Source organism: Phaethon aethereus, assembly GCF_964289735.1.
Source record: "Phaethon aethereus genome assembly, chromosome: 5".
In the NCBI taxonomy this organism is placed as follows: Eukaryota; Metazoa; Chordata; class Aves; order Phaethontiformes; family Phaethontidae; genus Phaethon; species Phaethon aethereus.
In genome coordinates this window covers 16,798,538-16,859,485 of record NC_138579.1, presented here as the reverse complement: position 1 = coordinate 16,859,485, position 60,948 = coordinate 16,798,538, and the positions used below count along the sequence as shown (strand labels likewise).

The 60,948-nt window shown below is 36.7% G+C and overlaps 1 protein-coding gene across 1 annotated transcript; it reads left to right on the top strand.

Annotated features, from left to right (window-relative positions):
- Nucleotides 1–240: 240 nt before the first annotated feature.
- On the top strand, nt 241–45,339 carry PAPOLA (poly(A) polymerase alpha; the record flags this gene model as incomplete). The annotated part of the gene is made up of 23 exons (XM_081999819.1): nt 241–248; nt 10,857–11,027; nt 11,657–11,723; nt 13,132–13,213; nt 13,704–13,813; nt 15,817–15,870; nt 19,933–20,044; nt 21,306–21,395; nt 21,491–21,629; nt 23,135–23,207; nt 24,704–24,824; nt 25,750–25,834; nt 30,359–30,412; nt 31,179–31,298; nt 32,975–33,084; nt 35,782–35,903; nt 37,558–37,700; nt 39,007–39,107; nt 40,593–40,813; nt 41,215–41,280; nt 42,933–43,007; nt 43,204–43,272; nt 45,244–45,339. The coding sequence occupies 23 exons, from the start codon at nt 241–243 to the stop codon at nt 45,337–45,339; spliced, it is 2,289 nt and encodes a 762-aa protein (XP_081855945.1).
- Nucleotides 45,340–60,948: the final 15,609 nt, after the last annotated feature.

Below are 60,948 nucleotides of genomic sequence, written 5' to 3'. Positions count from 1 at the left end.
GAAGAGGAAAGTGAAGCGGCGGTGGTGGCCGGGCCTAGCGAACGGCTTTCTCTTCCCTCTAAGGCCTGACCCCGGCCCGTACCATGGTCACGATTCCCGCTTCCTGGCGGGACGAGTGACCGGTCCGGAGGCGGCAGTGGTGGGGGAGGACGAAGAAGAAGAGGAGGAGGGAGAAGGGGACGACGCGGTGGTGGTGGCGGCGGCGGCGGCGGAGGAGGAGGAGGAGGGGTTGGAGAGACGATGCCGTTGTAAGTTGGAAAGCTCGCGGAATGTCTTGAAGGCCTGTGTTTTGCCGGCCCTTACTCAACGCTCTCCTCCTAGCGCCCCATGCTCCTTGCCCACTCGGGCCCTTTTTGCTGGCTCTCGCCCTTCCCCCTCTCGCCTGTCCCCTCTCCGGTCCTGGGCTCTTCCGGTGCCGCAGTGTGAGGGGCTGTGGATCCGCTGCTCTGCTTTCCGCCCAGCCCGCGAGGAGCTGCTTGCTTGCTTTATTGTGTGTGTCCCCCCCATCGCTATGAGTCCTTAAGGAGATGCTGATGTGGCTTTTACGTTGTTGTCGTCGTCGTCTTCTCCTTCGCGATCTCATAGCGGCAAGTGTGAGGGGCCGGGCGGCCGCGGGGCGGATGTCTGCGGTGGCTCTCTTCTGTACGTAAAGTCAGGCTACGTATGAAGTGGCACAGTACCTCGTATTTATCCTTTTCTCGCCCCGGCCGCTAAAGATGAAGCTCTTTTTCTCTCAAGAGTCCCAGCAATGCCTCTCCCCGCGTGGCCGCCCGAACGGTGTTTCCTCGTTCCGGGAGCAGGAGCGACACAGGCGCCGGTTCTAACAGGCGACCGGAGCGGAGCCCGCTGTCCTTGCAGAGTTCTCCCGGTGCTCGGTGGCTCCGGAATGCCGAGCCGCGAGGCGAGCTCCCTGCCGGCCCGCGCGGGCAGCGCCCCCTGGCGGCCAGGAGCGGCCGGCGGTCGTGTCCTGTCCTGTCGTGTCCCCCCCCCCCCACCCCCCCCCGCTTCCATTCCGCCGCATGGGGACCGGGGGCCTTCTCGCTGAAAAAGTGAGCCTCGTGCTTTGGACCTGCCGTGCTGGAACCCTGCTGGTAGTCATGAATAACGAAGTGGGACATAACTTCATCCCACTTTCTTCGCAGATTTCCTTTACCCCACCCACTGCTTTTTTTTCTTTTCTCCCCCCCCCCCCCCCCCCCCCCCCCGCTGACGTTTTGACGGCTCCGGGTTGAGACGACAAAGCTTCCTTCTTCTCAGTTCCATAGTCCCTAATGTTAGTGTTTTGTTATCCCATACAAATCGAGGGAACCGGTGATGGATAGCTGATGAAGTGGCTTTTAAGAATAAGGCACGTTTATATGCTAGGTTTGGGTTTTTTTGGTGTTTAGTTTTTTGGGGGGTTTTTTGCCATTGAAGGAGAAATATAAAGAATTTGGGATTACTCACCCATGTTTCAGTACTATGATTTGGGATTGTTCACTATTGTTTTAAACGTGTGAACTTCATGTGAAGAATAACTGTGCTTGCCTGTTGTGCTTGCCTGTTGTGCTTGTTTTAGTCAGCTTAAAATAGTGCTAGGTTAGGGGTGAGGTAGATAACACAAGGCAAACTTAACTGAAGCAGTTTATGGCAGGAGAAACGCAGTGGGTGAATGCAGAAAGGAAAATAATTATGCCAAGTAGTTTCTGATGCTTGTATAATGAGGCTGCAATGTCTTTATAGAGGAGTTTTGCACATGTTCATTATGGCAATGAAAAATTACCAGAAACCATCTTTGAAGTTGGCTAGGCTTTTTGGCCTCAGGAAAATGGGAGGGTGCTTATTTTGCCTGCTTTTCATTTTTAATTTATTTTGTTGTGACTACATAAATTCCAAATGCTTAATAATAACATCTTAAAGTTTGGGCTATTTCTGTGAATTGTAATAATAGCGATCTTCAACTTTGACAAGTTTGGAATGACTTGATTTTTTTTTTTTTTAATGCAGGTGTTTATGATACTTTAACTAGAAACTCTTAAATAAGATTGCATAGTTACATTTGCACTAATATATTGCTATTTTAAGTATAAACATTACTTGGCAACTTCACTAATACAGGAGGTTTATTTTAGTTAGGAAAAGCAAAGCTTTCTCAGATTCTGCATTTGTTCTGTCATTTGTTTGTTTGGAATGATTGACTTTATGTTATTCAGTCAGACTTGAAAGTGACCATTGTAATGCTAGTCTGTTGCAATGCTAGTAATGTTAATTCATGAGTTTATGAAGTGATACCTCTGACTTAAGTTTAGAGGAAAAGAAAAAGGTGATCTTAGGAAGTTCCTTGTCTGTGTAATTCTTTCCAGTTGATGTTTTTATACTTTTGGAGAATAATCTTTCTGAGTGAGAGTAGAACAACCCTGTGTCACTGCCAGACTTTTGAGATGACAAACAAAATACTCTTTCCCCCCTATCTTTCAAGACATCCTTTAAATTTCATTTTTTAGGGTGGTGTTTACAATTGATAGGCCTAGTCAGAGCTGATTTCTCATACAATCAGATTGTCATCATTCTGCTTGAAAATCATTACTTCAGAGTTCTCAAGTGTACAGCTTTGTTGATATGCACATGTAAACACACAGTGCAGTATTTCTCAGCAAGATGATACAAAACTATAAAACCCAACAAGTTACGTTATGTACAAGGCACCTTGGTAGTAAGAGAGCAAACTTGCATTCTGGTTTTGCTGATAGCTGGCATTTGCAAAAGCCTTTTAGTGTTTAAAAAAAAAAAATTTATCCTAGGAACTTATGTGAGTTTTTTTTACCATTCTCATTAATCTCTTGTGTGAAGAGGTAGCAGCTGCATAAGGGAAAACTCTTTAACTTTCAATTGTTCAAAAAAGCTGGTTAGAAACAAAATTAGTATCTTCCCTATTAGAAGGACACATTTTAGTGAACTCTTAGGTACAGAATACTTGTTTCTGTGCATTACCTGAAATATAAGATGTTAGGGAGAAATTAAGATCACTAAGCTGTTCAGTTAGCCTTAAGTTTTACTCAGAAAGGCTACTGACTCGGTAAAGCAGCAGCTATGTTTATGTGAATTGATGATGTGTTCCCTTTTTGTAACCTGGGCCTTTCTGACCCTCCATGAATCTGTTTCTTGTGAAGCTACTGATACTATTGCACTTGCAGCTTTTTTGCTGAACTTCCATATCTGCTGAAATTATTGCAAGACTTTTTCTTTTCTTTTTTTTTTTTTTTTTTTACCCAGAAGTGGAACAGTGCATTGAGTCACATATCTGAACACTTAAAAGTGCCATAAGTTCTAGAAATTTTAGCTGTTGATGATATTCGTAACTTTCATATCAGAGTTTTGGAATGTCATTAATTAAATCTTTTTTTTTTCCAGTCTTTATTGTAGACAGTCAAGCTTATTTTCACTTCTGAAGTATGACTTTTTGTATGTTTTCTTTCACTGAACTTTGCTTTAGACATATGCAAAGTCATTGTTTTCTTGACTTTTGATTAGTGACTGTCAATTTGTATGCCAGATGAAGTACAACACTATTTAAAATGGCTTGTACTGATTGAGAGTGGATAAATAGTATGTTTCTGAACAGAGAGTTCAGGTTTTTATAGAATGTTATGGAAGTAATTAAATTATTCCTAACTTTACAAAGCACAGGACCTACTTTAGAAGAACAGTTGCCTTAATTTAAAGTGATAGCTTTACTAATCAAGAAGAAATTAATATAAAAATCTATACTGAGGATTAATTTGTTAGTAGTACAGAGGAACTGGATGGCAAATATATGTGGTTTTGCAATAGCTTCCAGTCTTCTGATGCCACTCAAAAAAAGACTGAGTTTATACCTCTTAACATGGACATACTGCACAGGAACTGGAAACCCAGTTATAGATTCAACTTTACCGAATGTCTTAAATTGCTACCTCTGGATTTGTTTCCAGAATGGCAATAAACGTAATTTTTGGTTCAAGTGCTGCCTGCAGAGTTCAGTAGAAATTTATTTTGTATAAAATTGAGAAACCTCTTCTGAAACTCTTGTTAGTAAGAATGGTGTGGATGGTTGTGTGCTTGGGCATGGCTGCCTTTGCAGTTCTTCTGTACAAATGGAAGAGCCTCAGAGAACTCAGGATTGAGTCAAAGGTTAGCAGAATGTGTATGAATGTTCCTTTTTTTTTTTTTTTTTTTTTTTGCCATAGGTGAGTCTCTTCTTCAGTAGGTCCATTGCCTCTCATTGCATCAGTACCCAAAACAGATTTGAACATGGGTATCTTGAACATCTCATACTGACAGTTGAAAACTTAATTCATGATCTAAATGGTCCAGCAGTTTCCTGTTAGATACTAAAACCTTTGTTCAGGAAGGACCGCTGGATTGTCTTAACCATTTAAAACATACGTTCCCTGGTAACTGATTTGTACAGACTTCATTAAGATTTCCTGCCTCGATTTCTGAAATTTTGTGTGGAGTGATGGCATTAACATTAAGCCAGAAACTTTAATCTGAAATTGCCAGAGTCAGTCCTTGTTGGAGGAGACTTTAAAACAAGCAAAACCCCTCAAAATGCTTCCTCTGAAATCTGACACAGTGGAGACTGAGCTTTGTGAATTTAGCTCCGAGTGACCAGATGGTGTGATGACCAGCATCGCCTCAGGAATTTGACTTGCGTGTCTTACATCATTAGGTAAGAAGGACTAAATTTTACTGAGGTAATCAGAAGCAAATAGAGAAGAGAGGATAGCAATCGAGATTCCTGAAGTTGTGTATTTAGTCTTTGTAACTGGAGACAAGACTGAATGAGCCAAAGGTCCTGACTGAAGTTAAAAGTTTAAACTTAACATTTTGTGGGTTGTTGGCACTATTTTAAGACACTTAACAGCCCACTGTTTCTCTTGCTTCACCAGTGCTGCCCTTACTGTACATGTCTGTCTGGACAAACTTAATCCTCAGCTGAGGTTTAGAGAGATATGAAAGGGGTTATATGAGTTCTAGCAAAATCAAGGCATCATGGCCAGAGACCGGAAGGGATTTTTGCATGCACTTTGCACACATTTAGATGAGTTAGAGCTTGGGTGGTTAAGATCTATTTCAGGGTGGATCAGACATGATTTTTGAACTTATGCAGGATTCAAACTGTTATAATTCGTTAAATATGGTATCAGTTTTTAAGATTTCAGTTGTTTGTGTTGTCTTTTATTTCTGTGAAGCATCCCAAATTTCAGGAATATGATGTTTAGATAATGTGGTACTGATTGCAACTGTATTTTGTTTGTGGTAAGAAGCATAAAATCTTAACTCGAATAACACCATGAAATATTGCCAGTAGAACTGAGGTAGAATAGTGGGAGTGAAAAGGAAAAAGTGCTTAAAATGACAGGGGTTTTCAAGTGAGGGTGGGAGGAGCATTAAATACAAAGCATGCTTGAAAAAGAAGTTTGTGACGGTATTCTTGTTTCTTCTGAGGATGGAGAAAGGTTCCAGTGTTGTGGAAGAAAACAATAGTACAGTACTTTGACTTTGTATCTAACAGTTATGTATGGGGCAGTGTTACATAGGTACACCTGTATTTGCTGTAAGTCTGTTTATTATGTGGACCTGTGTTCAGGGTGTAACCTGATCATTAGAAAGTTTTTCCCATATCTCCCAGTCCAGCCCCCTCTACGTTAGAACAACGAAGGAGTTTAAAGGTGTACAGCTCAGGAAACTGTAAAGCCTCTTATGAGCTTTATTTGTGATTTTTTTTCTGCACGCTCTTGTAAAATAGTTTTAGGAGTGGCCATATTACTAGGGTCTGTTCTTTTTAACTTGGTGCTTGTTGATAACAATATAAGGAGATAATGCCTACAAAAACTTTGGTTTCTGAAGAAAAAGTCGTTCAGCTATACAGCTGTCAGCTTAGTATGGGCTAGAACTTTGTGCTTGTGGGGTTTTATATGGGGAAAAAGTACATGTGCATTTCTGAGTGATGAGATGAATTTTCATGTTTGAGTATGAAATACTGGATCGTAACACTTTAGAACTAAACCACTGTGGCTGTTGCCCAATTTGCAGATGGCTTGAAGTGTCAGCATATGCTCTTCAAAAATTCAGGTCAAACCAGAGCAACAACAATAGCATGTTAAATTCAACTCTACATCATTTTCTGTAACTTTATTTTATATTTGTGCTGTTGACAGGTAGCTCATTCATAGCAGAGCAAGAGCAAGATTTTCATATCTATATGTGGTTGACTAGAAACAAATAAAAATCCCCAAACTGTATCTTAATTTTCTTTGTGATGTTAAAAAGAAAAGCTTTTTTTAAAAAAAAAAAAATAAAAAAGCGCAACCCCTAAACATGCTTTGAGCTGAGTGTCAAACTGTGACAAGGTCTGCCAAATGTGCCTCTGCTGTTGTCAAGATTGAGTAGCTGGGATGGGACTTCCTGTTCTGTTCCTCTTTGATTTTTTTTTTTTGTTTGTTTGTTTGTTTGGTTTTGTTAATGCTTAACTTGAGTGACTAGCAGATTTGACATACCACCAAGGTATTGACTCCCCCAAGGCCTTAACTTCCCTAATCCTTTTAGGTAGAAGAATAGCATTGATACTTACCTGTCCTTTCTCTTTGAATGAATTTGATAGTTTAAACTAAGGGATTCCAAAAGTGATATATCATGATATGTCGCAGGTAAAAAACAGAATGTCCATATGTCTTTTCAAGAGGGAAGCTATTGGACTAGAGTGTGATCTTCATGGTTTTAGGAAAAAGTAAAAGATAAGTCTAGGAGTGTTGATCATTAGTGTCTTCTGGCTAAAATGTAACATGTAAATACAACATTAAAGTTGAAAAAATGAGCACTTAATGTTACTTTCTCAGTGATAATTCACTTTTAATTTAAAAAGCAGCTAGCAAATGTTTTATTTGAAATTTCTCGGTTCTGAGGGAGGCCGGGGGTGGGGAGAGGATATACTTTTGCTTGTTTATTTTATAGTAACTTTAATGACTTGCTGTCATTTAAATGAATGAATGTGGGTTTCCTAGCACTAGTGAGTTTATTGCATCCTTAAATAAGTTTTACAAACCTTCTTGCCAAATGCCATTTTTTTTCTGTTATTTTACAAAGGGGCTTTCCTGATATCTTTTGGTGTGCTACAGAAACCTTAGAATAGACTTAACTTCAGCAGGTGTAAACAGTTGAGTCTCAATTCAAATGTTTTTAACTGGAAATAACCTATATACTCTTCAATACTAATATATGTTAAAATTTAAGCTTTGTTGTATCTTCTGGAGTTCTAAAATCTTCTAGAGGGCAGCTGTGCTGAGAATTGTTAAATACCACCCCATGGAAAGTGTTCTTATTAACTGCTCAACCTTCAAACACAGGTGAAACATTTGTGTAGGAAGGTCCTGTGCTGTTGACAATATCCTTGTTTCATTCTGATAAAATAAATGAAAATAATAGCAGTAACTGTAAAAACTGTAACTGTTTTTGTGTAATAATTCTCCAAGTTATATATTGGGTGATCAATTTAACAGGTTGTTTAAAGCTGTCATTTTAGTGAACAGTTTCAAAGCTTATTTTGTGCCTTTTGACCACGCTCTGATGGTCCTGTAGAGGTTGGAGATAATGCTGGTTTAAGTTATGTCAGGATGGTGTTTAGCAAAGACAGACCTGCCCATTGCATTGACAGCGTTATGCTGTAAACCAGATTAGGGAAGCAATCAGGTGTTGGGTTGATTTTAATGTATTGTAATTTGGGGGGCAAGGTGAAGGATTATTTTTAAGTGATTGGTTCTTCAATTGGTGAAGCATGGCCCTTACAAGCAGGTGGAAGATAGAGGGCTCCATCAGAATTACTGACTTTAGGAGTCTGCTTCACAGAATCTGGGTCTGAGTGACATTGACTCTTTTTTTGAAATCTAGTAACAGTGTCTGCCATGCTGTGTTTTGCCAGCTCTTTCAATGAAGTTTAATATCTGTTGAATTTGATACAGTTTATAATTATGGATGGGTGAAAATTATAATCGGACCATTAGGAAATTGTTACACAGAACTAAAGTGTTGATTGCTGAGTACTGCTTTAAAAACCTGTAAAAATAAACTGCAAAATCCTAAATTAAAAAGCAATTTTTTTTTTTTTCAAATTAAGTTGGCAAAATTGTAGTTCAGATGTAACTACTTGCTTTGAGGTGGGGGTAAAAATATTCATAACATCCAAAGTATGTTTAGGTATTGAGACCTTTTGTTTTCTGACTGCTTTTTTTTGGTAGCAACTAAGTGTCTGAAGCTACTATTTTTGTTGTTGCTGTTCCTAAACATTATTTAAAAAAAAAAAGAGAATTGTTTTTGTGGCTTCCTTAGTCCTTAATTTGAATTACTGTTTTATATAATTCATCTGAACATCTTTATTTGTTAATGAAAACATTTTTTAAAAAAAGTCCTAAGGTCTATATGATTTGTTTAGCTGCTACCAAATTCTTCATTAGGTGATTAAAACCTCTTGGCTGAAGGAAGCAATGTCAGATAATGTTCCCAGATGTGATTACTTGGGCTTGACTTTTTTAATGCACAGTTTTTTTAACATTTTTTTCCTGCTTTGCTTTTTTTCCTTTGGCTAACAAGCAAAGGGACGAGTGTGCTAGAACTTGCTTTACAACTGAATCCTTTATTTCAAACAAATTGTAGTACTTAGGTTTTAAATGGTTTTAACGTGTTGAAAATTATATTAGGTTTTGTTTATACCTGTCAATTTTAATTTAAGATGGTCTTGTTTAATGCTTAGTCTTCATGGAAATGAGGAATGAAATCCTGAGATGATGACAACAGATTACAGAAGTAAAAGTGAAGTTGTACTGTAGTTTTTCCACACATAATATGTAGTTAGCCTGAAAAACCTTTTCTGTGTTGTTGATAGAAACAGTATATAACATGTATAGACATGAAGCACTGATAATAGAGCAGTATACAGGGGAATGTTATGCTTGCCAAGAATGGGACTTTCACATAAGCTGTCAGCTTGCTTTTTTGACATGGGGGATTCTTCTTCATACTTTATCTCTATGAATACTGAAGGAGATCAAACTGATGATAAAGCTTTTGCCCTAGTAGAATGAATAATTGAATTCAGAAAAAAAAAAACCTAATGCATAATCTGAATTAAAAGTACTAGTTATATGTTTGGCATTAAACAAAATGTTACTTTATACCTTTGAACAGGAGTAATCTTGTGTAGTAAGGATATAACTTAAATAATGCAGCTGTAACACTTCTACATTACCTTAACTTTCAGGTAATACTTGCTTTAATTTTGTTGGTAAGGCCTTTTGAGTAGCTGTGGATTTAATAGTCACGTTTTCTGAAATGCGTATTTTGGTGAGAGGTAATGTTTTTGTTACTCTCTGAAAGGTTAAGTAAGAAGTTGGTTTCAGAAAAGAAACTTTTCAGTATGCTTAAAAACTGATTTGTCACTTTCAAAAATCAAAGGTAGGGGAATAACATTCATAATTTAGAGGAAAGTTATCTATATATCAGTATAAAACTAGTATTTAATGCTGCAAATAACCTTTAGAGCTTTCAAAATACAGATTTTAGTGTATTTTTTTTAAACATGCAAAGTATATAATGTACAAGACGTATATATACAAGAAGTATATATATGAACAATATAATGAACAAGTTTTCCAAAGAGACAAATTCTTAGTTTAAATGTTAAAGTATATTATTTTTTCTACAATACTGAATATGTTTAAGAAATTTTTAAATGGCTACCTGTTGTTGCTAGTATTAGTTCAAAAAAGTTTTAACTGTAATATGGTTATAGCATTCTGTAATCACTGAATCCAAACACTTGTACGTTATATAGGACCCAGTTTAGTTTTGATACACTTTGAATTACTAGCCTTAAAGCTCAGACTGTTCTGAAAATAAGGCTGGGTTTAAATGTGAATGTCAGAAACAAGTATCTGCCTATTATGAAAAACTGCATGTCTGATTTTCATTCAGGATGCTCATCTAGGAAAGTTGTTATTAGTTCTCACAATATGATTATAACTTTCCTTTTGTGTTTCTGCTGAAGTTGTTTTGCGTGGTCTCCTCTCCTTTCTTGCAATGTTGAAATATGGGTGATTGACTTCAGAGTATCATCCTTGTGCTTGTTTTGTCTCCGTATCTGTCTGAGTAGCTTGAAAAGTGCAAGGCAAGGATGCTATGAGGGCTTGTGCCTGGACTGTTTACTAGTGAACTTGGTCCTTGCAGATTTAACACATTGTGGTGGGTTGGGTTTACTCTAGGCTTACTTTCCTATTTAGATCAATACTTCTATGAAGTAAAATGTCATGTTAAGGAAGCATGAGGGATGTGGAGAGAGTGCTGCTTACATCCTTGGTACTTGTGCTAGGCAAAGTCTAGCACAAACCTGATATTTTCCCCTCACCCCCCTATTGAAGCAAGGCTGTACGTAATATTGCCGGCATAGATTGAGCTGACATTGTTCATCTAACCATCCTGTTATGCTAGCCAGCCGGCAAGTCAGCTTAAAGTTAACTGTACGATGCTAATGGGCTCAAAATATACTAAAGCCTTCTTAGGTGAATGTTTTGAGTGTATGAAGTCAGCTGATGTAAAAGATCATGCCTCATAGCAACTTGCAACCCTGCACTCAATATTTAGAGGAGAAAGGCAATTCTATTGTTGTCCTTAATAACACAGATTTAACACAGATTAATCTGGGATATAAATGCTAACAGTACGCTTAACTTTTGATTTCTTTAGTACGTATCTCTTATCTGCTACTCTGATGAGAAAAAATAGTTGTAACATTTTTTTGTTTTGTTTTGTTTCTGTCAGTAACTTTATCTAATTGCCTTTATTAGTCCCGTTACAACCCAGGGATCACAAACACAGCAACTACAGAAGCATTATGGCATTACCTCACCTATCAGTTTAGCTGCCCCCAAGGAGTTTGACTGCATGCTTACCCAGAAATTAATCGAAACCCTAAAACCTTATGGTGTATTTGAAGAGGAAGAAGAACTGCAACGCAGGTGAGTAATCACTCAGTCTAGCAGTGGTTTTCTCGTGTCTTAAGGTTCATGTAGTTGACTGCTGAACCCCAAGCATGTCTATATACTTTCAAATGCTTTCTTAAAAGCCTAGTGGAATATTAAGCTTGATTTTTCTCACCTCTTTGTATTCAAGAGGAATACTTCAGAACACAGGAAGAAATTAAAATGACCTTTAAATTTTGGAGGCTGGCTTGCATTTTTTTTTTCCCTTTATAACTGTTTTGTTGTAGCGGCTGCTATACTTTTTTCCCATATTAAGCTTTCTAGAGTTTTTTGCTCTCACTACTGCTTCTCACTGTTCTTTTCGGTGCATGTGTTTTATGAATTAAGGTTCTATTTTGAAAGTGAGTAGATTTTGTATACCTAAAATGTGCGTAGGCCTTGCATGCTTGCATTTTTTTCTGAGCTTAAATCGCTTGAACATCTTCAAAGGGGAAAAAATAGTGAGAATGTTGTAAGAATGACTTTGTTTTAATGTATATATATAACAAAGTCTGTAATTCTGCAGTGTTACTGTAGCTGACGTACTGTATAATGATCAGGGTCTTAAAACAAACTAGTTGTATTTTTTAAGTTACTAACCTGTGATTCTGCTGTTTTATCAATAGGATTCTAATTTTGGGAAAACTAAATAATCTGGTAAAGGAATGGATACGGGAAATCAGTGAAAGCAAGGTATGGATGTATTTTATATGGAACTGCTCCTATTAAGACTGCTGTAGGAAGAAAATTCCAAAATATATTCTCAGTCTAAATGGGCTGAACCTTAGATTTGGGGATCAAATTTGAAAAACAAATACCACCTTTTGTGTAGCTTCTTTTGTTTCCAGGCAGCATCACCCCTTCAAAGTAGAACCTTGTCAAAGAAACAAACTGATAAATACTGGAAAAAGTCATGGTAGCTGTAATGGTAATTTTCAATTGTTCCCTCTTCTCCCTAGGTAGAAATATAGCTTGACTTTTTGTCAAAATACATATGTATATTACTATGTTAATTGTATGCTTAGATTGTTTGTCTTTCGGAACCACTGCTTGATCTTAAAATGGGCTTCCTGCAGCTTTAGCATCTGTGGTCTTTAATGTCAGTCCTGTGTTGTTACTTTTGTTGACTCTGATGGTAGTGTTTTTGCCAGGTTATAGCCCCCCTGCTCCCCACCTACACACACCTGTCTTTAAATTATTATAGACTTGCAAAACGTAAAGATGGAAGTGGCCTTTTTAGGGGTAAAAGCCTTATTTTTTAACGCTATTTTGCTTTGAGTATATTTGGGATTGTATTTTGTATACTTCTTTTACGAAATGTGAATTTATGTGTGAACAAGATTATGAGCGGGGATGACCCTGCTATGTATGTGGTCATCCTTGAAAACAAAATAGTGAGAGTATCTTGACTGGTGTAAGATTGGAAACTACTTAAGTTAATCCAATATACATTGCAAAATATTAATTTTTTATTTGTTTATATTTTTTGCCATGTAACCATTAATGTAGGGCTTTAGATTGTAACATTGTATCCTGTTATGAAAGAGTAACTGTCTTTGCCCACAGTATTCTGGGTGCAAGAGTGTTTTGAAGATACAAATGTAGGAACTTTAGTAGATGTACCTGAGCAATTTTAATGTAAAGTAAATACCTCTCCCAAAACAAAACTTTTATTTAGAAAAAATGTGGTATGGGTGTCTCAAAAGTAATTTAATAAACACTGATATTGTAAATAGTATTTTTGTGTGGCTCAAAATTGGAATCCATCATCAATTTCTAAGTCAGCCTAAAATGCCAGCGTATTAAGCAAAATGCGTTTAATGTCCGTAATATTTTAATGCCGTTGCACCTGAAGTGTAGAACTGCTGGAACAGTTACCAAGTTTGAGACAGTAATGTGTAATGTAGCTGAAATGTTACAAATAGTTCCCAGGTGGCAAACATACCTCCATCTTTTTCATAAATACTAAGATTATTATTTCAGTAGTAACTACACCTTAACATAAATTTTGTAGAATATTTTTCCTTTTCTTTTAAAATAAACTGTGTATGTCATTATAACTTGTTAAGGTAAAATAACCAATTTTATTTATTCCCTTTAGAATCTTCCACAGTCTGTAATAGAAAATGTTGGAGGAAAAATTTTTACATTTGGATCCTATAGATTAGGGGTTCATACAAAAGGTAACATTTACTTTTTATTATAAAACTGATGCGTTTGAGCTAATGACATATCTGTAAATGCCACACTTAAGTAACGTAAAGTTGCTGGTTTTTGAGGTGGTGGTAGATCTTTTTTAAAGAGGTGGTGTGGTTTTTTTGTTTCTATCTCCAGTCTTCATTCTAAATAAAAGAAATACCTTCCTATGTTATGTTTTTGTCATGGGTTGGGAAACAGACAAAAAAGTTGGAAAGTATTTAAAAATGGAAGAAGTTGTATGTTTGGATTCTCATGGTTTGCTCTCTGAAAATTACTAGAAGTGTTCCACAATTGAAAGAATAATATAAACTTTTTTTTTTTTCTCATTTTGTTAGATTTAGTATTTCCAAAGAGAAGCCATTCTACAGGAAGAGAAACTAAATTTTCCTGTTTGTTTTTTAAAAAAAAAATTCTGGCTATTGCTGGCTTTTCATGTCTGAAATGTGAGTAACTTCTGCTAATGAACTATTTCAGGTGCTGATATTGATGCCCTGTGTGTTGCACCAAGACATGTTGAAAGAAGTGATTTTTTCACATCGTTTTATGAAAAACTGAAACAACAAGAAGAAGTAAAAGATCTGAGGGTATGTGAACTGCCTGATACAGCTAGCTGAACTGATGATGCTGAAAAGATAATAGTGAAAGATGATGCATTGAATAAGTGAATATAACTTTACTATTAAGGCTTGCAGTGGATTTTTAGTTAACCTGCAGCAAAGCCTATCACCGTAGTTGAAAGAAATAGATTTTCCCGAAATTTTCTCGGTTCCCACTTAATAGAGAAATTTATTTAAAAATACGGATGGCAGAATGATCTCCTAGCATGTGTGTTAGTATTGCAAAATTTCTGCTTGCCTTCTAACATCAGGCAGATGCAAATGTGTTAGGTTGCAAAGGATCAGGACCAAACTTGTGTGTTTTCCATGAAGGTTTTAAAGTGTACTGTTATGCTGCTCTTTTTATAATTTCATGCTTATATAAACAATTACAGTGGTTGATATTAACTAAACCTTCTATATTGGCTGTCAACTGCTTTTGAAAATGGAAGTTACATTTTTAGTGTGTCTCGCTATTAGATGCTTGTGCAAGATTTTTAGCATGTGAGGATGAAGATTCCTGTTGTAGAAATGGAAGACACACGGGTATATAGTATTTTGTTTCTATTATACCTAAATGACAGGCCTCCCTAGGTCAACTGGTGGAAGCTGTAATCTTCTCAGTATTGGCTCAGAGTAAATTTTCTCTGCTGCAATTCTTGTTTGGTTTTTTTTTTTTTTAGATAGTTGTTGGCAAGTCTTAAACTTTGTTTGGTTTAGTCCTTCTCCCATAAAATAAATGGAACTGTCTCTGCAGCATTCTTCCACTCTATGCATCCTGTAGTTGGTAACTACCAGGGTAGTGCAAACATGGTGGTAATACTATACACACTGAAATAACTGTTTTAAATGCCTTATCTGAACACTTCTAGTCATCATTAAATCCACATGCTATAATTAAGAGGATTCTGATTTTCAGGTTTTCAGTTAACTTTCCTACGAACTCTAACTCAAGCTAATGTTGTTGATGTAGCAGCAAGGTAGATCAATGTACACTGTTCAGTGTAGCTCTGCATTGATGCCAGTAAACTTTAGGTTAGGGTGTCATAACACTTTCAAATCATTCCAGCTAGGTCTATGAAAGTTTATACATCTCAATCTTTAGGGAACATAAGCTTTCTTAATGGTTGCTCTAGTGAGCGAGTCTTGAGACATTGTGAATGTCGTATTTTGTGTAGGATCCATCCTGACAACCAGTAATGTTAAGGTAACCTTAACTAAGGTTAAGTGCATAGAGTAGTGTGTCTCCTCCGCTTGTTAAGAACTGGAACACTCTTAGATCTGTGTTTAGCCTCTGGCCGTTCCTAACATCTCTTATTCAGAGGTGTGCAGTGTTTTTTGCTTTTATGAAAGCAGTGCTCTGCAGATCTGCATTTAGTTCAGATACTCTGTTCAGGAAAATGATATTCCTACCTGATTGCAGAGTAGACCTTAAGTTCCATAGTTTCATCATGGATTCTGTTTGTCAAAGTACCTTATTAATGACTACATTTAGAAAAGATACTTGAGTTCTGGAGGCTGGCAACTTGCATCTGGTTTAGGTGAAGTCAGACTGCTTAGTTACACAGTTGTCTCCTTGTCATTTCTCATAAAATACTGACTGCAGAAACAATAGAAGTAAGAAGCTTCTTAGAGTAAGAACACCCATAGGTTGGCTTTAGAATATTTAGAGATGCTGTAAGGAGTAAAAGATACTTGATCATGTCCTACATGTAATGAGAAAGAGAGTTGGACCTTGAGGTAACATCAGAGCTGGGTGGTATGAGTTTTGGTTATAATTAACATGTAGACAGCTATAGTGTGTAGTAGATCAGTGCTTAACAGCATAAATCCCCAACACTGGAAAAAGACGTTGCTGACAAAAATCAACCTGAAAACAGAAAAGCATCTGTATAAATAGCATTTCATCGTGATTGTGTAGACCTGCTAACTATTGCTTGTAAATGTTCTTCTCTATACTGAAAATAAAATGTAACTTTTTCCTTCCCCAGGCTGTTGAAGAAGCTTTTGTCCCAGTTATTAAACTTTGTTTTGATGGAATAGAGGTAAAGATCATCTTTTATTTTGTTTTGGTAGAACGTGGTTAAAACGAAGTTTTCAAGATCTTCATAATTCATAAAGTTTTCATTAATATGGATACTATTAAAGTGGGCCTCTCTCTGCCCAAGTTCTTGACAACAGTCCTCAGCTGTGTCATTTGAAGTGGGGCTTTTAAGACTGAAACAAGTCTTTCTTTATGTACTTAAAGCTATGTATAGAATATTTTCCTGTTCTCTTTTAGGCACTGCTACCCACTTGTACTGATTAGTTTACTGACCTGTAGAGTACCAGTATTGGCATTATTATGACTTAACATTTAATAGAAATTATATTCATAAATAAGGTAGCTTCAGTAACTTTTTGGCTGCTAATGATTAACTGTCCAAACATTAAATTCAGATTTGCTTCAATACCTTATACTATAGGAAGCTGTGGGATCTTTGATCGTTCTCAAAAATGTACTGCTGAAAGCAAACAGGGTATCCCCTTTGTCCTGATCTCTTTGGATGTCTGTAAACACATGACCAAAACAGTGGTTTTGGTGCCTGTAGCCTTATGGATCAGCTGTCTTACAATGATGAAGTTGTTTAACATGATTTTTACTATTTTGGGAGAAGTTGATGAGCTGATGCCATATGGTATGGTTTGGGTCAGCTGTCCTGGCCATCTCCTGTCCCAAGATCTTGCCCATCCCCAGCCTACTGGTGCAGTGGTGGGCAATGCTGGGGAGACGGCCTTGGTGCTGTGCAAGCACTGCACAGCAATAGCCAAAACACTGATGTGTTATCAACACCTTTCTAGCTACCAATACAAAGCACAGCACTATGGGGGCTGCTGTGGGGAAAATGAACCCCATCTCAGCCAGACCCAATACACTGCTTTCAAAAGATACTTTATTAATCATTCTCAGATTATTTTGTACTCAACCTCTAATCTTTTCTTGGTGACGAGGCAAAAATATACGAACTGTTCATCGGACTTGTGGCTTGTTATGTCAGCCAGTAACTGGTGGGTATAAGAAGGGTACTTCACAGTGGAGAAAGAATTCCCATGCTAATCTTCTGACACATGACATGATTTGAAAAGTTGTAGTAATGTACACAAGACTGGACAGTTCCTTCTCTCCCAGTCTGCATTAAATCACTGCCTTAATGGTCATTAGTTAGGGTACTGGCAATTTTTGAGTCTTGGGAAGATGAACCACCCCCTTTGCCCTCATCCATCCAGCTTTACTTATTTGTGTTTTCACTGACATTTGTGTCCATTGACACTTAGGCAGACAGATGTATTTTCTCCAGATGAGAGAGATGTGCAGAGAAATGTGATACCATGCAGTAAGCTAGCATGTGACTTTGCATCTGTGTCAGCCATTTTACTACTGTTCATATACAGTTGGGTATTAGGAACATTTTTCTGGAGAATCTGTTTTCTGTGTGCATAGCTTAGGTATTAATTCTGAATATTGAAAGTTGCCACAGGTGTCTTCTGGTTAGTCTGGTTTTTTTTTTATTTTTTTCAATCATTTACATTCAAGTGTTGTCTCTTCTTTTTAAAAAATGGAATTCAAAATACAAGCCTAAATAGGGAAGTAAAAGGATTGTCTGTGAAAAGAGTACTAGTATCTCCCTCCGGTATAGTAATTTATGATGGGGTTTGGTGGCTTAGTTTATGACTGAGACTTAACCCGTGATGCTGATAGTGTACGAGAGGTCTCTAGTCTTGAACTATCGTAAGCACTCTTTTTATATGTACAAGTGTTGTTAGGCCACAATTTTTGGTAGTTGTGTTTGTGCCCAGTATGTCAGTATTGGAAGATTTTATTTTAATTTTCCTAATCCAGGCAAAAGGTGTCAGAAGTTATTCTCTCTGTAAAGAAAACCTTAGAACTGAGGAAAAGGACTTTAGTTTTGTTGTGATCCTGTCAGTTAAACTTCAGAAGCTTCTGCTAATACCAGTTTTTACATATGTATTTTATGTTCTTGCTTAAAATAAACAAGAACTTTCTTGATTTTTTTTTTGTTTGTTTTTCCTGTAGAAAACTGATTCCCCCCCTCCAAATTATGTAGGACAAGCTGTTAATTCCTTGATTTGAAAAATCCTTTTAATGTCAATAGATTCTGAATCTTTAGAGGTGCAAGACTTTCCAGAAATCAGAATAGAACTTCAAGCTGAAGTTAATTTTGAACTTGTTTTACATTGAAAAGTAGTACTTTTGACTTAAGTAGAAACTACTTCTACTTGTAGTACAGAACGTTGTTAAGACCAACTATTAAAGACTTTAAAATCAAAAGTGCACTGAATCCTTTAGAGGTTACTGTTCTTTGGAAAAGTGCTGCATAGTTTAAAATGGGTGGATGCAAAGTTTCAAGCACCTACGAAAAAATCTTCATTTTAAGATACCTTCATCTTTGTTTTATCTGAAATTTTAATGTAACTAAAATGGTTTTGTTCTTGGTGCAGTAATACTAGGTATTTCATCATCTTGTAAGTGAAGTGGTATCAGTTTATGATGATTAAAAGCCTCATCTGGTGAAGGGGGCTTGTTGCCTAGCAGACCAGCTGCTGCTGGGCACTTCATATTCTTACCATACTGGCTGACTGATACCTAATCTAAGACTGGAAAGGCAAACTGACTTCTCTGTTCTGTGTAATGCCCTTGCTGTGTATGGGACGATGTAAAACTCTAGTTCAGTGGTGAACAGGGTCTTAGATGTGCTTTGGCCAAGAAAAGCTATGATGACAAATTATTGCAGAAGTAGTAGCAAAGAAATTTGACGTAACTTGAAAATCTATACAGATTTATACACTTGCTCAGTAGCTTGCTGGATTTTCAGAACTTCCCATTTGCTGTAATCGGGTATGTACTTTTCATAGATACTGGTCCTACACAGAGGCAAGTAGTTGCATGTGTGCTTTATAGTGCTAGATGGGAAAGGTCTCCTACTTTTTCTGTAATTCAGTGATAATTTTGAGAATATTTATGTTAGAACTAGGTTGTTTTCACTGCTTGCTCTGATGTAATAGAACTTTGTATTCTGGACCTAGAAGCGGTGCTTGTGACCACATGATTTGTATTTATATTGACAGTCGACATATTTTTTTTATGTGTGTGCTGGTTCTGTATTGATCTTAATGTTTGTTATGGCTCCTTTTCCAAGAGGATAAAAGATAGATCTGATAAAAGATAGGATAAAAGATAGCATCTGAAAGTGTTTCTATTAATGTCTGTGAAGGGTATTAGAATGCATTCTCTAAGCAGATTCTTTGCTAGGAATGTCACTGAAATCGGGAATAAACCTCGTAACACCAATGTAGTGTTAAAAAGCAGGCATTCTTTATTCATGGCACCGGGAACACGGGGGATAGCTCCTCCCAAAATAGTGTTCATTCAATCAGTCTAAGAAACATTCTTTTATAGATACACAAATACATATTCGTTATCCTCTATACAGTGATTGGTTAAAAATTCTTCACCTAACATGTAAATGACTATGCATGCTCACTATAACTTTCTAAGAGTTTACTTCCTTGATCTTTTGGGTCGGAGGGTTTCTTGAGTGGGTGGTCTCTGGGTCGGTGATTGTGATCTCCCCCTGCCGGAATTACCTTTTCTCAAAGTTCACTTAAACTTGGCAATACCAAATGGTCCTTCACGGACCGTTAACACACACACACAATTATTCATTTCAAAGTCTTTGTTTCAAGACAGAAAAATTGCCTTCACTGTGTTATACTACACCATTCAGACTAGTTACACTGTTCCCTATTTGCTATCAAAGAACAAGACATACTACTCTTAATTCTGATCTTATACAATTACAATGTTACATACTGATTAGATCCTAGATGTTTGAATCAAGATGGAAAGGGTTGGGTGGACTTCTGAGCAGCATTCCTGGTGCATAACGTTCTTATGGTTGCATCTCTATAGCCTTATTACAATTCCCAGCACCTCGGTTACAGGAAGACCACTATTATTAGTAGTAGTAAACTTGATGAAAATGGCTTACAGAATTAATTTAAAGAAGAAAGCAGTTTTCTAATGTCTTGTCTTATCTTTTTTTAAGATTGATATTTTGTTTGCAAGATTAGCACTGCAAACTATTCCTGAGGATTTAGACCTACGAGACGATAGCCTACTTAAAAACTTAGACATTAGATGCATAAGAAGTCTTAATGGTATGTATATACAAATTTGCATATAAACTTCTCATCTAATCTTTTAATAATTATCTTAGATTGTTTGATACAGTAGTCTAGTTGTTGACTGAAAATATGGCAACTCCATATCTGTAAATGAAATCATAGCCAGTTTTATATATCTTTTTGAAGAGAAAGGTTGTTCCTTGTTGGCCAGATTTTTATAAAAATTTTTCTTTTATTTGGGTAGTAAATGGTGCTGTCTGGAAATGAATGGGACTTGCAAGACTTTTCTGTGGAGCACTATTTATTTCTATAACTTAATATGTATGCATGTCTTCTAATTTGTATGTGTTTTAATACACATGAACATACACAAAATTGCTTCAGTGATAAATTGGGGATATCAAAATACTTTTAGCTTGAGATCAGGTCTCAGGTCTTTAAGTAGCTTACCAGCTTGTGGAACCCTTAACTTTTCTATAATACCACAGCTTAAAAAAATGTTTTTTATGTACAGGATTGTAGGGGCTTTAGCCTGTATGCAACTTGGTGGGGGGAGAGGAACATGTGATGTATCACTGACTTCTGTTATGAGCTGAAACCTTGATAATTTGACGTTACCACTGCAACTTGCACTGTTTTGTGAAATTCACATTTGTGTAGTCTCTAGAATTCATGCTTGCCTCTTACTTGCTTTGAAAGGAACTCCTAGTCTTAGATAATACTATCTTCTTGCAACTAGCTCTCTGCAACTGTTTAGTAACTATGAACAAATCAAGCAGTTAATATTGTAATATCTAATGTTATTCTTAATCCTGAAATTATCCTATCAAAGTAATTCATATATCTAAAAACTATTCTCTTTAACCTGTTCTCATAAATTCAAACAAAGCTGTGACCTGTGACTTCCAGGTTTTGTCTACGTCCGTGAAGACTTATGCTTTTAATTTGTCTGCATGTGGTATGATACACTGCATGTAATCCCTTAATAGCAGAACTTAAAATTTGTTTGTTTCTTAAACAGCTTGTACAGCTTATTAATAAGAGAAAATCAAGTAGCAGTCCAAAACTGTAACTATGTGTGCATGAATGTTGAGTGCTGCTGTAAAACAGTAAGAGGAAAAAAACACCAAAAGAAAGTATGTTAAACTTTCTAATTCAAAACAAAAGGGATCAAAATATGAAATGAGTTTCCAGCATGCTGATCTGAAAAGTTTGATAGCTTTGAAGGTGAGGGAGGGTAAGCCAGCAAAAAACTTTGCAGGCAGCAAGTTTAATGGGTTCTTTCTTTTGGCAGGTTGCCGGGTAACCGATGAAATTCTGCATCTAGTACCAAACATTGACAACTTCAGGTTAACACTGAGAGCTATCAAACTGTGGGCAAAACGTAAGCAGTTTTATTCCAAAATTTGTGAAGTTCCTGTTAATTCTTACAGTTACTGATAACTCTCTCCTTTTGTCTCTTTCCTTCTCAATCCACAGGCCACAACATCTATTCCAATATACTAGGTTTCCTTGGCGGTGTTTCCTGGGCTATGCTAGTAGCAAGAACTTGCCAGCTTTATCCAAATGCAATAGCATCAACTCTTGTACATAAATTTTTCTTGGTATTTTCTAAATGGTATGTTTTTTCTTTAAATTTAGATTACACTAAAATAAAATTGTTTGTAGACACTAAATTTTAGTCCTGTTTTTATGGTATCATTTTCAGCTGTTACCAGAATAAGATAGTAGTTATAAGCATTGTTCTTGCTGCCAGAAAGTTGTTAGCTTGAAGTCTTCAATAAGTCACCCAACATGTCTTGTTCTTAAAGAATCCAAAACTAAACCACGCAGTTTTTAATTAAAATTTTCTTAAGTATTTGTCATAACTCAACATTACTCTTCAGATACAATACTTACAAAGTATTTAAGCAAAATAAGAGCAGACACCCCAAAATGTTAAGGCTTTTAACATTCAGGTACTGGGATGATGGGAAAAGGAGGCATGTCAGTATTGTTTTTGGGCACATGGCTTAAATGCAGTTCAGGAGAACCAGTGTCAAAAGTGTGGTTTTTAATCTTTTTAGTGTGGAGAGGTAGGTGTTTTGGAAGTTGGAATTTGATACAATTTCATACTCCTGAGATAGTTACCTCAGAAAGATAGTTTGAATAACTGATGGGAGTAATGGGAACATTGCAAGTAAATTTAGAATGAATGGTACAAAAATGTACTTTGCAGATTACAAATGAATACTGTTTTTCTTGAAAGAGTGTGTCTGGATACCTATATTCTTTGTGAGACATTTACTGATTTTAAGTATCAATGTACCAAGTTGTTGTTTTACTTCAAGTATAGTGTCTTTCCATCTTAACATGAAGATAATTTTCACAATTTCCCTGTCTTCAATCCATAGGCTTTATAGCATCTTTGAGGTACCTAGTGTTTAATAAAATCTTGCCACACTAAGCTAGTGTGCCACACTAGCTAAAACTAATAGAGGAAAATTGGTTGCAAGCTCTGTTTAATGTGTTACTTACTGCTGTCCATTTTAAGTGTATAGCATAGGAGCATTAACGTACGAATACCAACCGATTAACTGACTTCTACTCTTTATAGGAAGGTAACTTTACTCATGGGTGTAGAGATGACTTGAAGAATAGAAGTATTACTTTTCATTCTTAGTGTTTCATTCAGCATGGTTTCTTTTTGTCTTGATGGGAATTTTTTTGATACATATGCTTTGTAATGATACTATAATGCTGTTTTCATGCTGGCTGTTTCTTCTGTAGTTTGTCCATGAAACAGCTATCTTGAAGATGAACCCAGTGTCAATCTTCATAGAGGAATTTCTCTCTGATAGGTATATTTCAAGAAGAATTAGAGGAGTTCAGTTACCTAAACCAGTAGTTGGAAAGCTCTAAGACTACAGAGAATTCATTGTTCTGATGCTCTGGAGAAGCTAATTACAGCTGCGTTGTAGTTCAGCAATATAGCTTGTTTAAGCGACCCCAATTAGACCAGAGGAAATGATGCTGTACCTTTTGAAAGCAGAGTTAAGAAGGATTGCGTTCAAAAGTATTGTTTGTTGAACATACGTGGTTGTATCAAATAGTCTTATTCAGTGCTACAATCTTTTTGAACAGGGAATGGCCAAATCCAGTGCTATTGAAACAGCCAGAAGAATGCAATCTTAATTTGCCTGTATGGGACCCAAGGGTTAGTGTATTATTTTTTCCCCTATAAGTCACACTGTACAATAAATTCAGTTGCTTAAAGAATCCTAGGTGAACTTCATTTTGGGTTTATTAAACTTAATATTTTGGTATTATGTCTTCTTTATAAGTAACCTCTAGTTCTCCTGAGTGTGGAACAAAGTTAGCTTAATTTTGTAAACTGACCACTTGAAGCACACTTGCTGAACAATGTACTTTCTACTCCCAACTTTTGCAATAAGTGATCCTAATAAATATTCAGTGTAATAAGATAAATGCCTTAAAGTAATGCATTTTTGAAAACCTGCTTATCTTAAAACCATTTGCTTCTGACTTAAACCTGTTATTTTTGCAATTATATTGAATTCACTTCAGTGCAACAGTCACAGCTGGATAGGTTTGGTTCTGTATAAGTCTAGTAATACATCTTTTCATCTTGGACAAAAGAAGATCGTAACTTGAAATCTTAAGTTGTTTTGTATATTGTTTATAATATTTGATCTCTACCTTTGTAGCACTTACTACGGACATTAGACATTCATGCCCTTCAGACAGTCGATAAAACAGCTTGCAGCAGATGCACAGTTCACATTCGGAGGTTTCAGTAGGGCATAGCATGAATGTGTTCAATGCTGTTTTGTCAATTTTAGAATAGTTAGTGTTCAACTACTCTTTTTGGTGAATGATGTAAGCACCAGAGGTTGAGTTGTATGCTTTTTTGTACTTGACATCTGTTTTTCTGGTTGACAGAAGTCCACGTTTAAATATTGTGAGACAGTTGAAAAAGTGTTCTTGAGTCTTACTGGTATTTCTGGGATAGGGGGTTTGAGGTCAGTGTGTGATGGGAACTGTCTGTATTGTAGTAGCTAAACGAAGTGGGGTAAGTTAATGACAGGGTTTTATTTTTAATTTACCATCTACAAGATTGCTACTCCAATGCTATTTTAAATGTATTCTGTGTGTGTTTTGTCCCTTCTTTTTTTGTTTCCCTGTGTGCTGTTTAATAAAAGATAAGTTAACGCAAGTGATGCTTCTGTCAGGTTGCCTAGAGCCTCTTATCTTAAGCTGGCTCTTTATTTTCAGTAGTCTTACAAAAATAAAGTATAAAATATTTTTCGCAAGGTCTGAAGACAGTCATTCTTCTGAAGGTGCTCATATGGTGATAAGGTGTCCTTGTTCTGACGTCATCACAAGCTAATTTCTATTAAAGAGAGAAGTTGTTCTGTTCAGTTGGCATTTCTGGACTTAGAAATGCCTGCCACGTGATCTTCATGTGCTGACAGGTTACAGCCCGCCCACATCACTGTGGTTCAGAATAATGTCCTCTTTGAAAGCATTATCCTTGTTTTCTAAACTTTCTCTGAACTATTGGTAAATTTACTTGGTCTGCAAACTAAGATCTTTTAGAAATTAACACTCGGTTGTAGTAAAGGGAAAAATCCAAATTTGTTAACTCATGTGTATGCTTGAAGAAAACTGATTGGCTGTTGTTATATATAGGTAAACCCCAGTGATAGGTACCATCTTATGCCTATAATTACACCAGCATACCCACAGCAGAACTCTACCTACAATGTGTCCGTTTCCACACGGATGGTCATGGTTGAGGAATTTAAACAAGGTAAGTATTATCTTATGCTCTCTACATAAACATATTCAAACAGATTTAAAATAGTTCTATTGTAGGTATGCTTTGTGAGGGGGGAGGTGGGAGGGTGTTAAATAGCTTCTTGACATGAGACTTTTTCTGAGAGAGGTAGAACTTGGTCTGTTACACTTATGTTGGCTTAAAGTTGCAAATTCAGTAGAGACTTCTGCAGATCTGTCCTTTACTGTTAGAAACTGAGGGTAATTAATTACAATGCCTTGTACTCTGAGAATTAACGGTATAATATTTTTTTTGTTTATTTCAGTGGCTTTAGATTTTTGTCCTGCCACATGGAAGATTAGGGTAGTAATTCCACTTGATGGGTGTTTCTGGGCCTAATATAAGACAATGTACTTGCTCTGAGATGAGTCCTCTAGATTTATCCTAGTAATCTGTTTGGATAATTATAGTAGATAAAAGAACATGTTGTCAAAGCAAGGAGTAGACTTGATGCAGAGAGCAACTACTAGTAGCTCTCTCGGGCAGAGCAGTAGCTTTTTGTCTCACTGTTTCTTTGCCTTGTACGCTGCCTTGCACAAGAGATGACTCAAGTACTGTAAAGAAAAAAAATCTATCTTCTTTGGACTGAGTAGTTACTGTGGCATACATAAAAGATTAAATTGAGCTCTGTTACACTGCAAAGCAAAAATACATTAAATCATCAGCTTGATCACTTAACATTTCTAAATGTATTTTATTGAGGTTCTTTTTAATAATATGATTTATATAACTACTGCCCACTTAAGGTATGACTAGAATGTAAAGCTTGTTGATAAATTCCTTTGAATTTGAAGGGGGGAAATAATTCATAGTAACCTTTGCTAAGTTAATAAGGTGTTTTTACTTGGGGTACTAAACTGTATTTAAAAAAAAGTTTAAATTTTTTTTTATAATTTAGGTCTTGCTATCACAGATGAAATTTTGCTGAGTAAGGCAGAGTGGTCCAAACTTTTTGAAGCTCCAAACTTCTTTCAAAAGTACAAGTATGTATTTTATGGCATGGCAGAATATATTAAGTTTTATCACTTAAAATATCTAATGATGCTCTGTAGCACAGGATCTTAACTATACATACATTAGACTTCCGAAGTGTTTTGTTAGGATTTTTCTATCCAGAGGGGGAGTGAATGCACTATTGTCCTTTCTCTTAGAAAATGAATAATTACCTCAGGTACTTTTTTTTTTTCTCTAGTGTGTGTTGCAGGAACCTGTTAGTCCCTGACCAGATACTTAGAATGTCACCAGTTGACTATACAATTGGTATGCTACCAATAAAATTGAAAATATATATATGAGCTGGTTTGACTAAGAGAAATGTTTTTTAGTGGTGTCAGTAAGCATTCTAAAAATGGGTCTTGCCTCTCAGGAAGCAAGTTATTAAAAGATCTAATTCAGAAGGTCAGTATTTAAGATGAATACATACTTGAAACTGTGTGTCTTCTTCTGTCAATATAGTCAACAGTTCACTCTTATAATAAAATATATTTTTGCAATTGTGTTGACTAACTGCCAGATGTACTAGTTATTACTAGATTTTTTTTTTCATTAAAGCTTAAGGCTTTTGGCTCTTATTAATACTCTTTCACACCTAGCTTCTCTAATTTTGTAACGTCTTTAAGGGAAATACTGAAGTTCACACTTCACATTTTTAGGTTTTCTAGTAATATGCTTGTGGGGCAGAAGCTTGTTAAATGTATATGGACTTGCTGAAAGTTGTATTTTTATAATAAATATGGATTATTAAAATACGGACTACATCTTCTTTGCCCTCAGTTGAAATTGGAGACCCATTTTTCTTGAATCAAGATCAAGTATATTTTACACTTGTTTCTGTGTTGGGTGGTTGGTTGGTTATGTACTAATCTAAACAAGATTGAAATATACAGTTCCCCCATTAAAAGAGACTGATGACCTTCATAATGTGTCTGTGTTTTGTTTCTATACCTTTTGCATGATAAAAGCTTTAAAACATTTGGATGGCTTTTATGTTGAACCTTGGAGATTAAGTTTGAAAACACTTAAAAGCACTATAAAGTTATTTTTTGAACTTAAAAATGGGCTGCAGACAAATCAGTTTCTGCTCAAGAGGTTGCTAATAAATTCTGTAGTACATTTTCTGTTTCTTCTGAAAATAGGAAAAAAATAAGAAATATTAAATTATTTTAAATCTCCATTTTAATACATTTTTTTGTGTGTACCAGCTTTAGCCATTTTATCAGTTTTAGCAATAAAAGCTTGCCAACATTAAATATCTAGGTTTTGTATGTTTTGCACAAAATGTCTTTGCTTTAAGTGGAATGGTATTATGGAGCCTGCTTTAAATTACCCAAGATTTTATCTGTTTTACCTCAGTAAGTTAATTTAAAGCTTTGGTTAATAACCTTTACAAAATAAAATTATCTGCAGTCATCAGTATGCGGTAAATGTGGGTCTATTGGTCAAATCTCCATCTGAAAGCTAGATGTTTCAGATTTCCCCTCCCCCTTTTCACACTCTCCTCCTGTTTAAGTTGTAGATGCCTTGATTTGTTCCTGCTGAAATTCAAAGCAGTGTGTAGTGCTCTGCCAGATAAGAGATCTGATCCTTGCTCTGAGACCTACTTTTAAAAACATTTCTTCCCTGAAAGCATAGCTTTAGTAATCTGTAACACTTTCAATGGAAATTAGTTCCTAAACATCTATGTTGATAGTAAACACTTTTGACTTGTTAGCTCTGTTTAAAATAAACAAATTTCAATGATGTGTGACTAAGGAAATCTGCAGGCTAATACATACCTGCATGACAGGAGCAGATTAGAAATTGGGATAATGGGGAAGTTGTTTTTATTTAATTTATTTTTCTTATTTTTGAAATGACAGCAGTTACTTGGAGTTAGGGAGTTACGTGTGTTACCTGCCCTTCATGTAGGTTTAAATTTTTCAGATGGTGGGGGGAAACAACAACAAAGAACATACGCTTGCTGGATATGGTGTTTTACAGGGAAATGGCAAGAATATGGATACAACATGAGTATGAAGTGTTAAATGAGAATTAAATTATTAGAGCTTAAAACCAAGAGGGAAGTATGGTGATGAGATAAATAACACTCTTTTAATGAGCTCTAGCTTATTGTTTCTCTGTTGTAAAGACAGATATCCTGCTAAATAGATAGAATATAAACGTACCTTTTAGAAAGGTACTTTGAACACTTGCCTTGATAGGACTTTATCTAAAGCACTGGATAATTCAAAGTGTATTTTGACCAATTTGACCAAATACTGGTAATTTGACCAAACCAATATACTTCAAAATAATACCCTGCACCTAAAAATCACTGAGAGGTAGAAGCTTAACTTCAGAACTGTGTGTTTTTTTATCATGAAGTAATGGATACTCTGAATTAGACATATTCATTGTGATAAAATTACAAATGAAGAACTCATAACAAGTCTTGTCTTTGTAAAATTTAAGTGAGACCTTGAGACACTAAAGCTAAGTATGTCTTAATTTTTAACAGCTTGTGCTGTTTACTGTTTATATTTTACTGAAAATGGCAATAGCATATTCCCAGTGATTAATCCCCTCTCAGCACTGTTTAACAGGTGGGGGGGGCAGGCAGGGAGAAATTGCATATTTTCCTTTTCCTTTTTTTTCAGCTAGTACTACCTGAGCAAAAGTATCTAATCATTATACTTATTTTCATAAATTAGGCTTAGGGTTTATTTCCTAGGTGCTTACCAGCTAGTTGAGGCTTACATATAGCCAAATTAAATTTTTTTTAGTTGTTCTTCAGAATTTTGTTTCAAAGAGCTGCTTTTAATGAGTAACTGAAAAATTAGTTTCTTCAAATATTTGCAGATTTGAGATTTGTCTCTTTCAGTTCTTACGTGGTTAAAAACAGCAAAAAGCTTAAGTTGTCTTTCCTATGAAATGAAACATTCTGCAAGTGTTCATGGTATGTATGATGTAGGAATCTTACGGATGATAGTTGCATATCTGGTGTTCCTTGGAAGAAATTGATATTAGAGATGAGTAACTTGTCATACAGAATTTGAGTAAAGGACTGTTAGTCTCTTGTCCCTCTTTTTTTTAAATTATTTTTTAAGACTTCCTGTATCATTGCTAAATTCCACTTGAGTCAGCAGAATGTGTGTTCCCAGAGAGAGTTAACTTTCTGAGAGAATTTGTTACACTGCCCCCCTCCACCCTCCAAGCAATAATTCAGGTATTTTAGGAATATAAATGATTGAATCATGGTATCTTGCAAGTAACTAAAATGAGGATTTCAATAAGATAACAGGAAAAGGAACAAATCCTTAACATTTTTGTATGAAGCAGTTAAAGATGCAAAAAAAAAAAATTTAGATAAAATGCCCTATTCAGAAGGGGGAAGCAGTTTCTCCAAATCTCTTTTCCAGTCCTCTTATTTTGTTGACATTCTCTGACTGATTTCAAAGTAGCATTTAGCAGGTGTTTTTTCTCTTGCCCTGTAAAGATAAGCACAGAAACATGTAGTTAACTGGTTGGTTCTGTTGATTTTGATTTACTGTTACTATTTGAAGACCTGTAGCATCAGAGAGGACTCTTGGCACCATAGCTTTTCACCATTGTTGACCTTGTGTTCCTTTCTATGAGGAATTAGCCCTAGTACATATACCTCATGTTACTACTGTTCTTTGAATCCTGCTCTGAAGATCCCTAAGTATACTCTATCAGTATAGAGTAATGCCAAGTTGGATGACTTGGGATGTTCAAACAGATTTCCAAGCTAAACTTCTGAAAAACCTGACTGTAGACATGTAAGGTTCCCCTGCCTCCCTCATTATGAACTCAAGTTAAAAGTAATCATTCCCCATTCCACTGTCCTTGGGCTTCTTTGTTTAAAATACCATTCTTGCTTTGTATACTGTTTGTTTGAAATTTACTTACAGTGGGTATACACTGATTATCCTGGAATATAATTGAGAGCTTAAGAATTATCATCAGAGGAAACATTCCTTGTGAAGTTTCAGATAAGTGTCTTCAGACAGTTCTAAAATGCAGATACACAATTTTTTTAACCACACTTGATCATGTTATATTTTACTTTGAACGAGCAAATATATGCTAACCACTCTCTAACTATTCAGAAATAATGTTGCGACTAAGACTACTGACATATGTATGGATGGTTGTGTACAGTTGTCTTTACTTGCAAGAAATCTCTAGTATAAATCCCTGATCTCATTAGATATTGAAATTTCAACTAGTGCTATGTTCCTAGCCTTTTATTGTTAAGGTTACTGGTATTAAAGTGTAGTTGCAAATGTCCCTAAAATCTGAAATGTTTTGAGAAGTCCATTAGTGGCACGCTTGGGGGACATAGCCTCTTTGTCTACTTACAATACTTAATTTTATTATAGGGTATATACTTAAGCTAATAATCTGTAGTTTGCAATGTAGAACTTACTGCAAAGTTTTGATGTTAAGGTTTGAATGTCTAGTTTTAGAAGTATAAATAGAATAGCGTATTGTCTTTATCTCCAAAGGCATTATATTGTACTTCTAGCAAGCGCACCGACAGAAAAACAGCGACTAGAATGGTGAGTATAATGCTTGCTATTTAAAAGAAAAACAAAAAACACAAAACAACAAAACCAAACAAAAAAACTGTCAACCTTGGATGCAAGGGAATATCTAGCATACTTTTTAATGAAACGAAGTGGAGCTTCAGTGTTTCAAAATTAAATGGATGAAGATGGTACACTTCTGAAAAACAGTAAAAATGAAGAACCAGGGAGTGAAGGTTGTTGCTTGAATTTTGCTTCTTTACTGTCAGGTTCATTTTACATATCTTATTTTTTTAAGCCCTGTGCATTTTTTAAATAAGCAGTGTGAGCAAATATGTTTTTAGTCTATAGAAATACTGTTTCTCAAAAAAAAAAAAAAGCCTCTTTCCCTTGTTTCAGCTGTTTTTATTAGGGAAGTTTTGAGATTGTCAGATATTAGGAATTTTTTCATCTTTAAAATTCATCATCTGAAGCCAAAAGAATATTGGAGAAATATGTTGGAGTTTCTTGCTGACTGCCTTTTACTGATGTGTAATGTCTTGCTATTTAATTCCATTTGTAAAATCAGGCCATAATGAGAGCTTCAGGCCATTCGTAAGCTTCCCTTACGTTAGTTTTTGTAACGTGTTCACTTGGTTTATTGATCTGGATTAATCTGTCATGTATAGCGCACTAGTTCTTTTGTAGTCTCAAATATTGGTATAAGGAGAATGTTAAGGATTTTACCCTGATATATGAAGTTAGATACTTCTATTATTTCATATTAATGAGAACTTGCTAATAAATAACATTTATGCAGGGTGGGCTTGGTGGAATCAAAAATCCGTATTCTAGTTGGAAACCTGGAGAAGAATGAATTCATTACACTGGCTCATGTGAATCCACAGTCATTCCCAGCACCCAAGGAGAATCCTGACAAGTAAGAAAAACTGTTTTTTCATGTAATGGTGAGAAACTAACTTAGCTCAAATATCAATTCATTAATAAATAAACTAGCATTTTTACAGAATCTTAAATGGATTAATTTTTAATGACAGCATCTAAAGCCAAACAGTTTTCAACTCTTAAGTACTATTTGTAAAACTAGATGTTCTTTATTCTGTATAAGAATGTTTCTAAGCCAGAAAAGAACTTTAAGGAAAGAACATATTTTTGCTAATAACTACTAATTGCATAATTTCTTGCTAGTAATAAGCGTTAGTTACTGCTGCTTTAGCTGCTGTTTGAACATCTAGTATCAATTGGTAAGACAGTTTTAATTATGAGGCAGCACTGAGAATTGTCTAGAACATCAGACACAGCAGAACTGAAATCTTGAGTAACTAAGTACATTTAATGTTATTAAATTTAGCAGTTGAGATGAATGTCATTAAAACTTGGCAATGGCTGATGTTAGAATTCCTTGGGATGTGGAAACAGTGGAGCGAACACCAAGCACTTCAAATTGTTTAGGTTTATATATGTTTTTCAACTCCTTCCCCTTCTGCCACTCCCTCCTCCCCTACTCAAAACAATGATTGCAGGTGTGTGGGCTAGAACTCTTTTTAGTGTTGTAATTAACTTCTAAGGAGTCATATTTCTGTGTGAAGTGAAAGATGGAGAAGAAACTTTTGTCTTTGCTGCGAATACGTGAAAAGCCTTGTTTACCTTTCACACAGCCTTTTCCAGACATAACTGCTTCAAGTGACAGCATGGTGCTACTATTTTTTAAAATTATATACATAAATGACATGCATGTTCCAAGTGAAATTGGACAAAAGCAGGCACTACCTCTTAAACACCATTTTAGTGGGTAAATACAGCTACAGCTGCCTGCATAATCACAGGCTCCGATTTAGCTCTTATTTCAGAGGACTTGATGTGGGCAATGCTTTTAGGAAAGGTCATTTTTCCTAGTGTAAACAATGTATGTTCTTTCACCTGCCTGCCTAAGTTTGTTCGTTAATTGATTGGAAAAAGTGTTCTTCTGAAATAGCCTTATAGGGAAAAGACATTTGAATTAAAACATGAAATGGCTGGAGCTGCTATAGAAGTGTTGCACTATATTCTATAATAGTGTAATAGTTCAGCTTCTCTGTATACTGTGTGAAGATGAGCTGTTTTCTTACGTGGAAACTGCGCTTTGTGTTCAGTTACAGCTAGGAAATTTGACAGTTGAAGAAAAGCTTAGGTGGCAAAATGGAAGTTGTTTAGTCAGGGAATAGATTCTGACTGCTTTCAGGGTCAGGTGCTGAAAATCCGTCCTCTCAAATCTGTTACCTTTCAAATCTATTTCCTTCACAGTTGCGATGGCTAGTTGTAACTCCCAAAAATGAGAGAATCTATACAGAAGCACAGTTGAATAAGTAATCTATGGATTATCGTTGTTCATTACATTTGCTGGCGATAGATGCGTCAGTGTTTCATGACTTTTTTTGTATTGTGAATGAGAAGGGAATGTCGTTAAGCCAGTTTTGTGTTTTGTATTTCTGTGGCTAGCTCCCCATTGCTAGTGGAGCTAAAATGAACAACTGTTGTCTGTTGCAGCAGATAACTTACTAAATTACTCAGTTCTTTTGTCAGTATTATATGACTGTTTTATGTAAAATTTTCCAGGGAAGAATACCGTACAATGTGGGTGATTGGGTTGGTGTTCAAGAAAACCGAAAATTCAGAAAATTTAAGTGTCGATCTTACCTACGACATTCAGTCTTTTACAGACACAGGTGAGTTTTGCTTTCTAGATGTTCTGCTATTAATAAAGTTGCTGAAGTTACTGTCTTTGTTTATAACATAGTCTCTTATAGTAGTAGAATTGTATGTAGACATAGACTACAAGGATTTAGCAAAGGAATTAGGGTGTTACGTAATGAAATACAGTTTTAATGAGTTTTAATGCTTCTAGATGCTTCAGACTAATCGTTTTCAGCTTGTTTTCATTAAAACTGATTGAAATGATGTACACAAATATTTCAGATCCCACTAAAAATGGTACATTATATTGTGATCTTTATTAAACAGACAAGTTTGTTATCATATGCAAACTACGTAGCCTAACCTCATTTTGACAATATGTGTGTAGTTCAAATATTTTTTATTGCTTGGTGAAACTGAATTTCTCAGTCCATTAAAGCCGAGTATCTAGTAGACTCTAGAACAAAATGCCTTTTATTCCATGGCATTTTATACTAGCTAGCTGGTTCAGTAACTTTCACATCCAACGCTAAGTGCAAGAAACCATTTTGATTTTTTCCAATGTTTACTTTTTGATTCACGAAAATAATACAGAACAGGCATAAAAATATGTAAGCAAAGAATTGGTAACAGCTGGAGAGTGTGACTCTCCAGAGTCTTAAGACTAAGAAAGGAACAGTATCTTTGATAGACTTACCTATCTTTTTTTTTTTTCTTTAAAACAAATTACAGTTAACTCTATAAACATATTTGAGCCTTAAAGGAAAGGGTTCAAGTGCAACCTAAAGCAACCCTGGTCTCTGGATTTCTAAGAATCTGGAAGAGAAAAAATTGTACACCTTCATCCCCCCCCAGTGTGGGTGTATGAGTGAACGTAATATATACGTAGATATATTAAGTAAATCATGACAAGGTTTGAAAGTTCTTTATTGTCATATATAGATGCAGTGGGGGATCTGTGTGTGTGTATATATCCGTATCTGCCTTTTTCTGTCAAAGGGATTTTTATTTTCTTGAGAGGTGGAATGTTCCTTCTGATTATAAGTGGTGAAGGTGAAACTATAGACACATCATTCTAATTTTTGAGAATTTAGAAAAGGCAGCATGGCTGCTGCTTTGAAGGAGTGAAGGAATCTATGTATTACAGTTTCTCGGGTCTTTTATTGTTTATAAACAGATATTTCAGTAGTTTTCTTGTCAGAGAATTTTGGTATGAAAAGAAATATAAAACTTGCACTTACGATTTTGAACAATTTACTTGCACTACATTCAAATCTGAAATTTGTCTAAATATATGCAATTTTAAATGAAATAACATTTAATCAAAATCATTGTAGACTGTGATGCATAGTTTTCAGTTCAATAAGTAAATACACTTCCAAAAGTAACCAACTAGCAAACGATTTCTATTTGTGTGTTGTGGGTTTCTTTTGTCATCTCAAACTAACATGGGTCTGTCTTCATTGTCTTTAATCTGTCCTGAAAACTTCTGTTTGCCTTGTCTTTTGGAATAGATCTTAAGATTTTATTAAAACTACTGAATTATTGTAAAAATGAAGTTGTGGAATAGCTTTCTTTTTAGTGGGAGCAGGGCGAGGAAGAGAGTATTGAAGCCTGGGCTAGGTTTTCCTTGTACTGAAATTTTGGTCTAATGTCAGGAATATGGAATGCTTTAACCATGTCTGGCTTTCCTGAGCATGCCCCTGCCTTAACTGTAACTTGTATAATCTTTACACAGAGGCTTTATAAGCTTCTTCAGTACCAAAAATTAGTGTAGTAGGCTCTTCAATATGCAATATTCATTGAGCTCTTTGTGTGTCTGTCTCTTAACAGCTTTTTAATTACACGTTCACAGCCTATTCAATGAGATTCCTTAAAGTTTGCAGAACATACTGTGAATAAGGGAGATATCTCTTACGTTTTTGTATTTAAGATCTACACAATTTTTTTTATTCATACATCTGCCACAGCTTTGTTCAACATTGTATAGAAAGTTGATGTAAAAGAACAACAAATTTTTAATTTTTCCTGGCTTTTACTTGAACCCAAGATGCTGGGTTGACAGTATAGTTCCTTCACTAGCACTAACCATGTAGACTCACCAGAAGTAAATCTTCTGAGGTGAAAAGAAATAGCTCATTATAGTAGACATAATTAGAAAAAAAAAAGGCAAAACAACAACCAAAAGAACCCCAAAACACAGCAGAAAAAAACCAAACATAAATCACTTCTGCATAAAAATGTAGTGGTATCTGAATTGCCAGAATAATTTGTAATATGTTAGCTGGCACACAAGCATTCAATTTCTGAATGAGAACCCATTTGCAAAAATAGCAGCTGAATCAACTGTGAAGAAAATAGTTTTATGTAAATACTGTATTTCTTATGAGGATATCTTATTTCTGTCTTTAGTCCCTTTGAGATGAAATGAAGAATTCACTTCAGAGCTGTTACTGTTAAAACTTGTTAACAATATAGTTGAGAGAACTATGTGCTTGCAAGCTATTTTTCTTGGAAAACAGGTCACCTGTTTCCTAACTAATGTTTTGGTGTTTGTACTATCAGCAGTGGCATAGTAGGCAGTTTACTTTTTTCTTCCAGAACGAGGAAATGCTATGCTTAGTCGTGAGGGTAATAAATGTTCTGAAATGCAAATTGTTTCTGCCTGGGCAAGTAAGTGGACTTTGCAAAATGCTTCAATATGTCTTAATGTTATTCTAATTGTGTAGTTTATAGGCAAGCAATAAACAGCAAAATGTTTGAGATGGATATGAAGATTGCTGCAAGGCATGTGAAACGTAAGCAACTTCACCAACTGCTACCTAATCACGTGCTTCAGAAAAAGAAAAAGGTAAACTTGACTAATATTTAGAGCAATAAAAACACCATTGAGAAATGATTCCTGAGCTTTTTAGATTTAGTAATCAAAGAACTCAAATCACATATTGAAAGCTTAGTTTTACCTGTATAAGCAATGTGATCTCACTTGACTATTAGCAGTATTACTAGATGCACTAAATAATTCTAGATTTCCTAGAACATTAATGACATGGATAGTATCTTCAGGTCTGGCTGAAATACCATATTTTGTTGGCCTTCTGAAATGAAACAGATTTAAAGCAGCGTAATACTAAGGTTTTAAAGCTCTCTTGCTATTTTAACATGCAGGTCACCTAAAGGAAGCATCTGTAGTAATACCAATAGAACAATTAGTCAAGCAATTCTTGCTATCTCCAGCTTTTCCCTCTTGAGTTGTTATTACTTAGACTTTCCTGTAAGTCTCCTAAATGTAAAATCGCAAGTCATCAAACAGAAGCAGAGTAGAATGTTGAACTTGTTGCTGCCTTTTATCCTAAGATGGTAGTCTGTTGTTGTAACTGAGGTTGAATACTTTTGAGGATAATTTGAAGGAAGGTATTCTTCAACCTGCAACTTGGCAGCTTCTGGTATTGTATGCTCTTTTAATTAAGAGTAAAAGACCTAAATGACAGTTTTGACATCAGAAAACTGCCCATTGCTTAGCCAGGACGATTTTCTCCCTCAATATCTAGTTTACCTGTGTGGCCATACATGAGAATGGCAGCAATTTAAAAAAAATTTTAATTAAGCTGTTACGTTGGATGTGACTTACTTTCAGTGGAGGCAGGAAGAAGGGGGTGGGATATTAAATTTAACAATTTAGTCTGTAATTTGAAATCCCTGCTTCTTTGTGTTAGCTTAATCTGAGAGCAAGACAGGTTTGCTTGTTATTGTGAATAGCTAAAGCACTGTTATATACTCTTGTTTAGGTATATCTGAATAATGTTCTCTATTACTATAGCTGTTTTATATTAGCTGCTTTTTTAAGAATAGGAAATGTTGTATTGAAACCAAGTGTAAATCTGTTCATAATACATTTCAGAGGACAATGTAAATATTAAGTAATACATCTCTTATAGTAGTACTATGTCATAGGAGGATATTCTTCTTCACTAAGTTCAAATAGGTCTCTAAATTCTTTGTATTAATTGTGGTTTTGGTGTACATCAGTATTACTTTGAAGTTAATAATGAAAGCAGTATCTATAAGCTCACGAAAATAAAGAAACGTGGAATAAAGCTGAAAATATAATCACTAAATGTAATATCAGTTTATCTTACGGTTTTGAACGTCATTGGTTCAGATGAATCTGAATTGTGAATGTGGAAATGTAAATGCTTGTAGTGACAGGATAGTGAATTATTTACATGTAAAAGGATTTGAAAATTGCCCATTCATGTTTTGCATTTAAAATACTCCTGCTTTCAATTTTTTTTCTAAAAATTACTTAAATTTAACTGCATTTAAGGCATGCATACATACTTAGTTCATGGTGGAAGCTTATCACTGTTAAATCCCTTCTTGTTTCTTTTTTTCTTCACAGATGTAACAGCTAACATTTTGCATAGCTGAACTATTACATCATTTGAATCTTTGTTGATTTTTAAGCCCTTAAGACTAATATAATTTTGTCTTGTGGATTGCAGCATTCAACAGAAGGAATCAGGTTGACAACTCTGAATGACAGCAGCCTAGACTTGTCTATGGACAGTGATAACAGCACGTCTGTGCCTTCGCCTACTAGTGCTATGAAGACGAGTCCATTGAACAGTTCTGGAAGTTCTCAGGGGTAATGAAGACTTTCAGTCTTGTTCCTGCTTTCTGTTCCTTAATTACTTGTGTTAAAAGCGTAGCAAATGCTGCATGTATGAGATACTACGGTTATCAAGGTGTGAATGTTTCAAATCGGAGCTTGCAGACATTCTTATTTCCAGTTTGAGCATTAGAGCAGGGCTAAATTTGGGAGATAAGAGGCATGGCATTGGACTTCAGATGAGGAGTTTTAAGGTTGGGTAAAGATGCTTAGAAGAAGAAGGTGATATAAAAACTTGCAGTACAAGGCTGTGAGGTAATGAGCAGGAAATTGAGGTGTGAGAGTGAGAGTTATATGTGAGTTTTGGATCAAAATGTGAGACAGAAAAGTTTAGGCTTTCTGTCTGAGAAATCAGTAGTGCTACTGCTATTACTACTGAAATCTATGCAAATTAAGCTTAGGAACATAATTTTCAAAGTGTACATATTAATGTTTATCTTAAGCTGAACTTCATGTGTTAAGTCTTTTGCTGTTTAAATGTCAATTTGCCCAAGTAAATGGGATTCTACTCTCTGTTCTTTCAAGAATCTCTTATTCATCTAGCTGATACACAGAGAAGTTAACGTCAATCTCCAATAGTTGTGCAGTATTAGGTGTATATTACAGGGTAAAAGAGTTTAGTGAACTTAACTTACTCCTTTTGACAAGTGGTCTTTTAGTTAGTCTTCCTTGGTAAATGATTTCCAATAGTTGATACCACTGACCATGCTCTTAAACCAAGTCTATGATATCTAGGATATCACACTTGCAGTGGAAACTCTTTTTAGGCACGTACTGCTTCCCTGTTTCTTGAATATGAAAAAACAATTTTTTTTGTCATGTGGAATCTCAGGTCTTTGCTGAGGAAGTCCAGACTTGAAATCATAGTTGTAATGGTGTGTGTAGATTGAAAACAAACTTTCTATTTTAGTCCTTCTACACTGGTTTTGTTCCATCCTTCTGGAAAATAGATGCTATGTTTTCCCCTGCACCTTACTGGGGCAGACATTGCCGTAATTTTTGCCTTTTTTAAATGCAGCTTCTTACTTGTCTAAAAAACTGTCTTTGGAGTGATTCAGATTGAAGATTTGAAATAGCTTCTGTTGTTCAAGTTTGATAGTACATTTCCAATGCTCATTTCTGTCTTCCTACTGTGACATAGTATTATAAGTTCCGATCCATTATGTAGGTAAAAATCCTATCAGCTAAGGTTACTGGCCATGCATATGGTGTGATGAAAGGTGGATCATACAGCACCATAGTTTTACTAACGTTGAGTATTTCGTCATTTTTCTCTTTTTAGCAGAAGCAGTCCTGCGCCAGCTGTAACAGCAGCATCTGTGACCAACATACAGGCTTCTGAAGTCACTGTGCCACAAATAAATTCCAGTGAAAGCTCAGGGGGTAAGGAAAATGACATAGCATATCGTTTCTGTTGAGTTTTGTAACGTTTATAAAGCAGTTTTTCTTCCTGTTTGAGGTCTTTACTTAACATGTGCTATAACATGTTCTCGTTGATGTACAGGTGTAACTAATCTCTTTAGGACTTGGGAAATCATGGCAGAATACTTTGTGCCGTGATGTTTGTTTATTCTTTCATTCTTAGGGTTTTATATTTGCCTTTCACAACAGCGATCGTTTTTCCAGTGACCTGATGCAGGTCTGTAGTTCAGTTGGTCAAATTAGAAAAAACTATCTAAAACTGGAGGAACAATTTTTGTTGTTTAGTTAAAGCCAAGGGATGGTTCTGTACTGTCTAATCTGTCTTCCCATGTTCCTTGTGCTTCATGAAATTGATTCTAGGAATGAAAAAGACTCAGATGTAAGCAAAACACATGCTCCCAAAAATGCTCACAAATATGTCCCACTGTGTGCTGACTTTATCCTCTATATTTTCTAAAAGAAAAAGAATACTTCACTTCATATTTAAAAAAAAAAATTAGTGAAAGAACAAAGGCATCTGGTGAAAAAGTTCACTTAGCTACTCCTCTTGTTTTGATGGAACTTTAGCTATACACAAGGAGCAAGTCAGAAATTGATGGAAAAGGGAACCAACTCTCTCAAGATGAGATCTCTCTTATTTCACTCTGACATGATGCATGACAGAGTCTTACTGTTCTCTGACTTTTATCATAAGTCACAGGTGCATTAATGTAAGTTTGTCCATGAGCACTAAATGGAGCTGAAGTGGCATGACTTTTTTTTTGGATTTGGAAGCATATCAGAAGTTGTTCATTCTTGCATTTTGGTTAATCAAAAGCAGTCATGTGATAACTATTAATGAAGAATTTTCTCAATGTAATTTTTCTCATCCTGGAGCATTTCCCTATGTGTGCTACTGTTTTGAGGTAGGCAGTTGATGAGGTAGAGCTTTGTCATATGGAGCATTTTTCAGAAGGATGTATGGAATGTCAGATCTGTATCTGATGCTCTGTGATGACTTTGTATCTGTCATTGTGTACTCTGAGCCCGAGAAATGATAAACCTTGTGTTTGAGTGACAAAGGGAGTGTTGGACTGCTCTTGGATTTGATATTAAGGCAGTCTTTGGCAACCATAATCTGAATAATCTATATTAGCACAGAGCTCTGTCAGGGCTAGTGTACCCTGCTGTTAAACAGGGTTAGTTAGACCAAGGAGAGTGTAACTGACATGGCTACCCTGGATCTGGTACAGGAATTCTGTCTCAGAATGAGCTTGAACCTAAACTGTGCTGTGTATGCACACCTGCTGTTCCAGATGTGATGCTTATATCACTAACTGTACCACTTCCTTGATGCCTACTTGATAACAGTGGTTTTGAATAGAGACCAAAAATACCAGTGACTGAACTGAAATGGTTATGTTGAAACTCATCTTGCTGAAGCTTTTATAAATTATTTATCCATAGGTACTTCAAATGAAAGCATTCCTCAAACTGCCACACAACCAGCCATTTCTCCACCACCAAAGCCTACCATCTCTAGAATTGTTTCCTCAGCATATCTGTTAAATCCATCACCAAGAACTTCAGGAAATGTTGCAACAAAAATGCCTAGCCCTGTCACAGCAGTGAAAAGGACATCTTCTCCCCATAAAGAAGAGTCTCCCAAGAAAATGAAAATTGAAGAGGTATTTGAGATTTTTGAGATCGTGCCATAGCAATGTCCAAAACTTTGCATATTCATTTCAGCTGCAGAGCACTGATTCTCATATTCCACGTTTCAAATATTTTAAGCGGGGTGTATACTTCCTACTCTGATTGCATTGCTGTTTTATGTATTCAGCTTGCATAGGTGTTAGTGGTTTTTTTATTATGCTGATATTAGTCATGTGACATGTGCTGCCTTAGCACAAACTCTAAGATTCTAAATTCATGCCTTAAAAGCAATTTTTTTGTTATACTCTAACATGTTAAGTCTTACAACTAATTCTATCTTCAAAACACTTTACAATCTTATTTTCTTGATTTTTTTTTTTTTAAAGTATGTTTTTATGACTTTTAATCGTTTCTGCGTTTGTTTGCATTTCAGCAGGATGAAATAAGTGAAGATACTAGCTGTATAGATTTGAATGAGCATGAGAAAATGGAAACTAAGGTATCTATGCCTAGACCATACAATTTAGTGTATATTAATCAGGACTCTTCCGTGTGAAAATTACTGTGTTTCCAGCTTGGAATGACTAAGAGTGCTTGTAGATACAGTATAGACTCTCCAATAAAGATATCAAAATGATATGTTATTTTTCAATGTATACGTCAATATTAATGAACTGCAGTGCATTACCCGCTGCCAGGCTAACCTGTGTCTGAGTCCATGGTCATGTAGGACAGTGATTTCTTTGCTGGTCATTCATACAGTATTATGCAAAATGAGCAAAAAAATTAATGATGGTACTTACATTTAAATTTGCTAAATCATATCAGGGTTGTGTCTATATGCCTTTCTTTGCCTGCATCCCAAACTCCATGTGTGTTACTTAGTTAAAGAACAGTTGTCCTATGAATTTCACTGGGATTTTTGCATGTTGGACTGAGAATCCCAAAGCCAGGTGCTACCTTGTTCACTTTTTAGATTAAAAATTTTTCAAATGGTGGTAAATCTTTTCTGATAGTGAAATTGTTTTATGAAGTTACAGCATACCTTTTGGGGACTTCCAGAGATTCAAGTGTGTCCCTCCAGTACCTTGTAATTTAGCATACAATTTTTCTGCTTACTGGCAAACAGAAATAGTGAGTCTGTCTCTAGCCTTATGATAGCAGCTCTTCTCTTTGGCGTATACAGTTTTTACAGGGCTCATTCTGTTGTCTTTGGAATACTCCGGAAAATATGCTGAGAAATTAAAATATCTATTAAAACGTTCAGGTGCTTTGGTTTATGGTTTCCATACCCTTAAGTGAGGAATTGTAGCTTGTTATGTGGTCACCTTCAAATCTCTTTGAACTGAAGACAGGTGAAGGCAGAAATGCATGTAAGCCCTAAATCCTAACATTGAAAATAGATTCTCTGGATAAAGATCATTTTAAAAGACATAGGTAATCCTGTTAGCTTTTATTGTCAGTTTCCTCTGAATCTATGTCCTTAATGTCCAAAGAAGGAAATGGAGGAATTAACTTCTTAAACATAAACATAGTTTTTTCTCCATTGAAATGCATGCCTTTTTGTTAGGCTATGGTTTACTAAATGGTACAATTTTAACTAACAGGCTGTCTTCATTAAAATGAGAATGTGCCACTGTCCTCCTTTAGCCATGTGGACCCACTGTTTTATTTTGAAAAGCTCTGACATTCACCTGTTCATCCAGAAAGCTGATTCAGCCCCTTAAAGTATTGGGAGAGCTTTTCTGGCAGAACGGTGAAAGGAGCGGAGAAGCAGTTGAATTTGCAACAAATTCAGTAGCTTTTCACAAGGTCTTCCTTATACTACACTTCTTGCCTTTAATGAGCTGAATGATGTGTAATGTTTTCCTGTAGGATTCTGTATAAAAGGCGTTAAGTGGTTAAACAAGTGACAACTGAGAAGTGATGTAGCTTGTGTTGATGTCAAATTCCTAATCAACAAAACATTCTCTAGTGTGGTGATTTTTGTATTATAAAAGGATGGGTATCAGTGCAGAAAGTACTGATACTTGCCTTTTTTCTTTTGCTGTATATGCACAATTTAAGGTATTCTGGTTAAAAGCTGTTTATACAGAACTCCATTATAATTGGAAGTAGTGTAACTGTGTTGGTGCTTTTGGGCTTTTTTAGGAGCAGCTTGAGACAGAAGTGAATGTTAATTCTCAAACAGAAACTCTTCAGACAACTTCTCTGCAAGCTCCTCAGGTACTGTTTTTAAAAACAACACCTCTCTGTGTATGTGCTAATCTGTGGTGAAAACATTGAAATTAAAATGAGTCCACGTGTTAAAAATAAATGTATAATTTTTAATGTAAATCCACTGTATGGAAAGCTGCTTGTTGTTACTGTCACAATTTTTGTGTTTTAGATGGTCATTGACCTTATTGAATGTGCATTGTAGCTAAACATGTATGGCTTGCCATACAAACTGACCGAAGCTGGATTCGCTCTTCTGAATTGTGCCTTCAAAGTAAGGGGCTCAGTTTATTCCTTTGTGCTTTGCACATCACAGAATAATAGTTTCTAACAAGGAAACAGATGCTTTAAATAGCTGCTGCTCAAAGATATCCTGGTAGAAGTGGAGCATGTCTGAAATGTAACTTCAGATACTGATACTTGGTATGAGAGAGAGAGAACAGTTGTAATCCTATAATTCATTAGCCAGCGGTGTTACTTCACTGCAGGTATTGTAAGTGTAAGGAGCATTGGAAAAATAGATACTAAGTTAAGAATTCTGTGGTATTCAGTTGAATTTTTGTTCCTAACATTTTAACAACATCTAGAGAACACGTCTTTGTCTTTACTAGCATTTTTAAGCTTCTCTTAGTGCTCTACTGATTAAAGTTTCACCATCGCAAAAGCATTTTATGCACTTTACTCATTTAATGATGTGTAGTAAATGTATTGATTAAAAATGGAGGTATATTGCAAAAGTATTAATGGTATTGTTTTTGTTACCAGACTATTAAAAAAAAAAACAAAAACCACCCAACACAAAATGTTGTTTTGTAACTCTGTTACAAAACAACAGTTCTTATTACCACTTTTATGAACTATGTGAGCAGTACTGAATAAAGGTACCAAAACTGGCAAAAGTCTAGATGTTACATGGGTACTCTAAATTGCTTCAGGGAAATTTTTAGGTAATTTAGTATACCAAGTTTGTTTTAGCTGTTTTTGAGGGATGATTAGTAAAGCTTTGTAGCTTTTACAAAGTGAGTAATTGTTACTTTAGCAAAGTAATCTAGAAACTGCAGAAGTATGGCCTTTTCTGTTATTTTTCAGTATTCTCGTTGGCTTTGTTTAAAACACTGCTCATGTTGCAGAAAATAGAAACATGTTAAGCTGCAGGTCAGCACCAACCTGAGTGGGCTACTGGGGGGAGGCAGGAGGTCAAAGCTATTTTGCCCTGAGTCCCTGTTGCATTGTGCTTTGCTACTGTGTCAGTCGGTGTTAACTCGATTGATTTCTTTTTAATAAAACAACAATTAAGAGCAGTCATTTTAATGGAGTTTTTCCCATGTATCAAATGTACCTTATACTAATTTTGAATGTTTATAACATAAGAAAGCATTTTCTGATAAATCATGGGAAGTAATGCATAACAACTGGGTTATTAGGATGTCAAATAATCTGCCGAAGTGAAGGAGAAATACTTAAAAATTTAAAAAAAAAGCCCAACCCTCCCAAACACAACAATAGAGGCTTGTTAGGCATGTGAGGAATTAATGAATCGTCCTGAATCTTGAGCGCATTCCTTTTCTGTGTTTTCCTTTATTTGGCTTTCGATAAAATTTTGCTGAATGGGATTTAAGTCTTTTAAGTGAGGAAAAAAGCATTCAGATTATTTTCAAGGTGAAATTCTTAACCCAGTCATAAAGCAGTGTGTTAGAGTTCATCATACGCGTTCCATGTAACTCTACACCAATATGAAAAGTTGGAAATTTGGCTGTAAACAGCTTTTAAACAGCCTGAAATATGAATGTATGAAAGACACATACTTTGCATTGGGGACAGTTTTTTATCATTTCACTGTAAAGGGCTGAATTGTTCAAAGGAACTTTTAAATAGTAAACATGTAGATCAGATAGTATATGTCGCTGATCAAGCACACTTATTATCTGGATATTATGTTTTATTATAATACAGGTCATTTGTAGGCTCAGCTTTATCTGCAGGACTTCCTAATTTCTTGCAGTTGTCGAAAAAGGAAATGCACGCTATGAAAGAGGCTCTTGTACAAATTTTCCGTAATAATGACTGTGTAGGCAACAGGAATATCTGCTTCTATATTTATAATTTCTAATTATCCTTATCTTGCTATATTCTTAAAAACTCTTGTAAAGGATTTGTTTTTGAAAGTTAGTGCCAATTACTACAATGTTTTTCTTTTGGTATTTACAAAGCTAAAATACAACCAAACTTCTTCTTTTCTTTTCAGAAAACACCCAGTACAGACCTTTCAGATATCCCTGCTCTCCCTGCAAATCCTATTCCTGTTATCAAGAATTCAATAAAATTGAGATTGAACCGGTAAAAACAACCTCAGGGGTCCATAAACAGTATCTGCCAACTCAACCTGTTGTCTTCTAATGCTAGAAAAAAAGGAGAACGGAGAGTGCAAGACTAGAACGTGATCGTAAATGGATTTAGGTATATTTTGTGCACTTCCCTTTCTGGGCTAAAATCACCACTTGATTGGAAGTCCAGGTTAGTATGTGAAGCCAGGAGTACAATTAATGTGTTAGCAACAGTTGCATTAAATATTTCGAAGGATTACTGCCTTTAAAAACATGAACACTATTTGTAGCCATATTTGACATTCTGATTGAATTTGTTTGATGCATTGTTTCAAAATTGAGATAAAACTGGCATAAGAATCCCTTAAATGCACTTTTATGTACTTTTTTTATTGGAGTATGACTAATTTTAGATCTTCAGCTGATACACTTTCGTTTTATTGAAGAATCTTCAATAGTAATAATTAATAGTAATCTTCAAATTGGATGATGTTCTATGATATACTATACACTGAAAACGAAGTGTGTAGTATATCTAGTTCAACTGCCATCAAGCAGCAGTAAGCCTTTAAAATGAAATGTCAAATCTTGAGGTTATAAGACTTATGTTGAGGAAGTAATTGGGAAGTTTTGGTATTGGTGGGACATCATTAAGACGTGGTCTACCTTTATAGGATTGTTTTAAGGTGCATACAGATCAGCAGTCAAACGGTAAATAAACTTTACTTTGAGCTAATCAAACTCCTTACTCCCTTTTTGATCCCTTTATTTCTTGGGAAAAGCTTTTGCGTTTAATGTTGGGGTTTTTTTGCAGCTTGTATGCACCAATATAGGACAACAGTTACTTATACAAAATAAAAATAAGCCAGGCCCTCATTTGAGTTCCCCCCTGCCCCTTACCTAATCATAATATCTTGTGGCCTTTAGGCACAAATTCAAAATTTTGTCCCATGACTAAAGTGTTTAAGTAAATATTGCGTGCCTGTGAATTATAACACCTGTCTTGATGGCCTTTGAATCACTTAATATAAGATGATTTTTGTACACTCCATGAAAGTCCTGTATTCATTAAAAAGCTTCAAATTTTAAATAAAGGCAAAAAGATTTTTCCCTAAGAATTTTAACCTTTTTATTTTTAGATGGCTCATCAGAAATAGTTTTACATACTGAACAACATTGAATTTTTAAAAATCATATTTCTAGTAAGCACTTGACATCTAGTAAGCTCTCTTACTCCTATTTTTTGTTCTTGTAGTCCTAACAAAAAAGATAAGTAACAACTTTTTCTTTTGAAAGAACTGAATCTCTCATGGTGAAGAACAGCAGTATTTGAGGAACATGAGGGATACCAACAGTAATACCAGATGTAGATAACAAACTTCATGTTACTATTACTTAAGTCTGAAATACGTGGGATGTCAAATCATACTTCCCATACTTTGATTAGCATGTTTTATGAACTCCCTTCTCCCATTGTGCTTCATCCTACTACATGTGCATCTTTCATGTTAAAATTAAATTACTTACACTCTTCCCCTTATCCTTCTAAATTAATTCTCCAAAGTCAGAGTGTAGCTTATCTTTTACTTAGGCTGTGCAGTAACTGAAGGGTTTGGGTTTTTTTTTCCATTTGTCTAAGATGTCTAGTATACAATATTTCTCTTTTCCTTGCCCTGTGCAGCCTGCTGTCGTCCACCCCCCAAAGAAGGTTATATTAACAATTGAAGTGTACAAGGTGTCTGTGTATTTTGTGTAGCTATGGAGTTTAGATCGAAATTGCCAGGCACAAATTTAGTCTTGTCATTTTGTTTACACATCAGAAAATCTTTTTCATTTTATTAAACGTTTCATGTAACTGCACCCAAGTTTTGCCAAGCTGGAAACTTGGAACCTTTCTGTATAGTGACTTTTTAATTCTAGTTTTCATAACCTGGAGATCAGACTGTTGCTTTCGCATGATGTACGTAGTGTCTCATGACTGGAGTTTGCTTTGTTTTATAGTATCTGTACTCCTTGTATTTTTCAAGAGCTATTTTGTAAACAGATGATGTATTTCTCCATTGAAAACACAATAAAAAACAGCACAATCCCATAGCTGTCTGATTTTTCTGAACTTACAAAGTTGATTTTACTGTCTTAATTCATACTTAGCTCTTGTATTTTTGTTTTACCAGAAACTTTACTATGTCCTAAAAGAAATAGTACATAAATGAATGTTTTCTAAATAAGAATGATGATAGAGGATACAGGATATATGCTATATCCTAGGATATATTCCTATATCCTAGATATAGGAAGTGGAAGTAACACTCAGCAGGATGTTGAGTTCTAGTCTGTTAAAGGGAAAGGTTGTGGATTGTGCAGTGGCTTGGCAGGGGCAGAGTTTACTGCCAAAAAGAGCACATTCTAAGAGCATCCCTTCCTTGTCTCCTGATTAGGAGTCCATCTCAAAATCTGCAGTTCTTAAAAGTTGAAAAAAACCTAGAAGAAATGTGTACATAAACAATTAGGGGCTATATTATTTTCTTTAAAAGTTTGAACTCCATTTTTAAAAAACTTCAGCTGTAACAGTTCTGGCATCTTACACTTGCTTTTTTTGCAAGTGACTATTTCTTACGTCAGCAGATGGCACTATTTCTCTTCTTGTTAAATAGTTTAAGCTTGCTCTGAAATAAAAGTAAAAATTACAAGTAGCTGTGCATCACTTGATTGATCTTTGGATCAGCATGAGCCCAATCCTCCAAATGCTTGATGTGAGTACCTTTAAGTAGCCTCCTTTTGACTAAAATTTCTTTAACTGCTAAAACCACTGATGATTATGGTCTTAATATTATAATTACCTTGCCTAAAACAATAAACCTTTGTGTTGTATATATTTTTCACAGCATGCAATTGCTTGTCTTTTTTCGAACAGATTCATCATCTTTATATCTTGCCCACCCTGTCTCCTTTTCATCACAGCTGATGTTATTTATGGCTTTAATTCCTCTTTTATTTTCTCCAACCAATAAAAATCTGCTAGTAGATACACAAATTTCTGTTCAGTGTTTCACAATCTACTGGCAATAGGCTGCTTTTTCTGAGTTACCTGTCGTGAACCTCCAGAGTAAGCTCATGGACTCATAAAGATCTGCAAACAAGAAGCTGAAAATTACTTTTGTAGCCAAAATAATTAACGTTAATAAGCCATGATTCTAACAGATGGCTTTAGACATACTGATTTGAATCGGACATGTGAGTTGAGAGTTCTAGCTAAAGTTGTGCTTCCCTGCTGTAGGTAATATGTGTGCATTAGTACATTTCTTTTTTCTTTTTTTTTTAAACTGCAAAATCTTTACACTTTCAGCTACAAGTATCAAATGATAGTAAATGTACCTTAATGAGAAAACCAATTTTAATCAACAATAAAAGTTAGAACTGAGTTGTTCAGCTTCTAGAATAACCAAAAATAATTCAGGATAGCGAGAACATGCTAGATATGACTAAGCTAGAATCTGCACTTAAATGCAAGAAAAACTACTGTGTTAGATACTGAGGAAGCAGAGTATGCTTATTTTCTCATAATACATACTTTTTTTTGAACTTGTGTGCATTTGTACAAAAGGCATCCTTTATAAAATTACATAAACACACTAGTCGGGTAGCTTTGCTGTGCTTAATCTGTCTCACAATGGCATCATTGGGGCTGAAGAACACTTACCAAAAATGTTGTCACCTAATGTGCAAGTCTTGATAATATACTCACAGATGTCTGTATACATGTACATTAGCAGAGTGCTTGGTAGGTTCACTTTTTTAAAAGATGCAATGTTTGTATTGAAAAAAGTCAATAAATTAGTTTAATAAATTTTGTAGAATTAAGGATCTGTTCAGTAGAAACAAAGCATCTTGGACTTGTTGATAGAGGCAAATGCAGTTTGATACTTCTACAAAGTTCAAACTAATAATTTGAAATATTTACAGTCATCAAACATCTGCCACTGTTGTCATCAGAAGAATGCAAACTTTGATATCAAACTTCAGAGGGCATTTTTTTATTATGGAAAAGATAATACAATGAACCACTGGTGGATGTCCCATCTGTTTTTGGGGTATTTAATGTTTTGTTTGTTTTTTTTTTTTTTAAATAAAGTTTAGGCATATTTGTATTGTTCTTACTAAATCCTGCAATGCTATCTTCAGGTAAGTTTTTTATTTTCTTCCTCCCACACTTAATGAATTAACCAAATCACAGTTCCTATTCAACACGTCTGTATTTTTAATGACCTCTGTATTCTACTGGAATGTTTAAAATAAGCTAAGAGTGACAATGTTGTACACACTGTATTAAACTTTTACCTCATAAACTCTAAAGATACTGAATTTAGAAAAAGTTAAATTTAACAGCATTCTAATGGTTGGAAAAAACCTGTGCCATTGTAATATGCAGATATTATCAAGCTTGTTTCTTGCAGTAAATTACTGTCTTTAAATATGAGCTAGAGTCCAGGCAAGTAACAGGAAAGGATAAAGAGGAAAATTACTATTGATGTAAGGTGATCAAAACTCCAACTTGCTGGGTAAGGAAAGCTGCATTTTTAAATTTTTTTTTTAACTTAAGAAAATAGCCAATGCATTTAAACTGCCCCATAATAACTGTGGCCCACACAGATACCGGACAGCTTACAAGTGCAAATGTCTTTTTGTCTGTCTTGCTTGCAAGCTAGCACATCTACTTCATGACTGCATTTTATGTTTATATATTTAGAAGTAAATTTTCTCAATAAGGGTATTTAAGTAAACATTCTACAGGTTTAAAATCTACACATCAATTCAAACTTTTCAGTTCACCTAAGATGATTTCTGTGACGTTTGCTTCAGTTAGGGTAATACGTTAACCTAAAGCAGATGAAATGGCTGAAGTTGAACAGAATGTTAGGTCACGTACCCGTCGTTCATCTGGCATTTCAAATGGCATTAAAGTAAAACTGGAGTGGGGCGAAGCAATCCTGTACGTTTGAGGAATAACTTCCTCCCTCCCCTGCCTCTCCCCAATTAGAAGTTTGATTCTAAGTAAAGATAACGAACAGGACACTTCTTAAAACGGCGAGTAAGAGTTTTGCGCTACAGCTGCCGCTTTGGCTTTACCGACGCCCTGCCCTGCGTGGTGTCTGAAGCTGCACGCCTTCCCGAAACCTGGCATGCGCGCTGGCCGTGCTTGCGTTCTCCGTCTGCAGTGGAGCTGTTAATAAAGAGATTGATGATAAAGTTGTCGAAAAGAGACAGTTGGACAGGACTGCTCGCCATGAGTGACAGAGGGCACGCTCTGCCTTCACAGCCAAGAACGTGGCCCCCAGCAGAGAGCTGGCCGTGCCTGGACGCTGTGCCAAGCCCGTTCAGTGCGTGGGGGGAGAGGGGAGCGAGCCTGCAGCTTACGGAGGATTTCTGTTAGATTTTTAGCTTGTGTTCTTAAAGCGAGATTTCCTTTAGGATCGTCACACGATTTTTTAAAAGCTTGATGGCCTCTCGAGAACAAATGCAGTTTCAGCAGTGATATAAAGACTAGTGTTAGATAAGTTCCGAAATTTTTGCGAATGATCTGCTTAGGACTTTTAAAATATTTCACTGTGGTCTGGTTCAATGAAGTGAAATAGAGATCTCTTGTTCTTAAAGTTAACATTCCTTGCTTTTATGGGGAATAAATGCATTATTCATGTGCTCAGTCTAAGCATTAGCTTCTGTAGGAACCTCCCTGCCAAGGTGTCATAAACTCAGTCACAGGGCTGGAATAAGAGAAGCCCAGAATGATGGATGGAAGCATGCATTGTCTCAGCCACAGTTTATCATGTGTATTTTTTTTTATCCATCGCAATGTAAGAAACAGTAAGACTGATAAAACATTTGATAGTTTAGGCCATCTGCTCACGCAATGTACTAGAATTATTAGTGATTATTCCTACTGTTTCTTATCTTCATCCAGAACAGTGTGTGGATTTGCTACACACTAATGATCACTCTGACCGCTAAATGCAAGATTTCATTTAGGAGTACTTTTTCTTTTTTCTTGTAGCATCTAAGTCCTTGGTAGCGAAGTAAAAAGATCCTTGTCAACCCTAATGAAGAACAATGACTTAAAAAGCAGTTTCGGTAGCCCACGCTTCAGTGTTTTGCTTTTGAATGTATTTACAGGAAGAAGATCGATCCTTTTGGTCTGATCACGTTTTAAGTAGTGGTATCATTTTCTGTGGATAAATTATACAAATATTATGATAGACTTTTTCCCAGGGTTATTTCCCACAGGACATTGTTTCTTAGTTTTTTGAAAAAAGGTTTTAGATTGAAATAGTAGTACTTTACCAATGAAGTAACAAATTAATTCTTTATATATTTATTCTTTCTCATTCTTAAAAAAAATAATAAAAAACTAAAAAAAAGAGCTTCTGTTCTACGAGCCTTTGACCTAGATAGGGATGCAATCTTGTTTTGTAGTAGTTGCTGTGAATAAAAAAAAAATGGAATTGATGTAGTAACATTTTTCCGGTAGTTGATATAGGCACAAGGAATTTCTTCTCAACTTTTAAATTTTGCATCTTGACTGAGGCTACTTTAAAAAAAAAAAAAAATTTCAAAGTTTGTTTTATGAAAATGTACGTTTAATTCTGGACAATCTCAAGTCTGTAGATTAACTAATTGGGATTGTAGTTACCTAACAAGATTTTTTTAAAATATAAGGATATAAGCTAACTCACTCTTGCATTTATGTTTATTTTGAAGGTTTAGGAATTGGTTCATAGTCTCAGTAGTGTTGCTCTGAATAGGACCTGTATTGCCAGAAGCACACCAGATGTTCTGTCTTTGCAGATAAAGTCAAAATGGCAAGTTTGATCTAGTATCATTAGGCCTTTTTTTTTTTTTTTCTTAAAGAATACTTTTCCTTTTGATTTTACTATAGGCTTTACTTTAAAAATGCGTGGAAGTCACACTTTGAGTTGTTGCAGTCACTGTAGAGAGTTGGTTTTCCTTTCTGGCCCATTAGCTTTTCAAAGCTAATCTGAACATTTGTTATGAAAGTAGGCTTCTAGTTTTGTTTAAAATAGAGATATCTTCACTGTTTGTTACTATTTAATGTTCTAGTGTGTTACATTTTTAGATTACCTCAAAATACTGATTTTTATTTTCAGCACTCACTGTTATGTGTCAAACTGAACCAGCATGCCTTACCTGACAACAGACAAAAATTTTCAGAGAATGGTGGGAATGAATTGTCCATTTCTGAGCATTCCACCAGTGCCACACGGTGCTGCCTTCTTCAGCTGTAACAGCTCATTTTGGTGCTATAGGATGTTTCCTGTTAGGAAACAGTCCTAGTGGTTTAGTTTCTTCAAAACGAAAGGGGTCATAGTCAAGTTATTTCAAAGATGCTTTAATGTGGCTGTATGAGGAGAAAAAATATATAATGTGCAAGCAAACAAACCCCAACTATAACTTGTCACTATGATGTGAAGCAGTTTGCTAAAAAGACTGGCTCACAGCAAAGCCAAACCTAAATTCTAATCCTGACTTGTGTATACGTGACCTTGGCAGGGCTATTGACTCTGCTTCAACCTTCCTGTATATGAAATCAGATTAGTGATTATCAAACATTTCACAAATACTGGCTGTTAACATTTGGGAATGTCTTGGAATTTTCATGTAGAAGATGCATTAAAATTATTCCATGAGATTTTACTGTAAGCATGAATCACACACCACTTGAAACTCATACTGGTTTTCCAATCTCTGTTTTGTATCAGATAGATCATCTTTATATCCTGCTGTAAATTAGGTCTAAGGGTATCGTATAAAAGAGGAAGAGTTCCTGTACATGCTACTGGAACAGTCTTTCAGTAGAGGAAGTCAACAAAATTGGGCAACTTGACACTGTTCTTATTTGTAGACATAGTGCATCCTATTTCCACCCCCACTTCTTTTTTTTTTTTTTAGATTATATATAAACACGTAGACCTGCATGTGGTGGTTTTTCCCCAGAAAAAATACAGAGAGATTTAAATCCTAAAATCTATACCTGTTTGCTATTCTGATTATCAGCTGTTTAATCCTGTCTTCTTTCCATTTTTGCTTATGTATGGTATGCAAGCTTTGTCGCTCACCAATATTTTGGTACAATGCATATTACATATAGCATATCTGAAAATATATTTTGGCTACACCACTTTTCAGCTTCTGATGATACAAACTAAGGATGTAGGTCTGTGGTCTATCTCACCCTGTATACAAAAAAGGTGAAGGTGGTGAGGATGTCGTTGGAAGACTGGCTTCTCTTTTGTTTACAACATATGAATTTTTCTTCTGAACACCTTCCAATTTTCTCTAGTTTACTCCCAGCACTCTTCTAAGTAGTCCTGTTATTTTAGAAGTTGTCCTACTTTCTTCTACCTGGAAGACTGAACTGAGGCAGCAAAAAATAAACCTAATTGGGAGTTACATTAATGTCTGCTGCACTGAACACTTGCCAAGAATGCTTTGATTACTATCTTTTACCTCTTGTTATCCAAGTCTGTATCTCAAAGGCCCCTCAAAGTATCTAAAGGTTAGCCTCCTATCTTCTGCTTTAGCTGTACTTTTTCTCGGACAGGATGAACATGTTCAGTGCTTTCCCTTGCCATAGAAGCACACTTAAAACTTTTGTTTCTGCGAGGTAGATTGCAATTGAAAAGCATGAATACAAAAGGTATGCTGGGCTTTGGGGTGGGCAGGGGTGATATGCCGTGGTAACAAGCAAATCCATCTTCAGCTGGCCTGGTCCTTCCTGAAGTGCAGCAGGACCTGAAAAGTGAAGCTGTGTTGCAGTATCTTGGGTTGCTTCTGTGAGCAATGGTAAGGCAAGACGACTCCTTGTCAGGTTGAGAGGAGAATAATGAGACCAGTGTCTTCTGGTGGGGATCCAGTCAGCCAAGGAATAGCGTTTACTTTGGATCTTGGAGTTATTTGTAATTCCTTAGGGAAGAGGTTAATAGCAGTGACCTAGACACTATAGCATTAGGGTCCTTGGGGAGAGGGGAGTTTCTTATTTATTTGGGCACTGGTTATGTGCTTGCAGACATTAAATTCATGCTCTTCCTCATAAAACAGTCAAGGGAAGGTGCTTCCCAGTGTCCGTTGATCAAAAAACTACAGTATATAAAAATGTTAAATCAAACTGTATGTATGTACCGCTAACTGCTGCTGGGAATTTTTCTACAGAGTGCAGAACCACTCTGGAGGGAGGATGACTTTTGTGTTGGGGTTGAAATATAATATATGTCTTCTCAAGATTTCTTTTACAGCTTATTAGCTGCTTTCAGATCTTCAAATTGTGGAGACTGTTTCTGTACACAGTGGAACATGCATGAGACTTTATTTAAACAGCCATGTATATGTCCACTGATAAACTAGAAACTGAAATACGGACAATCCTGATGGGAGAAGCCATTTGTCCAGTTGACTCTCTTGGCATTTTTTTTTCTCTTTGACTTCATAGTATTTTGGACGTTTATATAAGCACCTTTTACCCGATGATCTCAAAGCTTTTTGCCAACATTAATTAAGCCTCTTGATGCCCCTGTGAGCTAAATAAATACAATAGGTGGGGTTTAGATGGGTAAATGAAGATACAGAGTAGTTGTCTTGCCCAAGGTTGCCTAGTAATTTAGCAGTGGAGCTAAGAGGTAGAAAACTAGCTATCTGACTTTCTAATCGCAAGGTTTAAATCAGATTCTCCTAGATAACTGCAAATGACAACAGTCTTTCACACTGGGAAAGACAGATACAGCAAAAAATTGCAGTGCATATTCTGACAATGACCAGGGCTTTTCGACAGTTCTGAAGTGTCCTTGCAAAAGAAGCAATTACCTGCTTCGTGCAACGAGCCCAGTGAAAGAATTAATTTAAAAAGTCACAACTCAAAACTGTAGTTCTGTTTATTTAATATTTCCTATTTTTACCTAATGTCTCTTAAGATGTATGTCCTGGTATGGAATAAGGGATATGCAATAAGGAATACTGTCCTGGTTTCAGCCAGGATAGAGTTGATTTTCTTCACAGAAGCTAGCGTGAGGCTGTGTTTTGGATTTGGGATGAGAAACTGTTGATAACGCACTGATGTTTTGAGTTGTTGCTAAGTAGTCAAGGACAGTCCAGCTTCTCGTGCTGGCCTGCTAGCAAGAAGGCTGAGGGTGCCCGGGGAGCTGGGAGGGGACACAGCCAGGACAGCTGACCCAGACTGGCCAAAGAGATATTCCCTACCATACGACGTCATGCCCAGTACATAAACTGGAGTTGGCCGGGGGGCGGAAATCGCTGCTCGGGGACGGGCTGTCAATCACCGGGTGGTGAGCAATTGCTGCACTGGGTGTCACTTGTTCTTGTACATTCCTTTGTTGGTATTATTATTGTTGTTATCGTTGTTTCCTTCTCTCTTGCTGTCCTATTAAACTGCTTTATCTCAACCCATGAGTTTTTTCCCACTGGGGGAGGGGAGAGTGAGCAAGCGGCTGCGTGGTGCTTAGCTGCCAGCTGGGGCTAAACCATGACTGTGTAAACCATGTCTCTTCATGGTTTACTTCTCTGTATCCAAGGCTATGCAATAATTTAAAAATACTCCATATCAGAATTATGGAATAGGGATAAGGAAATAAAGAAAAATGGAGAGACATCTCAGAGTACGTTAAGCTCCGTAATTGTGATACGGTATTTTTTCTCGTCAGAACTTTATTGGATCTACCTTGTCATCTGAATAAAGAAGGCATATACCTACTTCTGCTGCTAGGTTGAAAAACTGAGAAATCTGGCTTGCTGTTTACAGTATGCAAAGAGTGCGTATCTATAAAATGGCACATCATGTGAGAGCATTACCTTCATGCAGGACATTGGTCTTGCCTTAAGAAAAGGAGGATGATTTTATTTCTCCTAGTTCTTTTAGTGCATGAAATGTTTTGGAGTCCTTTTAGGATGTGACAGTGTCAAACTCATTGCCTCTGGTGTTGATTCTTTCTGCTACTATTAAAGTAGTTAATGCTGCTAGTTAGTTCAATGACAATTGATCAATAAATTGTTGCTTTCTGCATCAAGTACCTTTACTAGACTAAGAACTAGTTAACTGAGTTGCTAAACTCACATCTTGCAATGCAAACTGCATCTTTCAGAGGGAGATCTCCAAGAGGTCACAAATTAACTTCTGTGGGAAGACATATATTTCATGTGCAGCATACTGGTCCAGAAACAAACACCTCTAATTGTTCTGATACTTGACGGAGGTAGCAAAACATTTTGTGGCAAGCGTTTTGTTGGCTGCTGCAGGGAGTTGGGAAACAAGGGTAAACGTGTGAACACAGCTCAGTTTAACAACTGTTTTGTTTTCCAGTTGATGATTCTCTTGCTTTTTGGTTCTGCCTATTCCCGATGCAGGAATAAGGACATAGCTTGAGTGCCCAAATAAATAAGGACATAGCTTGAGTCAGCGAAATGGAAGAAAGATTATTACTTTTTTGAAGAACTGATCACAAATACAGTTTGATCTTCATATATTACAATATATGTTCTTGAAGGTTTGGTTAGGAGATTTGATGTAATATTTTACACATGCTATTATATCAATATACTTTTCATTTGGCAAAATATGTAGGTTGATACCCAGTGAAATACAGCCATTTCCAGCCTGGCAATCAGATGGTACATGGAATGCAGCGCAGTAATGATGGAAAGCTATCAGCTCAATAACATCCTGATCACAGGCAGATTTGACCTTACAGTGCCTTGCTTACCTCAGAAGTGCACACTGAGATGACTGTGGTGCCCTTATTTAGTCAGGGAGAAGAATTAATCCAAATCAGACCAAGGGAGCACATTGCAGGAACAACATTGCAGAGTTTAGAAAAGTTGAATAAATTTAATGTAGGAAGTTTGTAATACTTTTTTGATCAACTCCAGTTCATAAGCTAAAGCTGAATTTCTAATTTTTTTAATATGCCCACATAATATATATCAGTATAATTTTAAAAATTCCTATTTGAAGTTCTAAGTATCTGCACTAACGTCTCCGAAATAAATCTAATATTTGTTGTTCACGTCTCATTTTAGAAACATGTTTTTCTTCAGGACATGTTTAACCATCTCTACATGAGGGAAAGGCTGTGGACGTTGTCTACCTGGGCTTTAGTAAAGCCTTTGACAGCGTCTCCCACAGCATTCTCCTGGAGAAACTGGCAGCTCGTGGCTTAGACAGGTTTACTCTTCGCTGGGTAAAGAACTGGCTGGATGGCCGAGCCCAGAGAGTTGTGGTGAACGGCGTTAAATCCAGCTGGCGGCCGGTCACAAGCGGTGTTCCCCAGGGCTTGGTTCTGGGGCCAGTCTTGTTCAATATCTTTATTGACGACCTGGATGAGGGGATCGAGTGCTCCCTCAGTAAGTTTGCAGATGACACCAAGCTGGGTGGGAGTGTTGATCTGCTGGAGGGTAGGAGGGCTCTGCAGAGGGATCTGGACAGGCTGGATCAATGGGCAGAGGTCAACTGTATGAGGTTTAATAAGGCCAAGGGCCGGGTCCTGCACTTGGGTCATAACAACCCCATGCAATGCTACAGGCTTGGGGAGGAGTGGCTGGAGAGCTGCCGGCAGAAAAGGACCTGGGGGTGCTGGTTGACAGCTGGCTGAACATGAGCCGGCAGTGTGCCCAGGTGGCCAAGAAGGCCAACAGCGTCCTGGCCTGTATCAGCAGTAGTGTGGCCAGCAGGAGCAGGGAAGTGATGGTGCCCCTGTACCCGGCACTGGTGAGGCCGCACCTCGAATCCTGTGTTCAGTTTTGGGCCCCTCACTATAAGAAGGACATTGAGGTTCTTGAGCGTGTCCAGAGAAGGGCAACAAAACTGGTGAGGGGTCTGGAGCATAAGTCTTCTGAGGAGCGGCTGAGGGAACTGGGGTTGTTTAGTCTGGAGAAGAGGAGGCTGAGGGGAGACCTTATCGCTCTCTACAACTACCTGGAAGGGGGTTGTGGTGAGGTGGGTGTTGGTCTCTTCTCCCAAGTAACTAGTGATAGGATGAGAGGAAATGGCCTCCAGTCGTGCCAGGGGAGGTTTAGACTGGATATTAGGAAAATTTTTTTTCACCAAGAGAGTGGTCAAGCATTGGAACAGGCTGCCCAAGGAGCTGGTGGAGTCACCATCACTGGAAGTGTTCAAAAAACGTGTGGCTGTGGCACTTCAGGACATGGTTTAGGGGTCATGGTGGTGTTGGGTTAACGGTTGGACTTGATGATCTTAAAGGCCTTTTCTAACCTTAATGATTCAGTGATTCTGTGATTAAAGAAAAATCTTGCTCGATCAAGCTGTCTCCTGTATGTTATTCTGATTTTGGGGGGAAAATCCTGAGAGAGGTATGAGTTTTGTGTCATGATCTGAAGTTCAATGGACACAGATCCTGTCAGATTTGGATGGTTAGACAAAGCAACTTCTTAAGATGAGGAGCTGTTTCAATAAGCTGCCTTCTAAGCCACTGAGATATGATGCCTTTTTTTTTCTTTTTTTTTTTAAAGAAATCCCACCACCTACACGGGTTGGGCTATCTTTAATTAGCAGCCTGGCAGCCGCCGTACCTGGACCCTGAGAAGTACCAGGAACAGGAAGAAGTTTGGCTCCTGTGTCTCCAGCACTGCTATGAGGACCGGATGATGTATATAATATACTGGATGAGGATGCGTGCGGCGCATCTGAGCGCACATATACTTCGTTGTAGCAGCTCCACGCAGTTAGTCTTGACATGCCCTCCCTCCATCGGTACGTTGCATCTCATTAGCAGTCTCTTTCTGTGGAGTGTAAGAAACTCCTTTTGACCCGAGCATGTTGTTTACTTCCAAACCTGTGTTCAGCTGGCATAAATCCCTCCAGGCTGTGGTCAGAGCTGGAAGCTGGCCATTAATACAGGCTTCTTCTTTGTCATGATATAGACTTAAAGAAAAGAAAGCAGGTGCCCTCCTGGCATTTTATAGAGAGTCATTCATGAATACAAGATACTCCATTTTGCATATTAGTGTGAGTGCCAATATAAACCCAGCTGTGTGCAAAATAAAGTGAAATATGTATTTCAAAAACTAGGCCACAGCTTTTCTATGGTGCAATCTGAAAGCATTTGAATCAACTTTGCATATGCATAGCCTTTTCTTTTAAAATTATATTTTTCCTTGTTTTTCTTTTTTTTTTTCCTTTTTTTTTTTTCTAATGTGGTGGTTTTGTAACACTTCTCCCAAGGTAGTAAGACAATAACATTAGCACAAGCTGAGGAAAACATAGGCAGATGCCACAAAATGCATCTTGAAAATGCACCTTTCCAGCAAATTTCCATCCTCTTCTCTGGTCAAAACCTGGACCCCTCTTCTTGTGTTGAGCTGTGATTCTCCTCTTCCACATGCAACTGTTTCTGAGAAGGCTGTCAACAATTTTGCTTGGGATTTTGTTACACTTTAGACCAAACTCTGCAAAGCTAAAAGTTCTTTAATGCTACTTTTTGATCCTAGAGGTTGAAAAAAAGTGGATTTCTATGGTCACAGTAAACAACTAGAACTGGGTGACCTTCTTCATGCTGAGGAGAGGAGAAATATGACAGGCAAGGGAGTACAGGGAAGGTAGAAGAGTAATCCTCTGGACTATGGTGGAGTTATTCACCAGGCAGGTCAGATCAGGACTCATCTGTTTTGCGGGCCTGGTCTCGGTGTACTTACTTTGCTTTTGTCATCTTCGTATATAGTCAACTATTTTAAGGAACACTTGTGTGGGAATAAAAATGATGTGTCTAGTTTTTTTGGTCAGGTAATTATTAAATGCAAGATGCATTTGGTGGCTGCACCGATGGCCGTGCTTATTTTCCAGTAGTTACAGGTGATGTGTGGTTGTGAGATGTCACAAGCTTTTCCTTACACCAAGTTCCAGCAATTTTTCCAAAGGACAAAAGAAACTGGCTTCTTACTGCTGTGGTCCCGTGATACGCTGCTGCAATGCAAACAAAAGGAGGTGACAGGAGGAACAGAGGGCAGGGAGTTTTCTCCCTTGGCCTGTTAGGCTTGGGGAATTCGCCCATAGATCAAACCCGTAGATTAAGCTGGAAGAGGTCATCGGTGTAGCAAATTTGGGTCTCCGCTGCCCAGCCCCCGCTGCGGGAGCCGCCGTTTCGGGACTGCGATAACTTGCGCGTAGCTCCAAGGCCTCACCGCGGGGGCTGCTCCCGCCCCGGGGGCTGCGCGGGAAGGCACCGGCCTGCCGGCGATCCGGGACGGCCTGCACCCCCGCGCCGCCCCCGCCTTCTCCTCCGCTCGGTCCGGCGGCAAGGGGGGCTGCCGCTGAGGGGCTGGTGGGCCAGGCCGGAGCGCCTGGCTGTGAACGAAGAGGAGAATGCGCTCGTTTCGTAAGTGGAGAGACGCGGGCGCTGTACCACGCTACGTGCGGGGGTCACAAAGGGAACCGGTGATGCCGCAGGAAGCGCCGCGCCACAAGCTGTGCTTCCAGGTTCTGTAATCCAGCCAGCAGATGACACTACCTTCTTTTTTTCGGTGCGCTTCTCTTAACTCCCATAATGGATCCATCTGCATTGATACGCAGTTAAAAAGCCTGATCCGGTGACAAG